The sequence below is a fragment of the Egretta garzetta genome, unplaced genomic scaffold (genome assembly GCF_000687185.1).
Source record: "Egretta garzetta isolate BGI_Z169 unplaced genomic scaffold, ASM68718v1 scaffold458, whole genome shotgun sequence".
NCBI lineage: Eukaryota > Metazoa > Chordata > Aves > Pelecaniformes > Ardeidae > Egretta > Egretta garzetta.
In genome coordinates this window covers 74013-136516 of record NW_009260599.1, presented here as the reverse complement: position 1 = coordinate 136516, position 62504 = coordinate 74013, and the positions used below count along the sequence as shown (strand labels likewise).

Here is a 62504-nt window from a genome sequence, read left to right as displayed (position 1 = left end):
CTACAGGAATAACAAGAGCCACCTGCAGAAAAGGCTGAATGCCAGCTGGAATCATCCCCATGAAATGAATATGCTTCGCATGAAAATCAATCTGTGCTCAAGACGAATTAGCGTGCTTTATGCTCAGCTGTAATGCCGCCATAAGATTCCTTGAAGGAGGCTTATAAATCTTCCAAAGCCACTTTTCAACATTCATTTCTTTACGTAATTAATTTATTCTAGTGCATGTAAGCATCTGTTATAAGCTTATAGTGGAATCTTATCAAATGAACAGTGGTGGTGCTCCATTGTTACAGCTTCAGAGCAACCAAAAAAAAAAAAGAGGCAGTGGTGGAGGGGTGGGTAGGTAGTTGGGGAAAAATTTGTTACCACTCATAAAACTGCTCACACTGGCATAAGTTTGGGATTAGCCTCGTTTGGATTGACAAATTATTAAAATAATAATAAAAAAATCCTTTCATCTGTGCTTTCCCAAGCACTGAATCAACATAGGTAAGTTACAATTTCTGTTTTAGAGAGAGGGAAGCTCCAGCCTGAGCTAAATTACTTGTATGGGACCGAGGTTTCAAAGCAGAACCCAGGTGTCCTGATGTCAGAGTCCTCCCCTCCTGCCTCTAAGTAATTTGATCTGGTGTTTGATAAAAAATATTCTTATTTGGTAACAGCAGGTATATTGTCAGAACAAAAAGATAACCAGCCTGCTTGTGGCGTGCAGTAGGTAAATAAACCGGGAGTCTGAAACCTTAGTTCACTCTTTTCAGATAAACTGAGCCCTGTGCCTGGATGCATCCGTGTGGATATCCTCACGCTGTTTCACCATATGCCTTAGCCTTGGCATAGCTGTCTTTTGAAGGAGAGGAGCTCTGCCCTTGGGAAAGGTTTTGCTTTGTGCGGAGGCTTCACTGAACTAGTTAAAGCGGGGGTGTGGGGGCGTTGTGTTGTGTGTGCATGGTACAGTTTCCTACCAAAAAGGTGCTTAGTGCCATATTAAGGTCAAAGAGTAGACGATTACTGTGTTTGGTTGCTACTTCTAGAATTACTGAAGAAGGTTAAGCGAGGTGTAGCTCCTTTCTCGAGTGGTATGTGTGTGACAAGATGCAATCATAGAATCGTCTAGGTTGGAAAAGACCTTTAAGATCATCAAGTCCAACTGTTAACCTAACACCGCCATCCCACCACTAAACCATGTCCCTAAGCACCTCATCTATCCTTCTTTTAAATACCTCCAGGGATGGGGACTCTTTTTTTTTTCCTCTCTATCCCACCATCATAAAATGGATTTGAACCATTGACCCTGGAGACTTCTGAGTGTGTCAGAGGACTTGTGTGATTTTCTGATTTCTGAATCCATTGAACAGATATTTGAATTCATTGATATTTATCTGAAGTTCCACTCTGAATAAGATGTGGTGTATTTTGAGTAATCAGTTGCATGCTGGCATCCAGGACCCATCAGTTATCTGAACCCCTTCTATGTGACAATTGACTTACTGCACACCAGGTCACAAATCAGCTTTTCAGAGAATGCTCCCTTTTGGGATTTGTTGTAATCAAACAAGAACTTGCCATCCTAATGAGCTGATTTCTCCTTCTCCAGTAAAACATCATAAATGTAGATGTGTTTAACATAAAACTAAGCCTTCTCCAATCTGAATTGTTCTGGCTGTTGTTTGGGAGCAGGTTGGGGAAGCAAGGGGTGGAAGGATTTCAAACACTGTTCAGGAAACAGTAGCTTATTCTCAGTGAAAGCTGATGGGTAGCCAGATTGCATAATGCCTTTTTTCAGATGACCACTGTGTTGTGACTTTTGGTTTGGGAGGTGGGGAACCTCTGCTGGTTTCCATGTTCTTAGAGAGTTTCTCTTCTAGATGTTCCTGGATAACTGAGACTTACTTAGGTGACAAGTGATGTATGCTTGGGGCTTTCTGTAGACGACAGAAAAAGCACATTCACAGAATATTTTTCGGTGGCACCAAGTTTGTGTACGTCACTATGTTGTCATTTGTGATGCAATTAACTGGTAATTAGCTTTTCCTATAGCCCAGAGGGGAAGAGGTCTTTTGTTTCTCCTTCTCTAGCTCCATAGTAGGTAAATGTTCTATAAGCAAACCTAGACCTTAGGCTCTATTTAAATATATAAAATAGCTTTTAATAAATGTGTTAATAGGAAAAGTTGATCAATAAGTGATACTGTTCATATAATAATAATGGAAAAAAACCCCCACAACATTTTTGAGTGTTGTTTCTGATGCTCCCACTCAAAGGTAGACTCATCCTGTGAAGGGATTTCCTGAATCCTCTTTCCCATGGAAGTTAATAGGGCAGTAAATTATAGTGAATTGACTATTTCCGTGTTCCAGAGGCTTAAGGGAGTAATCAGTAATGTATCTTCCCATAAGGTAAGCTTAATGAGAGGGAAATGGTGGCTAAAGTATCCTGTGTTATATTTCATACATAGCATCCATGTAAACTTTTCTAGGTCAAAAGTAAAAGCAAGCAACAGATAAAATCAAAGGTTAGTTTCTTAACTTCATGCATGACCTGAAGCTGCCAAGCTGCTTTTAGTTGTCATCTTTGTGTCTAGCTCATTCTTTTAGGCAGTTGTTCTTCAGCAGTTCACTGCATTTAACAGCCTCCTCTTATGATAAAGCATGTCAATCCTAGTATTCTTTTGGGGAGGGGTGAGAGCAAGAAGTGAGAGAAAGAGCATTTTATGGCTCTAAGTGACTTGCCTTCCGTGTGGTGGTCACAAACCGGGACATCAGAAAGAGTCTTGGATTTAAGAAGAAAATGTGAATACATCATGGATGATGTGATTGAGCACATCATTGAAGATGATGGCTTGACTTTGACTTGGTTGTCTCAGGTATAAGCATTTATTTCCCTTTAGCTATTTCCTGCTCTGTGGTGCCACAAAAGATGTGCAGGGACCTTGTGGTGAGAGCTATTACACAGGGCTTGTAGGTTCACTCTGCTGTGTTCGTCCATAACATGGTCTTGGTACCAAGACCCTGAATGGAGTATTGGGCCATGGAGTGGCAGCAGATGGTTGTCTTCTGTTTGCTTCTATTCACCTTTTACTCAGCTCAAGAAGCTTTGCTTACTGTATTAAGAGCCTGAGATAAGAGACTGTCACAATGTCCATAGCTGCTCTTCATGTGACTTTAAAGCATCCTCAGATAATTTTTGTTTGATGTAGATACTAGTAACTTACTCTAATATGTAATCAGAATGCGTGGGACACACTTAAGATGAACCACCTTGACAGTGCTGATTTCTGCATGTAGTATTTATTCCCTCGTTATTTTTTGTTTGTTTTTTTCCAAACAAGAAAGTGGAGCAGCCGGCTTTTCTGACTCGCTCCTTTTCTCCTGTCTCCTGTTTTCAGGTCAGTGCTTGGTTCTCAAAACGGATCCAGACAAAAATCAAAGACCTTCTGCAACAAATGGAGGAAGGGCTGAAGACGGCAGATCCACATGACTGCTCTGCCTATACTGGCTGGACTGGTGAGAAAGCTAGAATTTGAACGAGTGTGTTTGTTAAATGGCATAATTGGCTTTATTCACAGGAGGAGGTTCTGATATTCTCACAGAATACAAAATACAGCAGCAGAAATACTCTGATAAAGGCATTTGTGTGAGTTGGTTTCTTTTAACTCTGGACCCTTGGTCACTACTGTCTAGAATGACTGGCATTCATTTCAGTGGACAAAGGATCTAGTTACAGAGAGGTAATTGGCTTTTGTATATGGAGATCTTTGTCTTGCAGAAGGAGTGGATTTTCTAAGGCTACTTCTTTTGGCTTACCTCTAGTTTCTTGAATATTTTCTTAAAATGGGTTATTTTTACCTTTTGCTGTTCAGTGGATTGATAGTTAGCAGTTGTCTGATGGTTACAGCATCTTCTAGTCATTGAGAGGGGCTGTTCCGTGCCCAGGAGCTGGAGCCTTAAAATCTGGAATATGGATAATTCGGCTCTGCTTGTTCTGTCTGTACAAAAATGGTAAAATGAACGTGTGAGGAGGGGGAGCATGGGGGCGGGGGTTGCAAGATTGTGAAGTGCATGAAGACAAACAGGCGTGTGCAAGCGCCGGTTATTGCTAGGCGCTGTTGTTCATTTAGCGTTGCATCACTGATGTTGTCCAAATGTGAATGAGCCCTTCTGATCCTTTAGGCAGAGCCTGCAGTTGTCAAGCCTGATGCGGTCACTACTCTTCAAGCTGCCAAAATGCTTTTCTGTCTTGGCCTCTTAAGTGCTGCTTTGCTATTACAATGGCATATTCTATTCCTGCTCTGGCTAGCTCACGCTTCAGACATACTTAAGCTTTTAGCACAGCATGTTTGAAATGTACCCTGAGGAGATCTATTCTTTATCTTTGTGTCATGAGGGGGAGCAACTTGGAAAAACTCCAGGCTTTGCCCATGCTCAGGCTTAATTCTGGCAGTGAAAGGGTAAAACTTCGTTGCTTTTTTCGTAATGTTTTGATACAGATGGTGCTGTGGGTGGATGGGTGGGGAAGTTTTAGACAACTCAGACTTAAACATAGATATGTTTCAAGGTCTGAAAGTGAGTCGCTGCTAAGTGAGTGCAGAAGATCTCAAGTGGTGGGCATTCTTGCGCTGACATTACGAAACGGCTCCCAGGGAGCTGTGTTCTGACACTGTGACTGACAACTGAACTTACGGCTGGTAAACCAGAGCATGCTGAAAATGAGTCATAAGCTAAAAGTAACACAGCCATCATTAGCTGAAAAAAGAAGATAGATGAACAAGTAATGCAGTCTAATGAGAATTGGGTTTTTCCATCCTGCTTTCCTAGATTGCTGCTACATCTCTTCCAAGTTGTAAACTTTCAAGGCTTCTGTGGAATTGACTCCTGAATAAAAATACTTAAATGATCTGGCTTTTAAAAAAACTAGTGAAAGTACTTTCTTCCCAAACTTGCTCTCTGCGTCATTTTTCTAGTGTGCAAATCAGAAGATAACAGCAATGCTGAAAATAACTGTCCTGCTTGTTATGTACCATGTCTAGGCAAATCTTATTGAGAGTGCACAGTCCTGAGCATTGGCTTGAGCTTTGTGAAATATCTTTAAAATCTTGGAGCACATACAGTTGGCATATAACAGTCACAGGACTCATGTTAGAGTCTTATTTTGCTTCTACAAGTACTCTTTGTATGTGCCACTTTGCAGGTGTTGCACAAGGAAGGATTGGGTGAACTGGGCCTCATGGCTTTCTGATCAAGTCTTGATCAAGCCCAGGTATCTACACATTTGCTACAACATAAAAAAGGGTTGCAGAAATCCCAGTAAGTAGGCCACAAGTTCCCATGCCACTGAATTGGGCTAACCAAGCTCTGCAGCTCTTCTCTTGGACTCATGTAGAAAGGCCTGTTCAAAGCCAGTCCAGAGAACATCTGAGGATGTACCAGCACTCTTGTGGTGCTATTCTTATCGTACTCTTCAGGTAGCCTCTCTGTGGAGCTAAGTGGGCCTTGTGTGTACTCGGCTTTAGTTGTGGCTGGGGAGAGTGCTCTCCCTGTTTAGAAATGAGTTTGAGACACAGGATGGTGTAGAGGTAAATGTTTTGTTCTGTCTGCCCAATTGCTAGCAATTGACCAATAAACATCCACTTAGTTGGATTTGTTTCACTTTCTTCAGTCTACATTGTTGCAATTTTTAAGGTTTGGTTTTGTTTTGTTTTAAGGGCAAACTATGTAATGAGTTTAATGGAGTGAAGCTTGATGCTACCTCCTGGCATTCTCTGAAGACTTGTTTGCTTTCTGGCTTTTACAAACCATCTTAACTTGTAGAAGCTCATAATCTTATTGTGAAATGCATTTAAGGGTTATGAAGAACTTGGCAAGTTAATCCAAAAACTCATCAAAAGATCCTTTTACAAATCAAATGGAAGATAAGTCATTTCTTACGTATAATAGACAAGTAGTGTACAGTCAATGTACAGTACTTGGTCATGCACACGCTTGTTAGCCCATGTTTTTGAGTCTTCAGCGATTTCTTCACCGAGCACCAGTGCCCATGTCATGAACTTTCTTCATTCTCTGCAAATTATGAATCTACTGTTGGACTTCAGTCTGGGGTTTTTTTATTATTATTTTTGTCACAATCCAAATTGAAATGTAATCAAAATAGATGGCCTGATGCCTTCCCATTGCATGAGCTAGGACCCTTGACTGGCATGTTTTAATTGCCCAAATACCTGTTCTCATTTGAGTTACTGGTTCAGAGGTACTAAAGAGGGGCATATAATTTACTTCGATAGTTTCATTTACTTTTCCTTCTCTTTTTCATGTGGTTGTTCCAGGTATTGCCCTCTTGTATCTGCAACTGTACCGTGTCACAAAAAACCAGAGCCATTTGCAGCGATCTCTTGATTATGTGAAGAGAATCCTTCGCAATCTGAATGGCAGAAGAGTTACTTTCCTCTGTGGTGATGCTGGGCCGCTGGCAGTGGGTGCAGTGGTTTATCACAAGCTGAAAAATGACAGTGAATCTAAAGAATGTGTTGCCAAGTAAGTGGTTGATGGTGGAGAAAGCCATGCCCTTCATTTGTAGACAGCATTGGTTCAGTAACATTAGCAAGTGGAGTTTTGGAGGACAGAATTAAAAAATGGAGAAGCTTTCTCTCCCCCGATACGTTTTCAGTAGAAGAATACAAAATAGGCTTTATCTTTATTTAAAGCTGTCTTACACTTGATTCACATTTAGCAGGTTTATCTTGAGTCCTCTTGCTGTAAGGACAGGATGTCCTGGACATATCTGTAGTGCATGCACATTTTGATTTTGTCACACTGAAGTGACATTTAACAAAAGCTGCATGCTTGTCATTGGCAATATGTACTGCTTGTGCAGTGTGTGATGCTTCCTGTAAAGCGTGGGTCTTAATTGCGGATTCATTACAAAACATGTACACTGCAGGGGTGTGGAAACATCCAGACGGAAACATGGTACATCAGATTGATATGTAACAAAAGATTTCATAGAATAAAAACGAGGTGTTTGCTAAACCGTTAAAGGCAAGGGCTTTAATTAGGTTAGAGCGTATGAAGTATAGCCTGAAAAAATTCCAGCCCCTTTCCAAAGTAATCTAGATGTAACAAATATCTTGAGAATTCCCATTTAGCTTCCTTGAAGAACTAACTGTCCCTTTGTTGGTATGGAGCTGACTGCTGTCCCAGCAAGGACTGGAAGCACTGGAGCCCTGTGTGGTTTGCATTGGCACCAGCAATCCACATGCTAGCAGTCCAGCAGCATACCTTACACTGCCAGAATTTGAGGACTAGCCTTGTGTCCTCATCTCTGTTCTGGTTTATATTTGGAAATATCATTGGTCTCTTTCTAATCTAGAATCCTAGTGTGATTAATCTCTGCTGCTGTTCCTGAATGAATATTTCAGTTTTGAAATGAGTGGTGCATTTGCGGTGTTTTTGCTTTTAGAACTGTCAGTAAACTTGGGCATGTAATTTTGGGTGCAGCTAGGGAAAGCAGTGTTGCTGTAAGGTGTGAAGCATGAGTATAACAAAATGAGATTAGCAATAAATCTTTTAGTCTTGCCTCTGCTTGGAAAGTCATTTCTAGGAGGAGAACTGAAAAGGAGGTTAGTTTGATTATTTGTTCCTTTTCTTCCTTCCTTTTTTGTTTACAAATATTTTCATGACACCAGCTGAGTGTTACATTATAGATGTCAAAATGTAATCTCTGATTGCACTTAAACTTTGTACCTTGTAGCTGTCTTAACAGTGGACAGTTTAACAGAAAATAATTTCATTCCAAGTCCAAAGAGTAGTTCCAAGAAAGGAGTGATAATACATATATATATATTTTTTTTGTGAGTGGCTTTTCCATGGTATTAAGCAGTGACAGCATAAACAAGCTACTGGGGTCAGTATTTTTGCTCCAGCATGATGTTAGTGCTAACATTTCTGACAGGTAATAGCTGTTGGGGGGAGATCTGGGAATTGAATTTGGTCTTAATCCAGATTGTCTTGCCCCCTCCACCAATTTAAAATGTGATCATCTCCATGGTTTCATCTAATTGCCAATTTAATCACAAAAGATAGGAAGAGACAGGGAGGGAGTGGGCAGGAAAACAGATCTCTGCTGTACCTCATTTCTGATGCAGACTGCTGGAGTAATAGCAAGGAGTCTCTAGGGAGCAAATGAGAGTTGTGATGGCCAGCCCAAGGTTTTTTTCCATCCTCGAAGGCAAGCAAAACGCTTGTGCATAATAGCAGTGCCCTTTTCAAAACTGGATGGCTAAATGTTTGAGACAACAGGTTGTCTAGGGAGGGGGAGTGCTGAATGGTGGTGTTGGGGTTTTTTTTGCTTGTTTTTGTTATTTCCCTCTTACACATCTACAGTTAAGGGTCCTTGCTTAGGTGAAATTCCCAGACACTACAGGTGGCGCTTGCTATTTGTTGGAGTAGTTCTCCAGACTCATGCAACTCCACCCTGCACCCATACCCCTGTTTCTGTCTGCACAAAAACCTGATGGTTGCGCTAATACTCACCTGGCTCTGGCTCCCAGTTGCCTGTCTGTCAGGGACGGCAGGCACGCAGAGCTCCTGTGTGTAAACCTGGCAGCCAGCTGAACTGTGGGTGACTGAAGGTAAGTGGTGGGGCTTTGGCACTTGTTCTGCTTCTGGTTTGATTAATGGCTTGTGCAGTACATAGTCCAGTATAGTCTCTAAAGAAGATGCTCTCTCTGCCCACCTTCCTTGTCTGATGCAGGTTGTTGCAGCTCCAAAGGACAGTCGTAAGCACAGATGCTGAACTTCCAGATGAGCTGCTTTATGGCAGAGCAGGTTACCTATATGCCTTGCTGTACCTGAATACTGAAATCGGTCCAGACACTGTCCCACAGTCTGTTATCAAAGAGGTAAGATACTTTTCTCCTTCCAGTGCCACAGCATCAGCAAGGTTGAACTGGAATCACTCCTTCCCATAATTCAAGGGATTAAGAAAGGGAGGCTGGAGAAGAAAGGGACCATTTCTACCTGAATACTCAAGTCCAAATGAATGGAATATTGTTGTCCTATCACTGTTTATTGTGGCTTATTCTCTGCTGTGGTTTTAGTCATGACAAAGCAAACCCCTTTGAATCAAAGCAGGCGAGACAGATGGAAGGGGTGTGTTCTCTTTCTTAGGTAATAGATGCTATTATTGAATCGGGGAAAAACTTTTCAAAGGAGGAGCGGAAAACAGACCGTTGCCCTCTGCTGTACCAGTGGCACAGGAAGCAATACGTGGGAGCGGCCCATGGAGTGGCTGGGATCTATTACATGCTCATGCAGGTAAGAGCATCTTCTGTGGGCTGGGGTGAAACACCAGTGATTTCTTGTTTTGCATCAGAAGATCTTATCTTCAGCTTTCATGCATGTGCAGCCCTGTGCTGGGTCAGGGTCTCACAATTTGGAGTTAGAGTCGCAGCACAGAACTGTAGAGATGCTAGCTCAGGCCCTGGTAGCAGAAGAAAACGGTGACTTGGATATTCTCTCATTAGAGTGAATTAACCCTTGAGTTGTGGTTCAGAGCACCAGTGTTCCAGGAGCTGAAGTTTCCTATCCTCAACAGAGACAGTGAGGTCTCTCATCCTCGTACATTAGGCCAGCTAAATATTCACTTACCATCCATCACTCTTAATCTTCAATTTTTTTTCTATTTTTAAATGAATGCACCACTGGTGCCTCCTGTCCTCTTGCCCTCCATGCCCTTCCTCTCTTCTCCTCCAACTTTTATTTTTTTTTCTGCTGTCTTGAAGCTTTTGGAAGACTATCCTTAATCACACATTAGTCTTCACTGTGCTTTTATTCTTTAGATGTTCTTCCTTATCCCCGCTATCTCTCCCCCCAAAATCTATGTTCCTTAGTGCATTTGTGACCCCTGCTCTCCTCTTTCTGTTGTCCTGAATGAGATTCCTCTCTTCTGTATAACTCCTCTTTCCCACACTTAAATCTATCCCCCCTTGCCCTGAGATTCTCCAATAGGATTATGATGTGTTTCAAAACAGACCAGCATATCTTATTTCTGTTGTACAACCTAGAAAAAGAGCCTTAAGATTTATTATAGAAGATGGCCATAGAGCTGCAAAATTTGTATTGTACCTGTTTCTGGTTTTTAAAGGTGCTGCTGGTCTGTGTATCTTTGTAAATGTTAATTTTCTTACCAGCTCATGCAGAATGACATTCCTTCAGGCAAGTGGAAGGATTGGACATCCTCACAGCCTGAAGTTGCATATGAATATTCACTGCAGAAGTGATTGAGCTGGTATTTGGTCTTGCCACTGCTTAGCTGTTCCTCATTTGCCAAAAATGCTGTGACTTCTCCCCATCTCTTTCAGATTAGCTCACACCACTTCCACCAGTAGCTGAGGCTAAAGTGGCTGACTGCTGTGGAAGTGGCTACTGCTCTGCTACCTGGGGGCATGTCTTAACATCACTACAGCCATTTTCTGCAGTGACCATGTCACTGGGACCTCAGGCTGCCCCGATTTACTATGCCCTTATCTTAACTTCCTGCTTTCTTCAACAAGGTGGTCCACTTCCAGCTCCGTTATCTTCCATTTTTCCTTCCCTAGCTCTGCTAGATCTTCTGAGAAGCATCTGGTCCTTTAAAAAAGCCTCTTTAAAGGCTCCATCCTTAATTTACTATTCAAGGCTGATAGCAGAAATAATTGCACAGTGCTTTTTGGTTTAAGCAGCAGCTACTCTGTTTACATGTTAAAATCGTAACTATCTTTTCCTGTACATATAATTGCTGCTTTTAAGAATTACCACAAAGCCATTGTTTATGCAGCATGAGATTACTGTCTTTTCACTGTACATTAAATATTGTGAGTCATTCAGAGTTGAGTCATCCACTGCAGAAGAACATGGCATATCGGAGTCCATCCTCTCCCCACCCCTCCCATGCCAAATGAGGAGAATATTTCTGTATTTTCAGCAAATAATTCAGGAGATGATTTGTTGAGTGGTTGGTTGATAACAAAAAAAAGGGCGTCCAACACAGCACCTGAGATGTGAAGGTCACTGATCATCATTTCTGTACAACATTTTTATGAGGAAACATAGATTGCTGGATTTACTTACAGAAGACTACTGTAAGAATAAGAGCTCAGCAGTGTTAAATAACTCATCCAGGAGGTAGAGGAGGAATTCTGAAGTCCTAGCCCCTCTGACTAACCCTGAGGCAAAAATGTCTGCATATCATTGCTCTTGGCCAGGGAGTCAGGACACATACATGTAGGTTACTTTTTTGCTGTTGGAAGTAGGTGCTGGAAACCTCAGCAACTTGGGCAAACAACTCATCTGTGCTCAGGTCTTCTCAGAAGCACAAGGTGAGAAGCAGGTTTGTAAAGAGCTCTGCTCTTGGATTTACCTCCCAAGGACAGATGGGCTGGGCTGGGCTGGGCTTGCCTTGCACAGCTCAAGACTGAAGGTATGGGCTGGTGCCCATCCGCTTTGCCTTCTGCTGCGGGGGTGCGGCGTGAAATCAGAGCCCTGAAGCAAAGCTTCCCCCAGAGCCTCCCAACCCCACAGGTCAGAGTCTGAGTGAGGGCTGATCAGCTCCAGGGTGTTCTTCATGATAAGCTGATCTGTATTCAGGTGTACTTCTGATTAGCAGCATGAAGGTTTCTGTTCCTCTCAGGAAGGTGCAGAGGTGGAGTTTGCTTGAGGGACCTGGCAGGTAGAAGCCTGGTAAAGCTTTCCTGGCTGAGGCGAAATAAAAGCTTTTGTTTTTTTCAGGTTACAAAGTGCAACTATTGAAAGTCTTCCTTCATTTGTCTGTGAGACTGTCAATTGTAGCAGTGTGCTCACCTATTGAACACAAATATGCTGGACCTGGTGGGAAACAGTGCAATCATATGACATCAAGTCAGCAACAAAGACAAGTTACTTGAAAAAATAAGCTCAGTTATTAGGCTCCTGTAGGCTCTGGTTTCTGCAGTTGTTCGCACAGCTTGCAGAAATAGCAGAAATCATGTAGGCTGTGTAAAAACAGAGAGCTCTGTTATGAAAATACTGTAAAATGGGCTGGTAGAGGAGGGAATGCCAGCTAAGAACAACTGCAGACCCAACAGATGCTTGGCTTCTAAACCTTTACTTAAATGGAGCGTGCATGTTGATGGATATATTCTCCTTTTGGCAAGGATGTAAACTAAGTAGAAGAAATGAGAAAGAAAATTCAGAACAGCAATCTAAGGATGAGTTTGTCATAGAAAGATATTTAGCTACCTGGAGAAGAAGCTGTTGCTTCTGAAATTGGAAATACAGATTTATAGCCCATAGCTTCAGGCAGTTTTGTTTATGATGGAATACTTTAACCTTCATAAACCCTTGCCAGGTATGCAACTGCATATAGTCTTCATTTACTGGGAAATAGAACAGGTTTGTCTACGTTAGTTATTTTTAAAACAAAATGTGTAACCCATTGAGTTTTAAGTGTGTGTAATGAGCAATATATCTATAAAACCATCTTTCTCCTCTAAGTGTTCTATTTTAAGGTATAAAGAGAGGCCTGCAAGTCTTGAAATCCATATTCTGTTCTCAATTCTTCCATAGTCTTTCTGTGTCACTTCCAGTAGGACAGGTAACAACTTGGTGCCCCAATTTCTTTGTTTCTACAGTAGCCGTAAAAACACTCTTCAGAAGGCTATTGTAAGCAGACATTAATTAAATCTGTGTGAAGTGATTCAAAGTATTTGGATCAAGGGCACGTATGTAGGATACTTGAAAATAGATCATAGAATTAAGTGCTGATACACAATTTGTTACTACTTCTGTTTATGGTTTTGGTGATTTTTTTTTTTTTTTAATGTTTTCTTTAGCCAATTGCAAATGTGGACCAGGAGACACTGGCAGAGCTGGTGAAGCCAAGCATTGACTATGTGCGTCATAAAAAATTCAGATCTGGGAATTACCCGTCGTCACTGAGCAATGAGACTGATAGGCTGGTTCACTGGTGCCATGGTGCCCCCGGAGTCATCCACATGCTCATGCAAGCTTATAAGGTGAATCATTCTGTGTTCATATAGACCCCTATTTTTACAGAGACACCTGCATGCAGGCCTGTTAGATTGTAAGGTTTGCATGTTTATGTCTTTCAAGGTCTAGACTTTCAAACCAGAACCCTAGGCTAGGCACCTAAAAATCTCAAAATACTTACATAGGTATGTTTGTAAAGAGGAAAGAAGTGGGTAAAATTGCTTCTCAGGGTGCTAGTAGTTTCTTGGGAAAGGGCCACGTATTTAAACAATTTGATGTCAGAGTCCTGGGTGTGAGAACATTGACCTAAATTCTTTGAATCTTCATCCCAAGAGTTTTAAGAATTATGTTGGTTTTCAAAAGCGTAGGTTCATGTGTCTTGCCAAAGAATGTCTTCTGTAAATTACTCCATTATTAAGATACAGCTCTTGAGAACCTCAGAGCAAAGATCCCAGGCCATGTCTCGGGCATAAATATAACTGCTGAGCTACCACAAGCCTACTGTTTGCTCTTCTCCATCCTTAACTAGGTTTGCTATCTCTCTTGTGTTGTGCACTTCTGATTTGCATGACATTTGAAAGTATTCAATTTAATTAAATTTATGCAAATTGATTCTTGCTTTTGACAGCCCTCCGTGGCAGATTCCCTGGTCGGTCTCTGGGTGGGCTCATGAAAAGCAGGCTTGGTTTATAGAATAATTACTCATGCTGCTACCTGAAATGTGAACTGTAAATCTCTTACAGCATTGCTGAACATAGCAGCAGTCACAGTTGCTTTTTCTTTGGACTGTGGTAGGAGGTTGACTTCACACTGCAGACAGCACAAAATGTTTTGTGGGAGATAAGAGGGATAAGTTCTGTTTAGCAGTCTCCTTGCTGGCCTCTTTTTATGTTTAAAATGATGGGGCATATGCTGCTTTTCTTTTACTCTTTAGATTCAGCTTTTTGAAGAAGCAGTAAGAAAAATTGGAGTATGTTTTGCTGGCTACGCTTTCATACCAAGCACAGGGACTTGTGATGACAGATAGCAGTGTTTGCCCTGGAAATCAAATGCTGTTGCCAGGCCTTAATTTGAAATGTTACAGCTAAGTAGCTGACAAACCCTGTTCAGAGAGAGGGACTTTCTCTATCAAGCTTGTGGATTTAAGCATCTTGCATGTTAATTGCTTATATTACCTTATTAAGTAGCCTGGCAGGGGATGCCATCTCTAAAGGACTAAGTCTACAGTAATGCATCAGTTACTAATTTTTTTTTTTTTTGTCTTGTTGATCTGTAGAGTGACTTATGCAAAGGGGAGCAAAAAAGTAGCCTTATAAAGGTGGAAATCTGGTGGTGTCCAACTAAATTACTTGCTTCTATTTTCTGCTCTCATGATGGGCTCTGTGTCCCAAATGCACTTCAGCGGCAATAAACTTTGCAAAATTGGTCCTTTGCCCAAACTGGGTAGTGCTTCTGAGTATTTCCAACACAAATACTAATCAAGGTAATGGAGTGTTCCTACTTCTACTTGTGACAGAGAAGAGAGCCCTGTGCTATGCAAAGAGATAGTCTTGTGCATTTTTGACATGGAATTGAAGGCAGATGGTGAGTAACCAGGAAGAATTACTCAGGACGACCAGGACCTAGCCCTTTAGGACCAGATTTGGTGGCCAGTATTCTGCGTTACATTTCTTGGAGGCAAGAATTACATTTCTATGTTCCAAATTCAATGACGTTGTGGTTTGGGAATGGAGCAAGAAAGGACCACGTACCCTTCAAATAGATTATAGTTTGTAGAACCAAGGGCCTTCAACTTGAGTTTTCCTTTGGGGTCCTGATTTCAGAATAAAGAACTTGAGAAGTTCTTTCTTTTTCCATGCAGGGAAAGGAGAAACAATTCAGTAAGAAAAGAAAGGCAAGTCTATGATGAATGGATTATTAAAATTAAAAATAAATTATTTATGGAAAAACCCCACACCAACAGCAAAACATCTCTTGGGTCCAGCTTCCCTTTGTTTTCATTAGTGCTTCAGTTTATGTGTGTTTATTCTCTCTTTTTATTCCACAGACTTTTAAAGAGGATAAATACTTGAAAGATGCTATGGATTGCAGTGATGTCATCTGGCAGCGAGGTTTATTGAGAAAAGGATACGGGATCTGCCATGGTACTGCTGGCAATGGCTACTCCTTCTTGTCTCTCTATAACCTAACTCAGGACAAAAAGTACCTCTACCGAGCTTGCAAGGTGAGCTCTGCAGCATCCCAGCAAAATTACCGTTCCCTTTCATGTCATAACACCCGTGCAAGAGTAGACTGTGATTGGAGTAGGCTGTTGTGTGCTGGAGCTGGCTGGCTGTGCGGCTGGGTGGGACAACAGGGTCCTGTCACTTGCTCCTCTGTGCTCACACTCTGACTGGATGACTTCAGCTGTGTGTGTGGGGCACACACCATCTTAATACACAGAGTGAAGTGCACTAAAGTTTTGTAATGGGGGAGGAACTAAACACATTCAGAAGAAAATAAGAGTCTGAAAATCAGCCGGCCTGAACAATAACAGACTAATGTTATGTGGTGCTAATTATTCCATTGAGACATCCACTGTCATCCTCAGCTCCTCAAGCGATACTTTTTGTAGGCTTTTGTAATTATTTGTTTTCAGACTAGTGTCTGTTTGGGGCTTTTAGAGCTCTGAATTGCAGTTACTAAATTGCTCACTTAGATTTTTTTCATTAATACAAATTGCAGAGAAAGACACACTCAGAATTTTTCCACTGGAGTTGTCCAGGCTCCAGTATCAGCTCTGACTATGCTAGCAGTTACCGAAGGAGAAGGCTTTCTCTGCTTCTGTTTCCTCATCTCCTAAGACTCTTGTTTGGTTTGGTTTGTTGGGTTTTTTTCAGCATAATTCATTGATGTTAGGTTTCGTATTGCATACAAAGCTATTTAGCTGAGGCCTTTTTAAAAGTATTGCAATGGGAAATTTGATGTGTTGCTTCTTAGGTGCTTTAACATGAACACTGGCCACGTGTAAAGCTGTTGTTATTTCATCTCCGCTGTCAACCTGTCCTCCATCAGCAGAGCTTTAAAAAGTTGCTGCTTGTCTCACATTTACCAAAGCATCACACATGAGGACACCTGTAAGTGTACCTGCATCCTAGAGAACATAATAAACCCCTTGCACTCCCGTGGCGAATCTGTGACTTCGTTACATGTGGACTCAACCACTGCTGACACGCGAGCCACAGCACCGAGCCCTGCTGTTGTGACGGCTTTCAGGCTCTCACTGTCATCCTCCATGCCAGTACATCTTCAGTGGCTCTGTGCTGCATTGGCAACTCCTGTTGGTGCTGTCAGAGCCCCGATGTTCTTTCATACCAAGCTGGAGAAAAGCAAGCCTATCTATTTCAAAGCCAAAAAAGGGAGAGACCCGGTTATGTACCTGAAACCCCTTGGAGAAGGAAGATGTGGCACAGTGGCCAAAGACTGTTTGCTGGAGGTGCCCAGCATAGTCAGGTCTGGCAGCATATTTGCAGCCATTCTGCATTTTAGCATTTCCAGTGCTCAGCTGGGCCCTTCGGGCTCTTGCAGGGGAAATATTGAAACAGGCAGAGGAATTTGCTTGTCTGGCATTCTTGGCATCTTTTCTTTTTGAGCCAGAGCATGCAGGGAAGCAAGTGTGCAGTTCTGTTGGTACCTAAAGGCATGTAACAGAGAATTAGATGGCTCCCTCCAGGGGTGTTTGCTCACACTGAAAACATGAGGCCCAGGGAAAGGAGTCTGGCCAGGAATCCCTGGTTACCTCTTGGGAGCCATGAAACTGTTTCACAAATTAATCAGAAGAGCTTGAAAGCCCCTGGCTCACAAAGACCCCTGGTTTGTGCTTGTCGCTTTCGGCTTTGTGACTTTTCTCCAGCAGTATCAGGCTCCCAGAAGGCTGAGCCGCTCCTAGCTGGCCTGCCTGTGAGAGAAGAGAGGGGCTGTGGCATCCTGGGCTCCAGGCAGCAGAGGACATCCAAGCCCTGTGCTGCTCAGTGTTGTGATTAAACCACTGCTGATGGCAAGCATGCCCAGTCTGTGAGACAAATAATGGGAGATACCTTCTTGCTAGAATTTTTTTTTTTTTTTTTTCCCACTTGGTTTAACAAAGATATTAGTGTGGCTTACTGGATCTGTGAGTTGTGGTGAAGCTATGAACTTGTAAATGATGGCTGTGCTTCAGTAGCCTGGGGTGCATTTTTTTAATTTCTGTTGCAGTTCCCAAGCTGGATGTAATAATAAAGGCTAGTAATAAGATGTGGATGTTGCAAGAATTGATTGTAGTTTAGAAACATGCCATAAACATGTTCTGTCCTCACATATAAGACAAGATTACCTAGAGAATTAAACCTTGGTTTGAAGATTTGTACCTGCAGGGGGGAGCAAAAATATTTCATCAGTTATTAATAACAGTGTGGACCACAATGTTTGTGTTCGTGGTTTTTTTGCTGGGTTTCCTCGAGACATTCACACACATGCACATACCCCTACCAGGGGAAGAAAAATGCATCCCCCAATAAACACTTAAAAGAACCAGAGTCGGGGGGAGAAGGGAGGATATGCTGCCCTTTCTCCTTCTGTTGAACAGATTGATGGTTCTGGGGGCACGCTCACACCCCATATAGCTCCAACTCTAGAGCTGGGGCACCCTCTAGTTAGTAGGATGAGCTGTTTGCTAGCAGGTTGCCCAAATTGCAGGGGGAGCAGAAAGAGACATCTCAGTCCTTTGGTTTGCAGGAATCTTCGCCCTGTATTTTGAATAAGCAGTGGTTTGCTTCGAAGGCTTCCAAGCACAGAAATGCCAGGGGAACCTGTGGCCCCCCATACACTCTGGGGAGCCATAAAAGAGAAATAGATGGTTGCTATTAAATTGATCCAGGTGCAGTTCATAAGTCACGTATGTCTAATGCAGCTACTGCAGCAGCGTTGATCAAACACAGAAGAGACATTGTTAACTCTTTTTAATGGTATTCCATCTTCTGCAACAAAATATTGATGACCATAATTGTCTAAATGTATTTTTAATGATTTTTCATAAGGCTTGGGGAGAGCAAATAAAATTAAGTAATGGCAGCTGGAGATTTAATACTGTAAATTGGTGCACGGAAGTGAAAGAAAACCAGAATGCAATTAACAACCCTAAGTCCTGAGCCCATGGATAAATAAAGCACCAAGACAGATAAGAAACTGATACTGTAGTATTAGAAAAAATTTGCCCTTGAAACTGAATATATCTGTTCTCGCAGCATCTTTCATTGACGTGTAGCAGGGTTGATTTACAGAAAACAGAAGTTAAGTACAGTCCACCTAATGATGTTGTTATGAAGCGGAAACTCGTGCTGTGGAAATACATATCCTAAAACCTAATTGCAGCCTTGTCATGGTTGAAGTGGGACAAATTGATCTCGGACAGTGATTTCTGTGTTGTGTCTCTGCTTACGCTACTTTACATTTAGTACTATTAGAGATAATACAGATACTCAAGCTTGCATTTAGCAAGTATTAAATAAAAAAAAATTTTTTTTTTTAATGTTTTCCCCAGTTTGCTGAATGGTGTTTGGAGTATGGTGCACATGGATGTCGTATTCCTGACCGACCTTATTCTCTCTTTGAAGGTAAAGTGCTGGTGTTGCAAATGGTATTGTATTATACAGGAAAGAAGCGCGACCTTGCAGTTTTGGCACATGCTTAGGAGTTGGGAAATCTTCGGTGGGTTCCTCTGCTGTTAAGAATAGACCCACCCCCTACCCACCACCTAAAAGAAAGGGGGGGAGGAGAAAAAGACAAAAGAAAATAATCAGAACTTTCACTTTTGGTTGCATTTCAGCAGTTTTCAATGTAAAGCCAGTGCCACTGTGATTTTTGGATAAAATTCTGCTGTGCTGATGCCTCTTGGCTTAAAGTAAACAGAAGTCTGGGCAACAGTTTTGTCATAGGTGGTGTTGCAGAGGGACTGGGCAGACTTACAGCTCTGGACAGGGGGTCTCAAAGTAGTTGCTGGCTTGTCAGAACTAGACCTTCTCTGCTGCAATACTAAAGCAAGTTTTAGTATGAACCCAAATCACGTAACAGAAAGGACATGTGGAGTTCTTAGGGGCTTTTCTCTAAGTTCAAAGTTGTTCCTAAATGCTTTCCTAGAGCTCTCTATCTTTTTTATTTGTAGTTTATTTTTTATTCCCTATCTCATCCTTATGTTTTAGAAACACAGTAGCAAGCAATCATAGACCCAAGTAGGGTTTAAAGTAGCTCTTTCACGAACAATGAGCCTAGTGTGCCACCTATCACAAATATGTGAAATTACAGCAGACCAAATAGGATTATTTTACAAATCAACCAATCCAAGGTGTGAACACAAGAGAGCAGTAGTTATATGCATCCCTTCTAAATACAGAGTTATTGTATTAATGTTGAAGGGAGGAAAATATAAGTATTCTTATTCCTGAGAGCTCTCTTGTACAGGGGAAAAGCAGGCATACAATCTGTTTTATAAGAGCTTTGAAATTTGTTGAGAAGGTGAAGTAATGCCAACCATAGGATGATTTGTGCTTTAATGCTGATGTTCAGCTTTTATTTTAGTTTTTTAATGTCAGTGGATTTTTATTTTTTTTTTTAGAAAAATGTAGAAGTCTCAAATTTGAGACAAAAATGTCTTAATTTGGGGTGGTTTTTTTTGGTACCAAATTTTGTGATTGAAGTTGTCCAATTCTGCATGTATGTGCACACCTTCAGTGGAAGCTGCATGTGCATCTTACGGGATTGTCTTAATCATTTCATTTGCATCAGATGCTGTATTTTGGGAAGGTTCCTTTGTCTGTATGTGCATTGCTGTTGATAAAATAGGATTTTAGCTTGATCATAAAACTGAGCTTGTATTTGTATGCTGTCCTGCTGTAAGGTGCCTCTGTTGTCTGTCACCCTAAGAGTTTTGTTAGGTGATGCTGGCGTTAGTGCTTCAGGCTCTGGATGGCCTCTTTATAAGTAGCAAACAAATTAATTTGTACATCACAAGTATAGTAAAGTTTTGCCTTTCTTTTTTCACCAGTGAAATGACGAGCAAGAGCTGCTCAAATTCCGAGGGACAGTGCAAGCTTTTTTCTTAATGGAAGTAGCATTGAGGTTGTGCAGCTGAAAAGACGGTAGCAGAGAGATCTTGGTTCTTGCCTTTGATCTTTTCAAGTGAAACTTGGTTTCCTGGGCAAAGTACAGATGAACTTGCCTTTCTGTAGGCCCTAAGTTCACCTGTTCAGAAAAGGACCTAGTGAGGAGGTGTTCAAACAGGCGCTGTTGCCTTTGCTGTCCACTTAATGTTAAAGATGCACAAAGATCTCTTTTTCGTTATGTTGTAGGCATGGCTGGAGCTATTCACTTTCTCTCAGATATTTCGGTACCGGAGACTTCCCAGTTTCCAGCGTTTGAACTTGGACCTCAAAGGAGGGAAAACAAAGTGGAACAGGACAGCTAAAAGATCATTTTGCAAGGAAACTGATGCCAAAAGAGATGAGACTGTTTAGTGCCTCTGATACTGAACCAACTCGACCCTGGTCTGACGGATGGATAAACCCCTTTTCTCAATCCACCCCCCTCACCCCAAAGGACCATGAAGTCATGAGCATGAACGGGAGAAGCCACATTTAAGTTCTCTTAAAGTGACACCTTCAGGCGTAGGACAAGAGAAGTCAAGTTTCGAACTTTCTCTCTTCTGTTGTATTTGTCTTCTTCAGGTCTTTGACATGCTCTGCATGTTTATTGGTGTTGTCTGTTGATTTGAGTCTTTTGTTGGTAGCAAAAAGCTGGTCTCTGTGTGAATCTCTGTCCTGTACCTTTGCGCATGGACTCACAGCAGCAGTGTTGCTTTCTGCAGCGTTGTTACCCAGAGTTCCACCTTATGCTAGAGAGTTCGCTGCAGGACAGTGCCTAGCTTCATTAGTGAGCTGTCAACTTTAAAAAGAGATGAAAAATGTTTTTATGTTCATGTTTTTCTGCTTTTTTTTCTCCACAGTCCCTAGAAGCTAAAGTGATGGTGATGAGCCTTTTTTTATGAAGAGGTATGAGGCCATCTCAGTTTTCAGAAACTTAGCAGGTTGGATGGAAGGGACACTACTTGTCTTCCGCTGCTGCTGTGGGAGGTTTTTTTGAAAGCCTGAAAGAGAGGCTCCCTTTGATACCCACACTTGGTTAGTGTGTTACGCACTTACAGCAGGGTGGAGATGCTTGTCCCGACCTCTGCAAAGCCCCATCCCATGGCATGAGTGTAACAAACTGAAGGTGGAGTTGCCCATCCTAACCTCCCGCTGCCACCAGGAGCAGAGCAGGGACAGCATACCCGTGCTTCTCCTCTCCTGTACGTGGATTTCTAAGAAACCTGTCCTGCAGCATCTAGTACACAAATGAGTAAGGGAGGGCGCCAGGGCAGTTTCTCACGCTGGTAACCAGGGATGAGCGTTGCTTCCAAACCAAGGTGGTGATTTCCTCTGGGCCCTTCCCTCCCTCTCCCAAGCCCCGCTGCATTTAGCCCCTATAGTATGATAGGAACGATAAATACCAGCTGCTTGTGGAAGCTGCAGAAGATTAATGAGCAATCTGAAACCATTGCTAGAGGCTGCAATTGAAGTTGATTTCATCTTAAAATCCAAACAGAAAAAGCCCTTTGCCCTTAGTGTGAACTGTGCTGCTAGTGCTTTGCTTCCCCTTGTAGTGTGGTCAGGTTGTGCAACACGAGACCTGCCTCCAGGTGCTCCTGAGTATCGGGGCCCTTGGGTTGGGAGAAGTGGGACACACTGTAAGTACACTTATTGCAGGCTTATGTGTTCCACACGGAAAGTACGCTTGCTGCTTGGGAAAGGTAGGTAAGTGTTGCACGCTGTCACTAGCCAAGCTCTGCAGTCATCCTTCCCCCAGGTCTCCCTGTGCTCTGTCATTCCAGGTGCTTATTTTAATCGATACCTTCTGTCAGGTGGGAGTGTGACAGACGGCAGAGACTTCGACCTTTCAGGCGTGCGTTGGGATACGTGTGACCCCGTGGGCCACCTGCTGAGCGCCAGTTTGCTGTCAGGCTCGGAGACACATTGTTGCACCTGCATAAATCTCTGGATGGTAGTGGGTGACTTCCTTGAACTTTATAGTATCTGTTGCCAAATCCATTGGGATGTTAATAACATTCATGTTCAGTTCTGCTGGGCAATAGCAGCAGTGCCAGTGCAGGGACAGCTTAATGTCACAGTGCAGCTCCTCTGCTGGTTTGTCAGGTAGGGCTGAAACACAGGAGCAGCGAGAGAGGCTTTTCCACCCCTCTGGCCAAGGGCAGAAGATGAGGTGGGAGGACACCAAACCCAGCTGCATCTGTACAGCCAGGGATGAGGGAGAATGCTGAGAGACAGTGGGAGTGAGGGGTGCTGTGTGCAAGCAGCTGGGGTGAAGGAGAGCAGAGCAGGGCAGAAAGCAGAGGGATCAGTGAGGAACAGGGAGAGCTGATTACTGGAGGCAATGCAGAGAGCGTACCAGCAGAGGCCATCTCAAATGAGATGTTCCTCCGTGGCAGGCATGCTAAGGTCTAACTCTGTGTTTCTTTCTTCAGCCTGTGGATCGCTGATCCTGCCTGTAGATAAGCCAGGGAGCAAGCTTGCCCAGGGTGAAATCTCACAGAAATTCTAACAAAGGAGGTAGACGGTAGCTCTGATCCTGTCTCACATCATCCCGACCCCTTTTTTCTTCCCCTCCACTGTGACTGCAGAGCATGTGGAGTGGGTTAACAGGGAGGGGGCTTGCCAGGTTTGCAGGAACTGCTTGCAAACAGAACAGAAGCCACCGGCCTTCCTGGCAAATCCCAAGCACATTTTGTACTGACTGCTTAACTAGGAGGTCAGCAGGCAGGTATTTCATTCAGTGATTACGTACGTATACGCCTTCATGGCTGCTGAGCTTGGAATGGCACCCGTGGGAGGTGATTTTGGCTGGTTGGAGCCCAAGGGGAATTAAAACTTGCTGGTTTAAAAGATAGATAGGTATATACACACTTAGAACAGCTTAATACTGAGCAGATCTCCAAGATGCTTGAGTGCACCCGTCAAAACAATGAGCAAGACAGCCACCAGCTCTCTCTGTACCATAGCCAGCCTTCTGCCGTGGTGGGGCCTGGCACTGTCTTTCTCCGCAGAATCCCCTTGGAATTGAGCAAGACCAGAAATGTCACGTATCACGTTGGGAAGCGTTTGATGTCTGCTTGTCTTCCTGGCTGTGACTTTCCCCGTGGCTCCTCCTTTCTGTTCGTCACAGCGTTGTGATATCTAGGCGGCCTGTTCAGAAAGGATATTGTGTGAAGGTGAAAAAATGCATTTCATCGAGGCATTGTTTTCAGAAGTCACATCAGACTAAAATGTGGAAAATGTCTCAATATTCCCTGGTTTGCTTTGTCCGTGTGTAATAGTCCATCTGTTGCAAAAAAGCAGTAGCGTTAAAAGTGGAGATGCTCGTTGGGCAGAAAAAGAGGAAAAAAAATGCTGATGTTTTGTTCTTTGGCTTTATTAGTAAAGATCAAGCTATGTGGTGGTAATTTGTGTGATTCTTTTTTTTCCTTTCCCCAGTTGTACTCCTTCCTTCCCTCCAGCACTGTGGTGACAGCTGTCCCACTGATCTGACTGCTGAATCGCCTTCCAATCTCACAGTCCTGCAGGTCGCAACACACGCGAGAGTGTGGCAAATCGCTTTTTTTTTTTTTTTTTTCTTTTTAACCTTCACCTTTAACTAGCATTGAAGACCTCTTTGCTGCTTTTCCCAGGTGATTTTTCATGTACATTGCTTAGTGCCAAGCGTTGCTTTCCTCTCTGGTCACACAGGCCCTGTTGACCAGTTTTGCAGCTAAAGCCTGACTCCCAACTAAGAACTTTTAAGACCACATGTATGAAACTTCTCTGTCCAGCTGACTAACAGCTGTTTTCCAGCTTTGAGAAAGCTTGATGTTTTTCTCTAGCTAGGCTTTAGCAGAAGACGACTTCAAGTATGCTGCAGTCAAGGGGCAGTATTTCTGTTCCACAAAGCCCCATGTGCCACTCATGGCCCTCGGCCACCGAGAGCAACTGTTGCTTTTTTGAATCAATAGCATTATTTCTGGTCCGTAGGCAGGGACCTGAAGATAATCTGTACGAATTCAGCTGTAGCTGGATAAATGCGTTGGGACTGTTCTAGCACCATAGTTCTCTGTAATGTCAAAATAGGGCAGGAAAGAGAGAGAGAGGTGGGAGGAAGCATGAGTGCTGCGTGCCTGAGCCCGGTCCCATCGGGGTGTGTTCATGCAGCAGTCTTTCCTGGTGACATCGTTCGCTTTTCCCCCATTTGTTTTCATCGGTTTCATGCCAACTCACAGGCCCAGGAACCCAGTCTCCGCACGGCAGAGCAGCTGTGATGTGCACGCAGGGAGCACGAGTCGCCTGTCTTCAGCCACCGCTTCTCTTCAACAGCCACGAGCGGGCTGCTGTAAATCCAGCTGTGCCTATGGGCTAAGCTAGGGTTAGCCAGCAGGCGCTAACTGTATCGAGAGAGACACAGATACAGACACATGCACCTATCCTTGTGACTTCTCTCACTACATAAAGCTGAAATAACACAGAAGTGCAGCTAAGGAGCTACCTCCATCTGCAGGGGCTGGGGTCAGAGGGCTGCTTAACTTGTCACTGTTCCCTCTGCTGTCCCCTTCACCTTGCAGCACCCGGCAGCCTGGGACAGTGGCGGCCAGTTGCTCCTCTCCTCTTTAATAAATAGCATTATTAGCTAGCAGTCGCTTTTTAGAAACTGCCTTATGCTGGATCCTCCCCTGAGTGGTATCTCTATAGTAGCAGTTTCCCCGTCAAAGAGTACAAACGACTATAAAATACCAGAAGGCAGCTCAGCCCCTCTGCGACATGGCATTGGAGGGGAGGGCTCCCACAGCCAGGGGGCCTGCAAAGACAGCCTGGCCCATTTCTCTCACCTACTGAATTAGTAGTGAGGTGTCAAACCAAAAAAAGAAAAATCAATTTAAAAAAAAAAAAAAAAAGGTAACGCTCTGCTGTCTGACAAGCTGTTTTATCTTCTTGGCTGACCTGTGCGCCAAAAAGTGGCTTCTTGGGTGTACGCATACAAATCTAACCCATCTGAGGGTTTTGGGTTGGTTGGTTTGTTTTAAGTAGGGAAGAAAGAGCAATACCTCCTTTGCTTCTTCACATAGGCTGAAGAGCTTGCTCGAAAAACATAGTTGCCAGCTGTTTGTTTTCACAGCAGTGTAAGCTGTCACAGGGCTTTAAAGAAAAGGGAGGAAAAAACCCAACCCCAAACCACACCCACAAACCAGAAAAGCTTGTCACTACATTATTTTTTCCCAAAGTGATAATGAAACACAGGCGCAGCTGCCTGGCAGCCCCGAAGAGAAATGGCAGGGTTGGTACCCTCCCTGTCAATCCGGGGCCTCTTTGTAGCACAACGGATGCGTCAGCCTGCTAATTACGGGGAGGTGCTGCAAGGATGCTGCAGGTGATGTTTGCCCCTCTCCTATGAGCCATGGGGCACCCAATCACTCCAGGGAGAAGGAGGTGGAGGAGAAATGCAAGAACAAATTAAAAAAAAAATAAAAATCCATGAATAAGATTGTGCTCCTTCAGCGGCTTCAGCCCAGCACTGCTGCCATGACGGGCTCCCTCACCCACACCTTGGCAGAGGTGCCTCAGGTGCCCTGGGCCTGACAGCGAGTGCCAGGGCTGCGTACCTGTGGGAAGGCTGAAGAAGCAGCAGCAAAACTTTATGAACCCTCAGACCGCAATGAACTTAATTCACTCATTAATATGGAGCGATAGCATGTAAGGCAGCACCTTGGAGGGAAGGCACCTTTATGGGAAGAAAACCTACTTTCCTGGGAAAAAAGCATCGCCTGGGGTCAGGAGATGCTCTGGCAACAGCCAGCCCTTGCCTTCAGCGTGAGCCTGAGGCAGGCAGAGCTGTGTCACCAGGGGCTGAAGGATGAGCCTCAGCCTGGCTGCTCAGAGGCTTTACAGCCCTGCTGAAGGACAAAAAAAAAGCTATCCCCATTGCTGCTTTTCTTCTAAGGGGAAATCATCTTGAATGAGCCATCACTCTCCTGCTGCAGGGATGAAAGGAGATGTGTGGAGCATACAAGGGGGACTGGTGAGGAGGGGGGAAGCTGAAGGAAAGTCATTCCCAAAGCCTCCTGGGGCAGGCAGGACACAGCACCTGCGAGGCTGGTCCCATGATCCTGGAGTCACTCTGCACCCCTGCTTACTCCTGGCAGTAGCTGAGTTAGAAGAAGATGGCATTACAAGAGTATCCTTCCTCTCCTCCCCACTTGAACCACAGCAAACCACCAGCAAACCCAGGCTGAGAGCCAATGTCTGCACAACCCCCTGGAGCCGACCACAGGCACAGAGCACACACACAGTGCTAACCAGCAAGTTTTCAGGCTGTGCCACTTCACGCTTTTACTGATGGAAGCCAGATCACTTCTGTCCCTTTGTTGGCACTGGGTCACACCTGGTCACCCCCCCAAAAAAAAAATCTCCCTGGTGCAGCACCTACCCCAGACCACCAGTACTTTCTGCACCAAACAGCCCTCCACTGCCGCCACGCAACAGGGGGCTGCAGGAGTTGATGACAGCTGTTCAGGGATTGGGATCGATTTTCTGCCGAAACCCATCAAGTGGAGCAATTTTTGCACCTCCCAGTCTGCAACGCATTGGAGAGGCAGCTCACGACCAGCTGCCTGACACTGCCTGCATCCATCCCCTGCTGCCGGTGGCAGGGTGGCGCACATGCATGACAGAGGCAAGGGGAGGCAGGCAGAGCCTGCCCGCCCTCCTCACCCTCGGCTTGCCCCCTAAACCAAGATTTAGAAGGTCTGTTCTGCCAAAGAGATGCATTTCTAGGATGTGGATGAGCCTGTCCCAAGCATTTACCCTTAGCACTATCAGGCAGCTAATTGATTAAACACAATCCAAAACAAATCTCAAGGTGTTCCAGTATCTGTAGTCAGACTGGTCCAATTAATGACCTGAAAAACACTTGAGAAATAAACTGTTCCCTCCACCCGGGGAGCCCTGCACCTCCCTGGCCTGGGCAACACAGAGCTGGTGGGATGGAGGCAGGGCAGCACGAGCTGAAGAGTCACAAGGTGAGGAAACCCCTCCAAGCTGATAGGAAGGGAAACAAATGGGGCTTTTCGGTCTCACCAGCGATGGTGGAAGAAGAACCACCAGCTGGAACCTGCTGAGAAATGTGGCCAGGTCTGTGGCCCTGAAAATACCAGGGGCCAGGAAGGTTTGCGGCATGAGGAGATGGCCGACTCCCTGTTGAGTGCTACAGTCTCAGGAATACCTCCTTTAACAGCCCTTCAGAGACACGTTTGATGACAGCATACTTTGAGGCACAAGCTGCACACAAGGATCACAGGGTCCTTAACAAGTCTATAAACACCTCCGCTCATTCCCTCCCTGCATGATCTCCAAGGACAACGGAAAGCAGAGCACATCCAGTCATCCATAACCTTTGCTGTTCTTCACTGAGACAGGACTGATGCAAAACCTCTTGCTGAAATCCACCTGCCCAATCACAGAAGGGGCAGGTTCCCCCCCATCCCACAGCACAGCCCGGGCTTGTTGCACAAGCCTTGGATGTACGAAGGACTGGCCACACCAGAGCTATGGGCAAGGTCTACCAAGAGGCCCTGGTAGTGCATTTTCTCTCAAAGCGGCGTAGTTGGAGATTTCACTGTGGCAGAAATGGACTGACCCCATTCTCATTCCCATTTCTGCCAGGGTCACAGCAGCAAAGTTGTCCTTACTCACCTAGGCATGTTCCTCCTGATCACTGCCTCCTCACAGGCACATTAGACACGTTTTGAGGATGCGCAACTGAAGAAAGGACCTCAAGGGGCTATCATTTTTGTTCCTGGCTTCCCACCTGGGCTCAGTGGCTCGGCTTAAGCATCTCCATTCTGCCCAAGCCCTGTCCAAGGCATTTAACTCCCCCCATATCAAACACCTCTGCAAGAGCCAGGAGACTGATCCCCACAACATGTTAAATCAACTTCCTGACGTAGAGGGCAAGATCTCAAAGGCAGGTGAGGAGTCAGCCCCTCCTCTGCATACAAGAGGTCACACTCTTAACTCTACTCGGTAATACAAAGAACTTTAAACATACAGCTCAGGACAGAGCAATGAAGAGGGCTAGAGGTACAGCAACATCCAATCTTACTTTAATAAAATGCATTTCCAAGGAAAGCCCACACAAGTTTTATGAGCAATAGAAGCCCCAAAGACTGTAGAAAGACCTACTTCTGCTCCATCCATCCTCCCACCCACCAACCCCACCTTCCAAAATGTACAGTGTACACTCCCGTTCAACTTCATATTGTTGATATCAACCTACTGAAAGTTACAGGTCGTCTCCCTTTTTTCTCCCTGTTGTTTTTTTTTTGTTTTTTTTTTTTTTTTAAACTAAGAGGGAAAAAAAGGAGAAAAAACAAAAGAAAACCTAAAAACTTCCAAAAGTGAGGCAATGAGAGGAAAGGCATGTAAACAGTTTCCAGGTAAGTGATACGTATGCCCACACAGATGCTGTGTTTTCAAGAGAAGACCAAGCAAGTTTGCTAGCAGAGGAGTGCACGTGTTGCAAGAGGTAGTATCATCCATCAACACTAGCAAGTAAACCAGCCAGACTTCAGGAAAGCTTCACCAGAAGTTGAATTTCAATGTACAGCATAAGAATTCACTATAAAAGGCTTCTATTCAATGTGTCCAGAAAAATGCCAGCTGTCATAGGTACATTTCCTAATCTAAAAGGACTTAACAACATCTATCTACTAACACGAGGTCTGTTGTCATTTCTACAGACAGAAAAAGAAAGGTTGGATTTACCTTTAAAAAATTATATCGTGCACACACAACCATATTCAGTGACATATGCAGCTTTAAACTTCAAGTGCACACTAATTCAGAAAATATATACCGTTGTGGTGCACAGATGGACCTAGTAATCATATATAAAATGTACCTTTTTGTTCGCTTAAGCATCTGCTGGGCCTACAGTGCACACACAAAAGTACTTTGCTCTGTCCCTTGTTATGATGCACAGTAAGGGAAAGCTTTAGTTGCCATTTCACCCAAGTCAGGTCTGTGGCAATGAGCTCCTCAAAAGCTAGCTCTGCTCCAGATGACTACTAACTCCACCAGCAGCTTTTAGAAACTTAAGTGACCCTTAATGGTTTTTCTGGTAGAGACCCATGTTCATTACAGAAGGGATGCTCCTTTCTGCCAGCTCTGCAAGAACGAGCATGAGACGGTGACTTGGGAATCTTGGGGCCGCTCACAGCAAAACATGTGAAGAGCTAAGAGCCACTGATAGCCAAACCATCTGCGCATTAGGTCAAGGAACTGCTCTTAAGCACTAGTCCCAAACAGCTATTTATTTGCCTGATGCAGAGAGGAGAGCAGTTTTACCGATCTGTCACCTGGAGATGACAGCTCTACTTGGTACTCTTTGTGGCAGCAGTAAACCCATCATTAAAGCTACTATTTCTCAGGGACAAAACTCCCATCAATGTCAAAGGGAGCCTGGAAGTGTGCTCCCATTCCTTCTTACTGTAATTATTTTCCAATTTAGGGAAGAAAACTTACATATGTATGTCAGTGTTTCTAACTGCTCTGTCGAGAGGCACAAGTAGCTCCCTGATTATAACACCCCCCTCTCACTACTGACATTTGGGTTATCAGCTGTTTCATACAATCACCTCACCACTGGCAAAACAAAGGGAGTCAGGATGCCAATCATAAAGGCAGGGTCCAGGTGCTGGCCAAGAAACACTCAAGTCCCAGCCCTTCGCTTTAAATGCATCATTTAATGTAACGAATCCCTCTTTTCTAGGGCACTTAGCAAAGCCCCTGCCACGACTCAACCAATGTTGGTGCTCCAGTCACTCACAGGCTTCTACGACAGCATCTTTCTGTTGTGCATAAGACCCAAGTTTTACAAGAAAAAACATAAATGAAGAAGATAGTGGCCACCATTTCTGGTAAAAGCACTGCCCTGCCTCTTCTACTTCTACCCTTTTTTCCTGTCATTTCCTGTGGGTGAGGGCATTTCTTCTACGGGGTTTTATGACAGCACGCATCACTCAGGGGTTGGATAAAGAACTGCTATCAGTAGCCTGCCACAACGCAATTAAACCCATGATTGAAACGAACAATAAATAAAGAGAAAGACATAGAGGTTTTAAATATAGGTTTCCATTAAAAGCATTACAAAGACGACTTCTCTCATTTTGAAGACAAAAAAAATCCACTTCTACTAAAAAAAAGGAAAAAAAAATTTAAAAATCACCCCTTTGCAAGTAACTTTAATGAGGAAAGGTGCAGGGAAGGGAGGGAGAGAGGACTTGGAGAACTAGCAAGTGTTCAAAAGGGTGAACACCCTCCATCTTGGTCATTTTGCAATGGCACCTTCTTCTCACACAGTCAGGTCAGAGCGCCAGAGTCCTCACGTGGAGGATTTCACCACCTGCTCGTAAGGGGGAGGTGGTGTGTTGCAGTAGGAAGGTGGGGGTGGGTAAACCGGGTTTCCTTGTGGGGAATTGGGCTGGACGTGGAAAGCCATAGCCATGGGATTCATCACAGGTCCACCTGGATCTGTGTAATACGGCACTCCAGGTTGTTGTGACCCTGCAAGAAAGAAAAGGAGAGAAAAAGTATGAACAACAGCAGAAGCACCAGGCAGCAGTTGTGGGCTTCCAGGGCTCCCACTCTGTACACCCAGACAAGTTTTCTCAAAGCTTTCATCAGAGCCAGGACAAGGAGCCACCTTTCTCCCATTCCAGAGAAAACCCAGACTTGCAGGAGTACATTAATTTCTTGAGATTTCACCTAAATGTTTAAATTTTGCATGCAGTGGAAGTCATTTAATGAAACAAAGGGCACCACTGCCCCAAGAAACTACCATTTGAAAGGGAAAACAGCGAGCCCTGCTCAGTTCCCCGGACAGAAAAGCTGCCGTGCCTGCAGACAGGAGAAGCGGGGGAACCCAGACGGACAGAGGGGTTTCCACTGCAGCCCTGACTCAGGTGTCAAGTCTTACGAGAGGACTTTACAAGTTATTTTGTAATGTACTGGACCTGCTTGTATGCCAGAATGCGACTCAAATAGATAATTTCCCTTCAAGGCTCAATACGGCTAAGGAGCAAAAACCTAAGTTGAAGCCAATTATGTCTGGCTAACACAATGGGACAAGATTGTTTTGCACAGATTAAATTTAGGAAATTATGTTGGAGCCTGCAGGGAGAAGGAAAGGAAACGTACGATCAAACACAGAATTCCTTAGCCATGACACATGAGGAGTAACAGAGACCACTGCCATGAGGAATAACAAAGGTGGCGTGTAACCCTCCTCAGATGTCACAGCAAGTGGTGGAAGATCACTTCATGCAATTCCAGCAACTAAAGTCACAGATTGTCTCTATCTCAAGACGTAAATTAGTTTTCTTCTTTTTTTCTCTGTCTATTTAAATAAAGCTCAACTTAAAAAAAGAAAATGCCAAACCCACGGCTGAGCAAGAGGTTTTCTTCTTTTGGTGCTAGTCTGTTTTTCCTATAATGACACAGCCTCTCAGCGATTTTCCACTCCATCATTCCTTTCCATGACTTAGTGACACTAGGACTCAGTATTGCCACAGAAGGAATACAGGCTTCGTGAAGCCTTAAGCATCCTTTAGTACTTCAGGTATTCAGGAAGGAGCTACATACCAACCCCAAAAATGTGTCCTTACAGTATTAAATCAGATGGGTCGATCCATAAGGCACAGGGATGCAAACTGTCCCAGAGCCTGGGCTCTCTGCCTAGGGAGCTTTGTTTGGACACTCGGGAGCAAAGAGGATGGAAAGCAGATCAGGAACACAGCTATTTCCTTCTTAACGCAATAACTTTTAACACACCACCACAGTAATTTTTTCCCTTTGCCTGTCTGAGGGAAGAGGGCCACTCCGCAGCCTCTCTTCCTTTGCCGCAGCAACGAGGAGCCCTTGTTCGCTTCCATGTATAGCATCAGCATAGGGCTGTGGGACAGCCAGGCTGGGAACAGGAGCTGAATCCTACCTCTCTGACGTTTGGGCTAATACCCTCTTCTGTAGCCTTTTTCTTAAGCATTTTTATTTCAAAGTTAAATCCTGCCCAGCTCTGCATTTCTGCAGTTTCCATCCGCAAGGGGAAATGGGAGAGGTTGAGGTAGCTCACTGCAGCTTGCTCCTTAGGAAAGTAACCACTGGCATTAAAACTTCCATGTATTATTATTGAACTGGGGGGAGGCAAGTGTGGACACCAGTCTTTTGAGGTATTTTTTCAGTACATTAAACCCAGCAGAAAACAACATCTGAATGTCAACTTCCTTGTGGGATCAGCTCAGTAGGTATTTGTTAAGTATCTACAAAGGGACCTGATCTTTTCTAGCACCTGAACTGCCAGTTTGGGGCTATTTAGGCCAGACCTAAAGTGAAAGACACCACCAGGTCTGCAAACTGCTGTTTGTAGGTGAGGTTTTCAATCCATTTTCCCAGTCAGGCCCAGAGGAAAAGCGTTCCCACCTCCAGGCTGCTTGCTGGGATGGCAGAAGATGCTGCCCGTTACCACTGCAGGGAAGGAGGGAGATGGGCAAGGAGCCATGTTTTGGGGGCTCCATCTCAACCGTGAACTGGCTCCTGCTACCAAATCTGGAAGAGGAGCTAAAGGAAAATGTGAACTTGGTTGTCGAGTAATTCTCATTGCTTTTGCTATTGAATATTCCTAGAACAGTAGAAAAAGTAGAAAAAAATGTTGGTGGGGTTAGCTCAGAGCCCAAAGCTTTAAGAAACAGCAGTAACAGCCTGGAAGCAACTGGCATAAGCAGGTTGCCAAAAGGCCTGTGCTTATTTTATGTTTGCCCACAATTTGCGTTCCATGAAAAACTAAAACCATGCTCTAAAATTAAATCTGGTATTTGCCAATCCAGCCAAAGATCCTCCCTGTTCACATAATCTTGAGGTTATTTTTTTCAGCTTAAAAATATAGTTTACTTAGTTTGGCTCCCTCCCCACTGTTGAAAAAGAAATACTCTTCGTGGAAATGCTTGTTCAGTCAAGCAGAAAAAAAGTTGCAGAAATGAAGCCCTAAAAAACCCTTTAGGATTTAAAAAAGAAAAAAAAAAGGTGAATAAAATGTTAGTTTGTGTCTGTAATGTCTTTTTATCCATTTTGACCTGTAAGAGAGCAGGGAGAAGTGCATGTCATGGGTACCTGCTTAAGGGTGCAAGAAAGAGCACTTCCAAAGCCTGCAGAAGGCAAGTGGATGTGTGATAGCAGGCATGACAGGGGAGAGAGCCTGAACGTGGCACCTTGGCACAACGCTCATAGGCACAGCTAGCTAGGCAGGGGTTTAAGACACTTCTCCAAGGAGGCTGCCTTCATGCAGCCACGGTATGGCACAGAATGTAACGGTTCAGAAGACGATTTTTGATAGAGGGGTTTGAGGCACCAAATTTTCAGAAAGAGACCCCTTCTCATTACAAAATATTCAGTTATATTTCCACTCTCAAGCCCTTTTGAAACAAAACCAAATTGCCAATTCCAAAAAAAGTTGTCAGAAAAGGTAATTATCCTCTGGCTTCAGCTCTCTCTAATACAACATGCAATAAAATGACAGCCCGGGAGGAAAAGTGTCAGTGTACCAAGCATGCCTGCGTATGTCTGTGTGTGAGCTTTCGCTGGCACAGATTAGCACTGGCTTATGCAACCTGGAGAGTGGTTAAAAACATCTCAGTTTGGCCTTGCTGAGGCAGGGAGAAGGCAAGACAGATACAATCTCAGCACTGCAGAAGGTCTTCCAACTAGACACAGCTGGATTCAAAATGCTCCCATAAGGCACAAACACTATCTGCTTACAGGTGAGTCTTATTTTGCAGGATTCTCCCAACTGGGACTATCTAGTAGCCAGAGGAGAAGAAATAACAAACTTAGGCAGCAGTATTGCCAGAGGAGCCATCACCAGGTAGATCCTCCTGATGTTCACAGCCATTATGGACCAGAGAGAGAGCAATCAGACTAACAAGGGGAGATGGACCACTTTGCTGCAGAACTGTAGCACAGAGCATGGAAGGCAAATCAAAAAGAGAAGATTTGCAAGATAGTCAGACCGTGGAAGAAAAATGTTGGGCTCTCCTTCACCCCTGCCAGATGTTATCAACGTATTTAAAATTCTTTCTTCATGTCACTGTTCATTTTGGATACCTATCATTTTGTCTACGCTGTAAAGCGAAAACTTGCTAGCCTCCTTCCATGCATGCAACTGTAAAGATATTAGGAACTACAGCAGACGGGAACCGAAGGTCCTGTCATCCTGAGTTTCAAAATCACTTCTGTACCCTGCAGCTGAATTATGCTGTTTGAAAGGCAGAAGACTTCACTCTTCACAGGAGGTGGCTGCATGGTTTAGTGCAGTGCAATCCCTTGTCCAAATCCCAGTTTCCAAAAAACAACCAAACAAAACCCTCAAACCCAGCCTTTTTAAATGCCTTGGCAAATATAAGAAATCAGTGAAAACTGTTTAATGAGCAGTCTCTGACCTGACGCAGTGTTGACTGGTTGTCTGGTGTAAGACACGTTAAAAGTAGGTTCTTCTACTAGTGGAGGAGGGTACATCCGCCTTCGGATAAAGAAACCAGCTCCGCAACAGAACAAAACTCCCATCATCAAAAGAAACCTAGGCAAAGAGAAGAGGGAAGTCAAAACCCACCCGCATTCACGCAGCTCTTAAACCCAGACTGTTCGCTGAGAGAAACAAGAGAGCTGCCTAGCAATCACCAGCCTGTGACTTTTATCAGGGTTTCTTAAAACAGGTTGTCTCTTGAGAGCAGGTCTATGTCATTTGAGACAGCACTCACAGGGCACTTATGGAAATATTACAGACACTTTTAGCAACTAGTACTATTGTCTGATGTTTTCTGGCATGTAAAATACAAATCTGAAACTAAAACACCCTTGAACTTCTGGGAAGTTCAGGTCCATACCTGACCTTTGCCACCAGGATGCTGAACTGAAACTCCAGGCTGATACAGTTCCAAACTGCATATCTTGGACACAAGCCTCATGCTTACAGCACTGAGGCTGGCCAGGAGGTTTGTGGGGGACAAAGAGAAACACTATTCTGAAATTGCCCCTAAAAGAAGATTCTTAGATGGTCTTAAATTACTCAATGCTGTAATTTTGTCTCCCATGGGAAATATGGTAGCTGGCATTTAAACTCAAGCAAGAAGACTGAAGCATTCAGCACTGATGATGACAAGCTTTGCTTTGTGCTTCCTAGGTGGGATATACATTCCCAAGGAAAAGGACATACTTTTGCTTCAGCTCTTCTCCTCTCAGCTCCTTTTCTGACCTGACTAAACTGTCCTCGTCATTCCCTTGCCCTGCTGCTGTGGAAACAGGCACATGCAGCAAGGGCACGCCAGCAGATTTTATTCTTCAGACAGTGGCTTTCAGTGTGTTTCCTTGATTAGTTATCAGACGCGCTAGTGACTGATGCAAGCTCCCGTAAACGGAAACGGTTCTTCTGCCTGTAATTGCCACCTCATTTCAGGGCCCTTTACTGGAAGACAATGACGACTGTGCTCTTTTGGAAGGGATGGAAGTCGGCCAGAGGCCACTGAAGTTGGCCAGAGGCAAGCCTACACACCATGCTTATCTCCTCTGCAGCATTCCCAGGTATCCGAGGGGAAGAGCATGGCACTGCACGGCAGCGAGAGCTATTTCATGCAAAGGGTCAAATTCTGTTCTTGTTTCTACAGTGGAAGCGAGAGCAGAAGGAGGTCCTGTTTCCCTGAGCCAATATTAATACATTCCCTTTTGGCAGCGCTCCTACAAAGGATTTGTTCTGAACAGAAAAACAGAGATTTACGACGTCACCTCAGGGATTGAGATGCAGAGCTCTTCAGTTATATCAGTAAGGATTGCACACTGAAATCCCACAGTCAGCTTCAGGAAATCTCGGTATTATAGCATATATCAGGCTTCTGTTTTTCAGTGTTTATTCGTTTCAATTTTGAAGGCTTTTTTTTTAGGCAGTCTTCAAATTCTACATTAAAATGGTTTTTTAGGAGAGCTTTTGCATTCTCTCTATTGTAATGAGAAGGTTTTATTCAGGTGCTTTCTTAAATTCTTCTCCAAAATGAATTTACCTTATTTTTTTCATTATGCATATACAGTGATTAGTTTAAGCTTTATCCAGATTACTGAGCTGCTGGTTTCACAAGCTCAAGTCTTTCTGCCTTCTTTTCCCTTGCTGTCATCTCCAGTGAAATCCTCATAGTCATAAATGTACTTCCCTTCCTTTTTAATTGAAGCCTCAATTCGGCTGCCAAGAGTATCTTAAACCCCGCCTAAAAGCACAATCCTCCTTACACAATCCTCTTCTAAAACTGAGTGCCTAACAAAACCAGACAAACGCTGCTGCTTGGTAGCAGCTGGGACAGGCATAAGGAATTCAGCAGTTTTGGATGAAAGTGGGACCACTGCCTGTACAGACCAGCAGGATGCAGAAGCAGGAAAGGTCAACCTGACACAAGCAACCTCCTTCTCCAGTGTTTTCTCACGACATCGGGAGACTTTTATAAGCAAAAAACCTGAAGTCCTTGCATTTGTATGTACACATACACATTACTGCATACTTGTACTTACTTTACTTTAAAATACTAGGGCTGGCAAGACCCTGATATAAGTCCTACAAACAAGCAAGAACATGACAAGCATAAAATTCCCAAATGCCCTGACCTACCAAAAATACCATAGTCGCTGGATAGAGAGAGCTCTTACACAGCATCTTGAACCACAGCAATCCTCATAGGAGCGACATCTGCAGAGAAATAAAGACAAAAGGCTGTTAGGGGAGTGGATGTCAGATTAAAATGGCATCCCCAATGCTGATGCCATTCGCACCCTTGCCCAAGGTATTATTTAGGACACCGCCAGAGCTGGGAGGCAAAGCCTCCTGGAAGTGTTCAGGGTCAGATTGGATGGGGCTTTGAGCAACCTGACCTAGTGAAAGATGTCCCTGCCCGTGCAGGAGGGTTGGACTACATGGAAGACAGGGACGGAGAGCAGAATAAACCCCCCATAATCCAGGAGGAAGCAGTTTATGACCTGCTGTGCCACCTGGACACCCACAAGCCTATGGGACTGGTTGGGATCGACCCGAGAGAGTACTGAAGGAGCTGGCAGAGAAGCTTGCCAAGCCACTCTCCATCATTTATCAGCAGTCCTGGTTAACAGGGGAGGTCCCAGACAACTGAAGGCTTGCCAGTGTGACATCCGTCTACAAGAAGGGCTGGAAGAAGGATCCAGGGAACTTCAGGCCTGTCAGCCTGACCTCGGTACCAGGGAAGGTTATGGGGCGGTTCATTCTGAGTGTGCTCACCATGCATGTGCAGGACAACCAGGGGATCAGGCCCAGCCAGCATGGGTTCATGAAAGGCAGATCCTGCCTGACCAACCCGATCTCCTTCTATGACCAGGTGACCCGCCTAGTGGTTGAGGGAAAGGCTGTGGATGTTGTCTACCTGGACTTCAGCAAAGCCTTTGACACTGTCTCCCACAGCATTCTCCTACAGAAGCTGGTGGCTTGTGGCTTGCACAGGCGTACACTTCACTGGGTGAAAAAATGTCTAGATGGCAGAGCCCAGAAAGTTGTGGTGAATGCAGTTAAATCCAGTTGGTGGCTGGTAACAAGCAGTGTTCCCTTGCCCAGAGAGGTGGTGGAGTCACCACCCCTGGAGGTGTTCAAAAAATGTGTAGATGTGGCACTTCAGGACATAGTTTAGTAGGCATGGTGGTGTTGGGTTGACAGTTGGACTTGATGATCTTGGAGGTCTTTTCCAACCTTAATGATTCTATGATTTTCAAAGGACCTTTCCAACCCAAACCATTCTGTGGGTTTATGAATAAGAACAGACTACCCTTGCCCGGATAAAGTTGTCAATCAGACATACACATCCATGGCACATGTCTATCACTATTCAGGCACTTTTTGCATGTATTTGAATCTACCTTCCTATATACTTCATTTAAAGCCACCTCAAAAAGACTGAACATAGTCTTTTAAGTCTATATAAAGGACATGTTATAAAGAAAAGCAGTATTACTGAGGTTTTTTTTCACAGTAAATGAACACTGCAGACCTCAAACCTGAGCCATTTGGGGCTTTATTCACTGCACCAAACAAGAATTGCAAGGTCAAAACTGCCAGATCACTCATTCTTTGCAAATTGGCAGCTTCCAAACAGAGAAACCACTGAGTGCAGATAAAACTTCAAGCATACAGTTATTTGCAAATTTAATGGCATTTTTTTGCTTCTCAGAAGTTGCACTGGACTACAACTATCAGCAACTCCCATTATTTAAGTAGACTTTCCTCTAAAAAAATCCCCACAATTAATATTCCATGTGCAACAAAACCATTTTAAAGGTATTATAGCACCAACCACCGTAAGCACAAGGTACCACTTCACTGAAAGCTAGCACATACATTAACAGCTACCTCTGAACAATTTCTATGGTAACTGCCATTTCCCACACCAATGAAACATATTTAGTAGGAAAAAGGTCAGAGCCAACACACAAACTATGATATGTGACAGAGTCAGATGAAAACATTCAGATTAGCATATCCACATACCAAAAGAAAAGAGGAGGTTACCACAACTGGATCAATCTTTTTAAGGGTGTTCACATCTGTATGCTCAATGCACAGATTTAATTAAGCATCTGGTTTTGGAAAATTTGCCCAACTGCATGACTGTGCTCCCACATTGGTACGCAAAGCTAAAACAAAATCAGTTAGATAATTGTACAGACAATTACACACTTACAGGCTCGATTAACAAGCCTTCACTCACAAAATACATCAAGTAACATAGGCTTCAGCCTCTAATTGGGGCCAGAGGCTGGGCAGGATTTATTTAAGCAAGCCGGAGGTTCTGACATGATCAGCATGGCAAGGTCCATTAATGTACTCAGGCACCCAGTCTGAGACTCAAGGATAGTAAGTTGCTCATGGCAAAAGACAAAACACCCACTTTGTCATCCCTGAACCTGAAAGCACCCCAATCTCCAACCTTTCTTCTTTAAAGCTTGCCAGGACCCTAACAGCTGCTCTTACTCAAAGCTACCAGATCTCACAAAACTACGATAAGACTTAGGAAAGTCAGCATTAACTTCCCATTGGCACCAAGAAATTAAGCATCCCTCCATGCTCTCCAGGTGGATCAACCCAACAGGAGCTTTCAAGACATACATTAAATGCATGGACAGAATCAGGCCCCTTATGAAATGGGGTGGCAGCCACTGCCTTCTGTTAAAACAGTGGTCATGGTACCCCTGTTGCTCTTTAACACAGTTGTGGTTGGAGCACCTCACCCATATCTGATGGGCACTTGCCCTTTTCGCTGATGCTGCACAGCAAGAACTTTTTAAGGCTTGTCAGGCCAGAAAAGCAGAGTCAGGGCCAGGAAACAGAACCTGTAAATCCAGAAGGAAGGATGTGGAGGTGGCAACTGATTGTTGATCTCTTCCTTTATGGGCAACCTGTGGTAGCAAATAAAAAAGCTTTCCACCCGTTCCTGCTCCTCCACATTTTAAAAGAAAGAGCCACACTCGCATCCATGAAAGAAAGGGAGCAAGTTCCCATCACTGGAGGACTGTCCTCTTGTAGCCTTTCTTGAGGCAAGGAAGGCCAAACTATAGAAGGATTTTAGGCATGTAAGCAGTCTTTATCTCTGCCTCCACATGCTGGCTCTGTCAACCCAGACACCTACACCTGACCACAAGTGGGACGGGGAGCGGATGCGCCAGGCAGGCCTCTGGCCCCAAAGCCATTTCCCAGATCAAGCTCCAAGAGCTGAACTTGTATGAAAAGTTAAACTAAAACAGAGAGCCCAGGGAGGCTTCACGTATGCCTCCCTTGTGCCCACCCTTGCCTCGCTTACTTTGCATCTGTTTTCTCCAGAGCCAGAAGAGATGGAAAAAGGCTATTTTAAAATACATAATTATGGTTGCTCAAAACACCAAAATTAAAACAGCATCTGTACGGTGAGCATAGTACCTGAATTTACTTTTTATTTTTAATTTCCAAATTGTCTAGGCTACATACAAGTCAGTACCATTTTTTAAGCCTCAGTGGCTTAGCTTTTCTTCCTGCAAAAGAGGACTGAAGTATCATCTGGAAGACAGTAAGGCTCAACTGCTGAATATTTATGAAGCTCCTGAGACCACTGAATGGCAAACAAACAGGCCATCAAAGAGAAGTCTCCTACATGGATGATTGCACTTTCAAATGGCTGAAAATGATGATGTTGGAGGAGTCTCTCACTATAGCTGTGTTTAGAGAAGCTCCATTTTACAACAGCCAGTAAGCTTTCCGAGGCAACTCATCCAAGGCTAAGCACTGCCTTTGCTTGGTGAATCTCTGAAGCTAAATCAGTATCATGACTGGGGGGGAAATCCCTTTGAGATCTGACACTAGCAACCCTTTCACTTTTTACCCATAAAACCAAATGGGTGCTTGACTTTGCATGCCTGTGAGTATGGACACAGGTACCATATGTAGGAGCCTGGAATCAAGGATGATACCATGATAACAACCTGCTGCTTGTATTCCCCAATAGCGCCAAAAAAGACTGGAAGAACAAATGGCCCATTTGCTGATACTGCTGTCAGGGTACTGCAGAAGCTCTGCTGATCTCCTGGTTCTTGATTCAATGCTCTACAAAAAACCAACACAATTTCTGCCAACGTTGATCCCCATTACATGAAAATTAACTTATTTACAAAAGCCATACTTATCAGCAGGCAAAAGGTAACAATAAAATCAGCTTAAGTATAATCGGTCTTTGATGTGCTCTTATTGCCTGCAGCAAATCCCAGCAGAATTAAGACCCTGGTCCAGAAAAAACAATTAAGCACACACACATCTATTTATTTAATTGATACGCACATCTTTTAAATTACGGTTCTGCTTTGGCTGTTTAACAGTGAAGGACTGGTTGTGTCCAATGCCAGTTGAAGAAGAATGAGCCTTACTATCAATCTGAACTGGACTGAGCCCATCGCCTACAGAAGACATTTCTAAAGTCAGTTTCCCTCTTTTACACATCAACAATGATCCCAAGAACTGCATTTTCCTAGGGCAATGCTTGTTTCATAGGTCAAAATTTAACCCATTATGCAGGCTAAGACACAATCCATTAGTTACTTTGCTAATCTGCAACTTCACCAAGCACACAATTTCTCTTTTGAAAACTGTCTGCAATATGATTTGTGATTTAGAAGGTACAGCTTTTCATTCATAATTCAGTAGAGTGAAATGAACGCATCTGCACGTCCAACAACTTGTAGTGCTAGCACACCAGGGAACTGCTGTGTCAGAGATTAAAGTTACACTGTGTGTCAGATCACAGAGACAAGCTTTTTTGTATGGGTTTGCACTTAAATCACGACACTGAACTTCTTTCCTTAATGGACAAGCAAAGAATAAAGTTTCACATAAAGGTATACAGTATGACCCGAACCCCACAAACAAACCCCATACTTGCATGTGTTCTGTGGATAATAACTGATCATGAAATGGTCCAGAAGGTCTTTTATTATTTATACTTGCATCTACACAGCTGGACAAGTCCCTTATTAGAAGAGCCACTGCAGGAAAGAACTGCATCTAAAAATAATTCCCTGACTGGCACTTGCTGAAAACTGGAGAAATTAAAGAGGTAAAGCAAGGATTACAGTCTTCAGCAGACTGTATAGCCACAGCGGCCTGACAACATTCTCTGTCCTCACCAAACGTGGGTATTCCCCATCAACACCATCCCTTTGAAATGCAGGCTGTAGTGTTCTTAGGTTTCCTCTCTAGACTGAATGCATCTTATGTGCCAAAACCTGATTTAACATTTAAGATGTTTGATTAGCAATGCCATTTGGAAGAGTAAAACAAAGCATAAATTGTTAATCCACATGTAGTGGCAGAAACCCTACTGCAGACACAGGAACAGAGGCTAGGAAGGTTAAAGAAAACAACAAAACCCCCACAACAACCAGATACAGTAAGCTGCATGATTTCTAACCAGTGTCCTGTAGACAAGCATGACTTTTTAATTCCAAAAAAGGCTGCATGCCAGTGAGAGGTTAAATGATTGCTGCATGTACGTAAGGTCTACGAAGCAACACAGGATTCACTGGAATACAAGAAGCACTGACAGTTTTTTAAATGGGGGGGAACAAAAGGGAGCCACAAAGTTCAGTAAAGGATGGTGTAGTAACAGACTAAAACTAAGAGCAGAAGAGAAAGATTCTGGGGGGATAACTAGTAGCATCAGACGAAGCTAATGAAATCCCAGCTGTGGTCCTAATACCAGCACAGGCAAAAGACCAGAAGGACAACCCCAAGTGCTCACAAGAACTGGATGGGATGGACCACAGAAGACTGGGTCACCTCCAGGTAGTCTCAGTGCTGAGCCCTCAAGGCCAGAAGGCTCAGGTCTGCCACCATTGAACAGATGAAGGCAGACAGCTCAAGTGTGCATATGTATATACTTGTTCTAGGACAAAAAAGTTGGGGGAAAATAAAAATAAAAAGAAAAAAGATTTAATCTGCTTGGAACTCAGCTGCCAGGATACAGTGATGCTGAACAGAGAAAAAGAAACCAAGACATAAACCAAAAAGAAAAACAAAGCAGGCAACCACCACAAAGTGACTAGCAGAAACAATTCTGATGAAGCTCAGAGTCTTGGCTGTGCTATGAATGAGGAGTAATGGCACTGAGTTCAATAGGACTACACTGCCACGAGGCTCAGAATTAGACCCGAAGGATGAGGAATGAGGAATAGGAACAACAGCAGGTGTACCAAGTAACTGAAAGAGAGGGAGTTATTTTTCTACCAAGTTTATTTCAACATTGATTAATTTATTTCAGAACATTCTGTATGTGCATTTCCATCTTTCAATAAAAAGTCAGTTTTCAAAGCAAAGCCATCGCCTGTGCTGCTATGTAAGGAAAGACCCAGGTTATTGACTGCATACATAGGGAAGACCACCAGACAAGTGGAGGAGCTTAACGCTGCAGGCATGGTGGATAGGTTATTCCAAAGAATCCATTTTGCTACAACAGCCCGCTGAATATGGAAATCGAAACAGAATCCAACTCTGCACTCCCGAGTCCCACCTAAGTAGCTATTTCTGAGTCCCAAAGTGGTTTAATCTCTCTCTGGAAAGACACTGCAAGACAAAAGCCACACACCCCTCCACCGGCATTCACTTAAATGCTTGAGGAGCAGTAACACAGGCAAGGTCTTTGGCTGGTGGAGCAGCATGATAGGCAACATCTGCCCTCCAGCCTTGGTCTTAGAGCTGGTTGCATCTCTTTGGCATGTCTGCATACATGGCCGAATTTTCAGCAGGGACACAACTCCACCACAGTTACCTGCAATCATGGGTTCTCAGCACCCAAAAGCATTTCTATTCTTTTCTTACACATAACACAGGTGACCCCTCAGAGCATGCAAGAACTGTGCCTTGTAAAATGTAGGTCTGATTTTGGCGAATATATAACTATATATATAACAAATATAACTGCTTCATAGATGAATGCAGCCATGACCTCAGTGTAACATCTGTACTTGAGAGCAAAACACTGCTGCAGGTAGCCAGGAGAGCACTAGAGATGTAGTTACCCAGGTACTTGATAAATCACTCAGCTCTTGACTACATGAGAAAACATAAGGCAAAAAAAGGAAGGAAGGGGCTGTCAGGTCATTTTTTCTACAGAGTAGAAACAACAGAGACAGAAACAGTATTTGCTCCAATTAGATCCCTGTCTGCTTTGACACAACTAAAATCTCCTATGACGAGACAAGATACTTGGCTCCTGTCCTTCACACAGACATGAAAAACAAGAGCAGGCAACAGCTGAAAAGGGGATTATTTCTCAATTATTCTTTAGGTGAAGAGCCTATAAACACCATCTCCGTGCAAGAGCTCAGCAGAATATGGTAAAACCTCCCCCACTTCTGATGGGATGAGAGGTATTTGCTCAGCTGCTCCTATCAAACTGACCCTTCTACAAACCTTCTGATACCCAACAGCTTGCCATATCTCCAGCCTTCTCTTCTCAGACCCCAAGAGGAAAGCCACCCTACAGAGGGACTCTGTTGTTTGTAAAGGCAGCAAGTCTCACCACATGGCTTTCTGGCCAGCACATAGCCATCTAGAAATTTCCTCTGCTCCTCCTGTGGTAGAACCTAGCAAAAATTGCTGTGGTTTGGGTTTTGTGCAATGGCAGTACACGGTATCTTAAGTAGCCAAAGGCTGCAGGCCTTTGTTTCACAGAACAAAGAAGAAAAACAGCATAGCTTAAGGCTCTGGCAAAAGTAAGCCACAGATAATCCGTACGACGAGTTTTAATTTTCTGGAGGTGGAATTGTAAATTTCTCATACCAACAGGAATGAGGACTTCTGGTTAATCATCGGGCCCCTTATTAAACACACGATTAGCTCTTCATATCTCAAGCTGCTCCCAGTGGGCGAGCAGTCCTACTGCATCTAATCACTGCTTTGGGAGACTATAAGCAATCTGCTGGCAGGGGGCGACGAGTGTCCATGAATTTGCTATCTGCCCGAGTTTAACATACTAATGCACAGCAAATCTTTTTTCTTCACTAAGCCAGTGCAGGATCACACACAAAGAAGGACATAGGTATTAACAGCCAACAGTGCAGTGCCAGCAAGTCTTTCACAGGGTCTCCCTATGCAGAAGGGGTTAGAAGCTTCAAGATGACTTTGGAATCAAGTGTTCCTTGATACTGTCTACTGGAGCTCAAACCAGGTACAAGCCTTCCTGTCCCACTGACATGAAGCCAGAAGAAATTGCTTCTCGGTCTCACATTAGAGTTCTTGCCCAGGATATGGGAGAGTTAGTGCTCTGATGAATTTTTCAAATCAAACAACCCCAACAGGAAAAACTCATGATAAGCCACAACTGCGGTTACTGCATCCTCTGGAAATGAGATGGGCGGGTGGGGCTGGGTTCCCTCTTCCACCTCAGCCAGAGCAGACAGTGACTGCCCCTCCTTCCTCAGAATAGGCTGCCTACGCCTCGTCAGTCTCCAAAATAATTCAGAGCTTCAAATTGCAAATTAGGTCAGTCACCTGCTTGATTGCCTGTGAAGGCTGAGATTAAATTCCTCTCCTCTCCTCAAGACTCACTCCTAGCAAGTTGAGTTCGTTGTTGATTTGGTAACCTAATTCTCCCCAGGTTGTGCATCGGACAACCGATCTATCGAAGCAAATGCAAGCGCTTGGCAAGGCATCTAGTGGCTGGGTGATAATAGCAGTCAGGACTACAACCTCAACAGATCCATCAGCATCAAGGGAATCTAATCCTTTATTTGAAGCAAGGAATATACCACCTTAAAGTTTATTGAAGCTAGGTGTGATGTTTTGTACCCTTATTGTTTAAGGCCACACAGGACTAAGCAATGGAGGTGGGTTTTTGAGCCTTTTTACACAGATGGTCTGTTAATTACTGCTGTCTTACTTCAAGATACAAACTGTGCACTTACGTTCCCACATTGAACTACATATGCAAACAGGCCTTTCCTGGAGCTGCTTGCTGCTAAATTGGTGGCCCTGGCCTGAATCCAGGTCTCCGTTTCTGTACGGTGCCAGCCATTTAAGGTGCCTGGAAGCATGCAAAACTATTACGCCGTCTCCCCTTTCCCTCCTCCATGCTGGCTTCAAATCAAATGGAAGAATAAATCAACAGCTAGATTACTGCCCTAAGCACACACCTGCTGACACTTCATGTGGCTGTAATTGCAATGGGAAAGCTAAGTGTATCATCAGAAAGCCAACTTAATTAAAAGCAGTAAACATAACAGGATGTGGAGCGCAGAAAGTAGCTCCCATCATGCCACATGCGCTGTGTCTAGATTGGGGGTTTTCCCAGCCTCTTGTACACACACTGATGGAAGAAGTGCTCTCTAAGCTATCTGAGTAACAGTGAGAGAAAATCGCTTTTTTATTGTTTTCTACTGGAACATTTTGCAGGTTCTTGGTAATGCACAAAAATATTATTGCAGACTGACCACCAAGCACTAAGGGCTTACATTCAAAACCCAAATTAATAAGATTCTGATAAATACAATAAAATTTAATCTTCAAAGGAAGAGAAATGTGCGGAAATGCACAAGAAATTTATTTCAAAAACTGTGAAAAACCACAAAGAGAATACAGTCAGCATTCTTCTCCAAAATAAGAATTGACTGTTCCCATGTAGGGCAGGAACATGTTTTAAACATGAAGAATATTAGCAAACATTGCTTTTTTAGGTTTACATTAATATTCTTATACTAATTCTAAATGAAAAAATTAAACAGATTTAATCAACATAAATGTGTACACGTGCAGCTGTCTACAGTAAACTACTTTCTATGGCAGAAACAGATTAGCCCAAAAATACAGCACTTCCACCTGTACATGCTTTTAACATTAATTCAGGTCCTGCTTCATATAACAGGAGTTAGAAGAGGTTACAAGATGGCACGGCCCTGTTTCTTCTGTTCTTCACTTATTTGCCAGCAGCAATGGTAACACTTCTTCCAGAGAAAGCCTCCATGTTGCTTTCTGGAGGCCTTTCAGCTCATAGCAACAGTGATGAGTCAAAACATACTTACTTAGGGAACCCAAGGCTGAGCTCCAATGCAAAAAGTCAGTATTCAGGAGGGAGAAGCAGGTACAGGCTACCAAGGAAAACTTAAGAAATTGTCACATACACAAGTAGGTGTGATGTTAGGAAAGCCAAACCTCACCTACAACTGATACTTGCAAGGGACACCAAGTGCAGCAAGAAGAGCTTCTCCCACAACACTGGCAGTGGATGGTATCTTTGGACAACTTGGAGAGCAGCAGATGTCACCTACCTCAACTTCAGCAAGGCTTTTGACACTGTTTTCCACAATATTCTTGTACCCAAGCTCAGACATTACGGTCTGGACAGGCGGACAGCTAGATGGGTAAAAAAAACCTGGTTGGATGGTGGGACTCAGAGGGCACTGGTCAATGGGTCACACTCCCCCTAGAGAGTATGAAGTAAATCACTGGTAGTACCACAGAGGTCTGGGCCTGTCCTGTTGACAAGTGTGTTGCTGGAATTGGTGATACTCTCACCAAGCTTGAAGGTGGCACCAAACTGGAGATCAGTCAATAAGCTCAAGGGCAGGGCTGCCACTCAAAGATCTAGACTGGTTGGAGGAAAACCTGAGAGGAACCTCACGAAATTGAACAAAACCATATGCAAAGTCTTGCCTGTGGGAAGGATGAACATCTTGCTGGCTGTGGAGCAGCTTTGCTGAAAAGGCCCTAGGGGTCATGATAGACAGCAAGCTGAACAGGAGCCAACAGTGTGCCATGACAGCAATAAAGGCCAACAGCATCCTCGACTGTGTCAACACCAGCCTAGCCAGGGGATCAAGGGAAGTAACTACCATCTTTCACTGAGCACTTGTCAGACCACATCTAAAATACCACCTTTGGGTTTGGCATCCCTAGTAAAAAGAATGAAACTGATAAAGTGGAGTGAGCTCAGCAAAGGACCACCAAGATAGTCAGGGGCTAAGGCACTTGCCCTATGAGGAGAGGTTGAGGGACTTGGGCTTGTTCAGCCTAGGGAAAAAATGGTTTCAGAGAGACCCAAAAGCTGCTTGCCAGTACCCAGGAGAAGGTTACTGAGAAGATGGAGCCAGGATCTTCCCAGTGGTGCAGGGTGGGAGGTCAACAGACAATGGATGTTAACTGAAACAGAAAGAGGTTCTGACCTGGTATGTGGAAAAACTTATCCACTATGAGGACAGCCAGGTAGCAGAGCACGTTGTCTAGAGAGGTTGTGCCATCTTCTTCCTTGGAGTTTTCTCAAGACCTAACTGGTTAAAGCCCTGAGCAACCTGGTCTGACCTCACGGCTGACCCTGCTCTGAGCAGAAGGTTGGACTGGAGGTCTCCTGAGAGCCTTCTCACCTGAGTTATTCTCTGATTCTCTAATCAGAGTTTCCTCATGACTTCTCTTAGAATATCACGATTAAAAAATCTAATACACAATCCAACAGGGTGAATCAAAATAATGTTAACTCAATACTGGATGGCATCAAAACTCTTTTCTCCCTCTAAGTCAGCCAACCCTCCCTGTGGGTGATTACTTCACTGACCCAGTGACATCAGCCACGGTATTTCTATTGCTGTGGACACGTGCTTACCACTCATACTCAAAAACATTTGTGCTGCTTTATAAACATGCCACAGAGCCTGGAAAGGAGAGGATTAGAAACATGCAGGTTCTAGCATCTGGAATTTATCACCTCATTAAAAGCTCTGACGTGACAGTAGCTAACAACAGGAGGAAAAATAAACAGAAAAGACCTTTGGGATTGGCCAGTCATACCAGGGAACATACTTCACCCTGCAATGAGGGGGACATTCACAGTCATTCTAATCAAACTACTCCTCATCAGCAAAATGTAAGGCAGCCTTCCCTCTACTATTCACTACCAATTCAGAAGTGGAAAAGACAACTGGATTATCTTAAGTGCCGCTGGCATCTGCCTACAGAGGACGTGGTTTCACAATTTAATGCATGCACTATGTCATTATCCACATTACTGCCAAGTAAGAGAAGTATCTTGACTGTCTCTTCTGCCAATCATCAGCACTTCAGGTACACCTAGAATAAGACCGAGCTGGCTTACTTAAGCGTGAGTAGGATGAGGATCCTTGTAGAGGATCAGAGTAAAGTCTGTTGAGACAGCTTTAATTCTGAATTGCTTTCTGTGCATCCACACAAGAAGTATGATCTAATTCTTTAAGAAAAGTCAGGGATAACTTGGCTCCCTGCTTTTCCAAAGGGTAAGAATTAGACTCCAATGACTAATTCCTTTCTCCATGTTATATTTGTTTACTTATTTTTCCAGGCCACATAAATAAACATTTTGCTGAAGCAAGAGAAAAGTATCTAACTGACAATATCTTGTGACTTGGGCAACTAGGACACAGAGAAATGGTTGGTTTCAATAGTGAAGTAAGGTAAGAGCAGTCTTGGAAATTCTCTGTATCAACAGTAGACCAATGTATGTGTCTCAAATTGCTGGGAAGCTTTCTATGATGGCTTCTGGTCTGAAATAAGCTGTATCTTCAGTTAACAGATTCACACAGCAGAGGTAGAAAAGTTTGGAAAATTATCAATTCCTCAGTCTAGCCTTAAGAAATGGAATTATACTTGGAAGAAACATGCTTGAAACAAACTAAAGCTTACTGCTGACCTACGAAGGCTAGAACAATTACGTTCACTGGTAAAATAAATTTTAAAAGGTACTAATACCATTACATACTTGGACAGAGAGAAGTATCATTAGTTCTGTAACAGAGACCTCCAACCTTTGCCCTAGGAGTTAATAAAGAAAGCATAACCAAGAAGTTTTAAGAAAGCTTTGAACAACACCTCTAACAGCTTTTTCTTTTTTAAATAATTACCCTAGGAGACAGATTGAATCAAAAACTAAAAAGACTAAAGCTCCAAAAGAAGAATAGTCATATCACTGCAAGTTTTACTCCCAAATCTAGCTGAATTTCCAGTACATCTATTTTGGCACACTGATTTCTTACCCCATGTTCCTCTTGCTTAGCAGACACAGTCTTATCTCTGTCTTTGGATGGCTGAAGTAGAACCTTTACAGGAAAGATTAACTCAGCTATCTTGCCTTTAAACTTCCAATAAAAGCAAACAACCACTTTAAGTGACAGTCCACCTTGGACTTCTATTACTCTGGACAACTGAAAGAGAAGCAGGCACCTTCGAGGAGGACGTGTCTACCCCAAAGAGATAAAGCATATGGACATGCCAGTCCAGGGATGCCTTGGTCCAAGCGTGCCATACCAGATCTGTGAATAGACACAGGACTTGGTATTTCTGAGCTGACAAGCCAACCTTTTCATTATAATACAAAGTGTCTCCAAGAGAGATGTGACATATTGTCAGCATGGGACTGAAATCACAGGGAAATCATTAAAAAGGACTGCATTGCTGGGTTTCAGAAGTCTCCAGAGGTAGTCTCAAGACCAAAGGACAGGCTATATATGTTAACAGGGTAGAAAAAACTTCTGTCAGAAAGACAGTGACAGAAAAGAATGGAAGCTATTGCAAATTCATTTGATTAAATATATCATCATCTTATATCTGTTGTTCCAGAAATTGTAAGATAAAATAAAAGCTGTTTCACTCCAGCACACCCCAGATCTAGATTTGCACAGAGGAGACACTCACAGGATAAAATTACGTATTACGCCTTTAGAGGATTTAACATCTAACTGTATGCTAATGGAGAAGATCCTATTCATGCCTCCTTCCCCACAATATGCAGAATACTCCCTTCCTCCCATTTTACCAGCGTTTGCCGAAAAACGGACCAAGCTGATTCAACAGCAACTCAAATGTGCTAAAATGAACAACTTTCTGTGGGATTAGCAAATTGAATTAACTCACTGAAGGGTCAAACAACTGCCAAAGCAATGGGACTTCACCCTAAGGTAATGAGATTGGTGGTGTGCCTCTCCTCCACCATACAGGTGTGAAAAGGCAGCACAGGTAGGAAGCAGCTGGGGATCCTAGACAAGAGAAACTGAAATTGCAGAAGTAACAAAGTAGGAAACTGCAGGCACTGCAGATACCAATGACCTTCCTATCGTTTTGGTGCATGCCCCCTTTAAACCGACTGGGCTCTTACGCACTGAAATACCCTCTCTCCCCTCCCTTCCACATTTCTTCACTTGTCACACGTTATCTGTCCTCTGAGCTTTACCATCCCCAAATCCTTATTGTCTTTCCTTAGAGTTTCTCCTTCCCCACTTAAACTCATAATCACAATAACAACAATAGCATTAACGTGACACTCATCACCATTGCCAAAAATCACTGAGCACACACATCCCACCCCTTTCCCCTTCCTTTTTCCATTTACTTATCCAGGAGACTGGCGATCGCAACACGTTTGTGCAATGACTCGGCTAACAGGGTGCTGCAGTAACTACCACAGACACCCACAACTACTGGTACCGGTCTTCTGATTGACCTGACATAAGCAATATAAAACAGTTTTCCTTCCACATTAAAAGATCTCCCAAACCAACCAACAACCCACCAACACCATAGCCCCTCTCACAACTTTCTTCCTTCCAACATTCAAAGCTGTGTGCAATCCCAATTAACCTCATTAACAGACTGGAAAATAACCACACTGCTTTTCTACAAGATACTCTATTTCAGCACACAAAGAAAACAGTAAATTAGTTACCAAAAGGAAACCACTTAGAAAGCAACCTTGCGTGCATCACATCTATTGCAGCTAGCGAGCCTCCCCTTTGCACCCCTTGCTTTTTGCAGGACTCGGTATGTATTTACCTGTGGCATGAAGAGTCTGAGCTAACACCCAATATTCAAGTCACTACCCCTTTGTATCACCAAGGGAGACAAACATCGGCTGCGAAAGCATGTGGGCAGAAACGTAAGCAGAACACCGAGGTGATGATGAATAATGCACTCCTGAATATCAAGTTAGAGTGGGGATTTTCATAATTTCATAACATCCCAGCTTCTTTCCCATATTACAGCAAAACAAAATAAAATGTAGGTGGAACCAAAGTCCTGTTGCTATTAGCATGCAAAGAAAACGAACTTATTTAAATTCACCCATCTGTTCTGGCCAAACATTTATGAGTAATTCTCAACATTTCAGTCACCTGAAAAAAAAGACGGTGAGTTCTAGGCACAAATGCTTCCTAAACAGTTAATATTAAGGATCACAGATGATGAAACCATGCAGCGTTTCATTCTTTCAGTGAGCTTTGTTTCTCGCCTGGCTTCCTGGCTGCTTTTTGTCTCTAGCATTTCTCTCCCATTTCTGGCAGATGAAGTGGAGGTGGGGAAGAAAAGGGAGGAAAGTTCTTGGGTGGCACAAGGATCACAGTAATTTCCAATCCTTCAGCAAGGAAGAGCTTGCTCAGGGAACAGATGACCTAATGCTGCTACCTACTCCTCCAACCCACTTTATTTTTTTTTTTTAACCTTACGTTTACAGGTGTTTCCAATTATAAAGTTGTGTAACGCAGGGACAAAATTTAGTACATCTATCTCCTTTCTGCCCCCAAATCCACAGGGAAGATACCTCCCACCCACACATTTCCTCTGCCTTTTTGTTGTTGCTGCGGGCAATTTAAAAGAGAAAACTGCAATTCAGAGAGATCCTCAATCATGCACCTACAGGTCATTGACATTTGGTTCACGCCCGAGCCTGATGTGAATGTAGATGCCACTCATCATAAGGACAGTTATGCCATGGATAACAAATCATCCCAGCTCCCTAAATTAAACAACAGTATTAACACAGGAACAACCTTACTTTCAAAGCATTCTTGGTATTCTGCCCGATTACCTGCCCTTGTTCAAAACAAAGGGAGAACTGTCCTCACATGGCTCTACTTATGTTTCCTTTCAGCATTCTGAAACAAGAGCAGTTTAAGATCTTGCATTTTGTTTTCAATTGGAAAGGTCGCCTGGATTGGGTGGCAAAACCAGTCTGTACCCTTTTTTTAATAAGGAGAAAAGGAAAGAGATGAGACACAAGGAAGGAGGGAAAGGAAAGCTTAATGCACCTTCATTTTTAAATCAGAAAAAGTCTCAGAGAAGTTATGGAAAAAGTATAATTACTGAAAAAACAACACTGAAAGCCTACAGAACCCAATTCTCTCTTGAACACTAGAAAATGCAATTGGGAGGTGATGACTACTTACATATAATATGTAGGGTATAATCCTTCAAAGTACCAGCAATGCTTTTTGGCATCTGTAAACTACAAAGAAAGAAAAACATGTCATTAACATTTACGTAGGACAATGTATAATTATAAACACAAGCACAGAGTATTCATAAATACTGTGACTTTGAGCACTTAGGAGCGGTTTATATTCCCCAAAATTTCCCAATCCCGATACACACAGCAACTGGGAAGTCTGTTCATGTGAGTGGCGGCGAGCCCTGCCAGGGCTCGGGCTCCTCACGCGGGGCTTTGCCTGTGGGGCCCCAGAGCTTCCCGCCATTCACCAGCAGAGTCAGTACATTCGGCGCAGGCAGAGGATCCAGCTGCGCGTGTTCCCTGGCAGAACGGCTGTCTTGAAAGACCACAGAGAACTTAAGAGCCCATTCGTGGTTATAGTCACTTAAGAAACCTCGAAGGCATCACCAGCGTGATAACGCTATGCATATGACTACATAGGAAATTCAGTAATTGCAGGGAATTACTCATTTTTCTGGAAGTCTCGGGTATGCGGAGCCAGGCTCGGAAAGGAGCAGAACAGAGAACCCATCCATCCCATCTCCTCTTCCTTGGAAATATCTGAAGCGTTCATTAAAGTACCAGGGAAAGGAAACTGCTTGCTACAGCCCAGGGGTATTGTTCTCTTTTGCAGATTGCCAGTGTATCGTTGTTAAAGGATGGCGACAGGCATTTTCTCAGCGTGCGTGTGCAGGCAATGTGGGAAGCGTACATCATTACGGGCACTGCTAGAGCACAGACGGCAGCTCAGAACAATAGTGGCACTTAAAAACGAAAACCAGATGTCAAGCTCAAACTCTATATACAACGCACAAAATATTTCTGCGTATCCCGCTGACATCGCTAGCATAAAATGCCGTCTCCATTGCAGATGTAGCTCCAGGAGCTCCACCACAAGCTGCACTATCTGATCACATGCAGCCAGGGCACTGAGGGACACCCTCCGCAGGGCAGCGAGGAATATCTTGCTGAGGTTTTAGCAACAATTCCTTTTTGCTGCTCACACCCGACACCCGACGTCGGAGAGTGCTCGGCACACCGGCGGTGCTTGGATCATCCTTCACGTTCACTTGGCAGCTCACCTTTAAATAATAGCTCGTGTAAGTTTATTAGCCTCCCCAAATACCAGAATACTAAATGAATCCAGTTAAGACAAAGACAAAGCGTTTTTAGATCCCAGACTCTCACTCCTCATGAATAAGACAGGGCTGCAAGCTCTTTAATGAGCATCTGATGTGCTAAATCACAGACAGATCAATTACAGCCCATGAAGACAAACTGCTATGGATTAAATTGTTAAGAGCGGTACAGGAGATGGGGGCAGGAGGAGAAGGAGAAGACGCTTCTGATGCGTGCGATCAGGCCTTTCCACAAATACAACAGGCACACACCAGTCTTTGAGATGCTGAAGCTTTAGCTGCTGTTGAAAGGACTGGAGCTTTTTCCTCAGGATAAACACAGCGGAAGCCTCACTCCCCTCTCAAATTGATGCCATGGTCCAGGCAGTACATGGAAGAGGGCTCCACAGCTGCTGCTGAAGCAAGCGGTGTTCAAAGATCCATCTCCACAGTTACCCTATTCACCCCTTTCCCCCGCCTCCTTCAAGGCTTCCAACTTCTTAACCTTTCCTTCTGAATATTTTCATTCATAAGTTTTCTCTTCCTCTAAAATTAGAAACATGCCAAGATGCTTTCCGTAACACCCTGCAAACATATACGGATTGTAAACCCAGCAGGTCTGCTGCCGAGTATAGTGAAAAATACTTTGGCTCTTCACCTTTGAAGGCTGCAGATCAGCAGGCCCTGGCTAAAATCCCAGTGCCTGCAGGTCAACCCCTTGGGAAGCCTCATTTCAGCATCCAGCTCGGGGTGTACGCCGTTAAATGTTTTTCCTTCCTACTTTTCAACCAGTATGAGTCACCGCTTACCTCAACAGCATTAAAGCCTTCCTCAGTTTCGAGAATTTTAATTGATGTTTTCCCAGCAATGTTTTCCAGCACGTGGAGCCTGCATACCCTTTACAAGTGTAAAGGGGATATTTATATTCAGCACTCATTCTGCTCACCCTCCTCCCTGTATTTTAATCCACTTTACAAGTTCTAAAAGGAGTTGGGAAGATTCCTCCTTCCCATATGTCCTAAGCTGTATCATTTCTGTTTCTGCCTCTGAACAATTCTCTGTTGCGGACAGCCAGTATGCTTACTGCTGTCACAAGAAAGGCTCCAGCCTGGGAAAGTTTTGCAAGTAAGTTCCTTCTAGCTTACAGGACTTAGATACCTGCACTAAAAATCCCTCAGTGCCCAATCCTTTGGGTACCAATCCCAATTCTGCCTTTTTTTTTTCCAGTATCACAGTGCTATGAATACTGCATGGCAGTTGTTCAGCTCTCCTATACGGGAATCAGGCAAACAAGCAAGTGGACCTCAAATGTGGGCAGCACAGCCAAATCCGATACCCATGACACATCAAATAGATTTACACACACAAGGTGAAGTGCTGCCGTCCCCGCTCGGTTAAAACTCCTACTGATCTCCATGGCAACTTTACACCAGTAAACCCTGACGTAAAGCAGGAGGCTACTAACCACCACCCCTACTGCTGGTTAGCAGACCTCACAGGAGTTCACGGCTAAGAATAAGATGGGGAATATCATGGTCTCTGAGGATTTGAGCCTCTTTAGCACTCAGGTACCAGAGAGATGAACAGGGTAGTCAGGGCACAGATTAGTTTTTCCCAGCCCACACACATCTTCTGAAGCAGGCTATGATCATCCGTCTCTTGCCAAGATCCAAATTATTCTTCTGAGTGGTACCAGCCTCTCAGTTAAGCTGGTGGAGAGCCGTACAAGCACGAAAGGGGATGTATGCCATCTGCATCAGGCTCTCATCCTCACAGAGCCTTTAGAGGATGATGTCCTTGTAGTTGTTAGAGACTATTAAACCCTCAAGAAACAGCAGCTGGCAGCAACTCACTGCAGTCCACAAAACAGCACAAAGGGAAGATTACTCATATTTCTGCCGTACAAAAGGACTACAGACATCAGGGTTGGTGCCCGGTCTGGTAGCTCCTGTACGAAGACAGGCTGTAACTCAGAGTTTCTAACAAGTGTTTGTTCATGTCTTTAAAAAGCCATTTACCCATTCACTAATAACAAAAAAGTGTGTTATATAGTTTTTAAACTAAGCTTAGGTACGGCCCTGCTGATACTTTCAGCTTTTCTAGGAGAAGGGCTCTGCACATTTTGCTTTTAGAATTCCTCCTTCTATGCCCTTTAACAATTTGGCACAGCTATAGAATATAAATACAAGAGTACATTCATTTTTTAAATAAATGATGCAGGTCTAATTGGGTGTGCATATGTAATCTTTAGAGAATTAATGGTATGTGAATTAGCCAGATGCTTGAAAACATTCCTTAAGGTTGCATATTTGGAAAGAGAAAAAACACAAGACTTGTTTGTTTGTTTTTATATAAATCAGCATCTGCCTTGTAGCCTGCTTTCCTTGACAGACTGCAGCAACACGAACTGCAGGCCGTCCTTTTCTGTGGCCTCTAAATTCATTCAGATTTCCTTTAAGAAAGGAAACGTGCTTCCTGCCACAGATTGAAATTGCAAATGTTACTGCTGCTAGTAAGAACAATGAGAAAGACAAGTTACCAAAACATTAACCAAAGACTGATTTTCATCACAACATAAAACACAGAACGGGAGTACGTATGCATGCACGTGGTGGCGTGGGGGAAGACAGAGCAGGCAGCCTGCTCATCGAATGTCGGATGGTAATCTACACAATCGCACATCATTATCTTTTAGTCCACAGGACAGTAAAAAGAACACAGATCTGATCAATTAATTACTCTTTGCAATCAAGGGAGTGGTGGATTCATGCCCAGTGCTTTTATTGGAGGTTTGGAAAAGAGGAATAAAAAGTAAAAACAATTATGGCCCCATCTGCAGATAGTAAGTACTTTCCAATATGAGTACAGTCCATTTTTGTTACAGGTACCAATGAAAGTGCAGCCTGCTGTGGAGGGACATGTTTGTGGAGGGCAGGGGGAGGGCGACTGCTATCTGTATGCTGAAGGGGCATTCAGGGCAAGTTTGTGAGATCTGCTCAAAGCCGGATTCTGTAGGAGGCATAGGTCTGCTATTGATCACAAAGTCAATGAAACCCCTATCAGTTATCAGCAGCCGAGGGCGCGGCTCGCTCTTTTTAACCAGACAAAAAGCTAGATGCCACACACAGTTTCCATCACGTATTACAGTTATAAGGATCCAAATAGGTAGATTCTGAAGGTAAAAAGGAAGGAATTTAACTGAGTGACCTGATATGACAGAAATGGCTCCTAGTATTCTGGGATGACCCCCTTAGCGGCTGTTACCTCTTGTTCAGCTGGGTATGTGCTATGGGTTAATAGGGTGCAAGTTGATCCAAATGTCATTCTTGTGGCTACAGCCTCTGAGGCTCTGCTAGGATTAATTCACAGATAAAGGGAAGAAAGGGTTAAAAGCATCTAAGAAATGGAACAAGGCCTCATTGTTTCTGAGCATCACAGGACCCTATTCCAACACAGACCCAGAACTCTGCCTTCCACACACCTAGATCGAACTAGTAATTGAGGGAACGGGAGGGACAACACCTTTCTGACCATACGGCTCCACCTGACAAACAACTGGCTATGCCTGCTGCCTCTGTTACAGAAGGCCTCTTGCAAAACTGCCCCGTTCAGGTCTTTCCCAGCTCTATTGGTCACTGCACCTGGCAAGGTGGAGTGACCAGACAAAAAGGTGTAGCCCAGACAAAAGGATGGGACAGTCTATAGTGCAACTCCAGACTAAATAATCGGTTCCAGAAGGCACATCACGGGCTAGGAATCACAATGTTTTATAGGATCTGACCTTTAAAGTTGTATCAGTTTTCAGAACACTATCCATTTCAGTGCCTAGACAAGAGCTGAAAGCATTATGAGATACAAGCTGCTCGTTAGATACGGTGCGCTGCAATCAGAAGGACTTCTGCATGCTGCAAGTTTGAAAGATTGGATTTGCAGAGACAAGAATATGAGCATACCACTCTTCCATAGCCAAGAAAAGGGCAAAATATCATCCATTAGAGTTAAGAGACAACATATACTGAACCTGAAAAGTGCAGCCTAAGGGTGAAAACAATTTACTACAGAAAATACATTTTGCTTTAGCCTTGCCTGAATCCATCAAAATTCATCCCTGCTTCTTCCCTGGTGACGCTAACAGCTGAGGGTAAAAGTAGCCCATCTCCAAATTATTCTAAGAAACTGAGCTCGCAAGCCATGTTACCAGTGATTTCAACAAATACTCCTGTCACAAAAAACAGAAGCAATTCTTACTAAAAAGCAGGATTGCATTAAGATATTTTTATTTAATAAGGTAATGAGGAAACAGCAGGGAACTCTTATATAATAGGATGTTGATCTTTACCAAGCTTTCCCTCCCATGTAACGGTAAACAAAACAAATACTATTCTGGATATTCAGCTGTTTCATCAAAACCAAATTTACAAAGTCATGAAACTTACAGTATAAAGAATTATTTTCATATATTTCAGGACTTGTTTCTGGTCAGTCTTTCAGGCTGTTCTCTTAAGAGACAGGGAATATTTCCCATATAGGATTCTTAAAAGAAGCAACTTTTCCACCTGGAATTAATCAGTGTGTGTTTTGCCACAGTAAAAAATACAGCGCAAGCAGCTAATTCTTATTAGTTCTTCTGGTGCTCCAAGCACGTGCATTAATCATCATATTTTTATCTAGAATTAATGTGGGTTTAGCATCAGATAGCCTCCTGTTGCAAACCATTAATTTACATTTAGATCGATTAAACTTTCCCACAAAAGAAATACAAATATTCCTTCCATGCAATTTCATTTTGGCAACCTGACTTTTTTTTTTTTTTTTTTTTTTCCAGCCATTGTGCAGCAGATTGCAAATGCACTTCAGTCCTAGAATGATACAATTTCAATTGGATATAATCCTTTAATCAGTCTCCTAGGGGGAAAAGGAAGAAAAGAAGGAAGGAAAGAAAAAAGGGGGGAGGGGAAGGAAGGGGGAAAAGGAAGAAAAGAAGGAAGGAAAGAAAAAAGGGGGGAGGGGAAGGAAGGGGGAAAAGGAAGAAAAGAAGGAAGGAAAGAAAAAAGGGGGGAGGGGAAGGAAGGGGGAAAAGGAAGAAAAGAAGGAAGGAAAGAAAAAAGGGGGGAGGGGAAGGAAGGGGGAAAAGGAAGAAAAGACCCCCAGGGACCCGCCCCAAGGAAACCTCACCCACGGCCGCGCCGCCCACCGGCCCCACGCGTGCCAGGGCTAATATGAGAAATTAAGAGCAACAGCTGACTGCCTCGGGTGGGACAACCGTGTTGCATCTTCAAAATGTCTGGGAAACCATAGTTACGAAGGCAGTAATTGTTGATATGCAAAATATCCAACCTGGGTCTATGTCAGCATGTCAGGGCAGGAGCTTATGGAAGTGCCGGGAGATCCTCAACACCATGGCAGGTTAGGGCTTTGCTTGACATTCTTATTTCTGCACCCGTGAACTCAACACTTTAGTCCAGAGAAGAGGAGACTGGGGGAGACCGTATCGCCCTCTACAACTACCTGAAAGGAGGCTGTAGCGAGGTGGGGGTCGGCCTCTTCTCCCTGGTAACGGGCCATAGGACAAGGGGAAATGGTCTGAAGTTGCGCCAGGGCAGGTTTAGGCTAGACATTAGGAAAAACTTCTTCACGAAAAGGTTCGTCAGGCTCTAGAATGGGCTGCCCAGGGAGGTGGTCGAGTCCCCATCCCTGGAGGTATTTAAAAGAAGGATAGATGAGGTGCTTAGGGACATGGCTTAGTGGTGGGATGGCAGGGTTAGGTTAATGATTGGACTTGATGATCTTAAAGGTCTTTTCCAACCAAAGTGATTCTATGATTCTATGATTTGTACAAACATAAGAGCTGGGGGGGCGGGGGTTTAAACCTTCCTGGTGGAACTGACCTTACGCTGACAGTTCTAATGGCAGATTGGCAAGAAAGCGTGAGGAATGCCACATATTGAAAGCATTTTCACTCAAGAAAAGCAAAAAAAGATTCCACATTCCACTGGCGTCTCTGCAGCTTCAAGGGGGTAGCTGCAGCTTTTTTTGTTCCAACTGGAAGGAAACAGATGTAACATTTTCCCGACTCCAGTAGAAGCAGTTGATCTATTCCAAATGGTACTGGGCAGGTTCCACAGCTCCAAAATTGAATTTAGCTTCTGCAATTATTCTGTTTCCTTTTATAGGTGCACAAGAAATAAAAGCAAGGTTATTATTTGCATTCTTTAACTACAGAGTAAGCCGTAAGTCACCTTATAAAACAACCCATAAAGTAGGTTGGTTGGGGGGAAGGGATCATTTGTCAGGAATTGAAAGGAATACCATTCCAAGAATGAGGCTATTCACTACTTCCACCCTCAAGTCTCTTTAAAAACAAAACAAATATTAGTTTTTACAGATAAAAGGATTTGGTGATACAATGATTTTACTTTTAAGCTTCTAGTGAACATTGGCGACACTTTCAGTGTCACCAAGACATAAATATCAAACTTGCTTTCCATTGACTAAAAACTGGATGCTTGATTCATCTCCAGCCCGAACCCTCAGTAGGCACTTACTCCTCACAGGAACTGATACTATCTAGAGCACTATTAAGAGCACCATTTAGATTTGGGGTTCCCCTATCTTTATCTAAAGCCATGCCAGCATGCATTCCCTTCAGTTCATGCTGAACTGGCAAATTTGCTCATTTCCTATGTACATTTCATTCTTCTACTTTACCATCCCAGGAATGAAAACAGCCTTTAAATTACCTAGTACCTACATCCTCAGGGGCCGTCTTTCATCCTGCATAATAATAAAACCAAAGCAAAGACAGACTGAGCAAAGGAAGATGGATTCAGAACTCAATTTTCTCAGTCATTTGCAGCACAGACAAGACCGAGGCAGGAACAGCATTGTGCTACAGATGCTGGTTAGTTAAGCTATGACAGCCCATCAAAGGCAGAAGGAGAATAGATTTCTTTGATGGTCGCCAGGACTCAGGGCAGTTGCTTTGGGAGTTCCTGGGCTTTGTTCTGTTGATGTTATGCATCCCCCATGCGCTCATTTGTTCCACAGAGAGCGAGCGAGAGAGCTGACAGGACAGAGCGCAGCTGCATAATCACAGCATCTCTCACTCCCCTCCCTACTACCCTTATTTTTCATTCTTGACATTTAATCCAGTGATGCACACCTTCCTCGGATCCTTCTCATGAGGAGTCACTGGAAAACAAAATATTTGTTTATTCAAATACGACTTTTCCCTTTCAGTTTTCTAAGATATTTATTCCAAAACCACAAATACTGGATCAACATCCTTTGTGCTTTGAAGTCCTGAAAACATCTGTAGCATGGAAGGCAGCAACTCCTCAGTCTCAGGAAACAAGATGCAGAGTCCATGACCGATCGCACACCCAGTGCGGGGAACAAAAGAAATCAATAATCATGAAATACCATCTCAGTGCTGTTCCCCTGTAAGGTATGCAAGGCCAAAGCAAGTTCTCACCTTCAAGAGCTTATTCTAAAAGCCCATCATGGTTAGCGTTGATTGTTGTTAGGAGCATCTGTTCATTTTAAATCAGATTACACACATCACGTGTATTAAACAAGTGAGCATTTGAATATAGTGACAATTAAAGGGGTTACCTTGGAAACATTCTGATATTTGAAAATCAGTTTCTAAAAAAACCCGGCAAGGCAGAATCCAGTTACTTCTTTGGGAAGCATTTCCTTCAACACCCTGCTGGGGGAAGCTTTGTTCTCGGTCAACTCCCACCTGCTTAACAGTGAACTGTAAGGCCCACTGTCAGACGCTTACCTACAGATACTTCCATTGATAGCCACCATTGCTGCATTGTTCACATCCTCACAAGGCATCTCAATCCCTCAAGTGAAAAGCACAGATGTATGGTACAGGCCCAATCTGGTTTAATCACCAAACTGAAACTGGAGAAACAGCTCTGAAAGAAATTTTAGTTCATTTGGTCCAGCTACATTAGACTAATGACCTTGAAGTAAACACTGAAACTCACATAGTAATACAGCAAAGGTGAACGTGGTCTGGTCTACAAGGGTAACTCATTGAGCAGGGCTGTGTTAGTGTGAATATTAGAACACTGAAATACAATCACCTCCACGTTGCAGTCCAGAAAACCATTTACTTCAGGACTCAGTTTCTGGAAAACTGGGAGGAGTAGATGGGTTTGGGTTCATCCAGGCTAATAATCAGGTTTTTTCTATTCTTGCACACAGTCTATTAAAGTTACTAGTGATTAGCAGCAAACACATATCTTTCTCAGGCCAAAATTCTCATCAAACAAAGAAACAGCAGAAGAGTTTGACCAAGTGTAATTTGTATTTGCTTTAATAAGCCAATTCAAACTTTCAGGGAGATGTTATATTGTGTCTTTTGGGCAGACATTCACCAGGTAGACTGAA

The 62504-nt window shown here is 43.7% G+C and overlaps 2 protein-coding genes across 2 annotated transcripts; one reads left to right on the top strand and one right to left on the bottom strand.

Moving 5' to 3' along the window:
* The first annotated feature begins 2803 nt into the window (after positions 1-2803).
* Positions 2804-21782, top strand: LANCL2 (LanC like 2). The gene is made up of 9 exons (XM_009644763.2): positions 2804-2866; positions 3389-3506; positions 6323-6530; positions 8749-8896; positions 9165-9311; positions 12845-13027; positions 15049-15225; positions 18559-18631; positions 20363-21782. The coding sequence occupies exons 1-9, from the start codon at positions 2804-2806 to the stop codon at positions 20476-20478; spliced, it is 1233 nt and encodes a 410-aa protein (XP_009643058.2). The 3' UTR covers positions 20479-21782.
* Positions 21783-30527: 8745 nt separating this feature from the next.
* Positions 30528-53821, bottom strand: VOPP1 (VOPP1 WW domain binding protein). Its single transcript, XM_009644766.2, has 5 exons — positions 53693-53821; positions 52940-52998; positions 36840-36917; positions 34633-34769; positions 30528-30709 (listed from the first exon to the last, which is right to left on the bottom strand). Exons 1-5 carry the CDS (start codon positions 53819-53821, stop codon positions 30528-30530), a joined length of 585 nt encoding a protein of 194 aa, XP_009643061.1.
* Between the last annotated feature and the right edge of the window lie 8683 nt (positions 53822-62504).

What these genes read in the sequence shown, in the direction of transcription:
- VOPP1 (XM_009644766.2), bottom strand. Translation starts at nt 53,821, where the DNA reads ATGTCAGCGGGATACGCAGAAATATTTTGTGCGTTGTATATAGAGTTT. An exon ending in CAGCGACTATGGTATTTTTG is followed by an intron (nt 34,770 to 36,839) that starts GTAGGTCAGGGC and finishes CTCTTTGCCTAG; the next exon opens with GTTTCTTTTGATGATGGGAG. An exon ending in ACCAGTCAACACTGCGTCAG is followed by an intron (nt 30,710 to 34,632) that starts GTCAGAGACTGC and finishes TCTTTCTTGCAG; the next exon opens with GGTCACAACAACCTGGAGTG.
- LANCL2 (XM_009644763.2), top strand. Translation starts at nt 2,804, where the DNA reads ATGGATGATGTGATTGAGCACATCATTGAAGATGATGGCTTGACTTTG. An exon ending in CTTTGACTTGGTTGTCTCAG is followed by an intron (nt 2,867 to 3,388) that starts GTATAAGCATTT and finishes TCCTGTTTTCAG; the next exon opens with GTCAGTGCTTGGTTCTCAAA. An exon ending in TCTATTACATGCTCATGCAG is followed by an intron (nt 9,312 to 12,844) that starts GTAAGAGCATCT and finishes TGTTTTCTTTAG; the next exon opens with CCAATTGCAAATGTGGACCA.